The following is a 72,089-nucleotide window of genomic DNA, read 5'->3' as shown; positions in this document are numbered from 1 at the left end:
GGTGGCCGTCCATCAAGAAGGACGTGCAGGTCTATGTTGAGGCCTGCCCTGTGTGCAACCAGGGAAAGTCGACACGCCAGCGACCCCAGGGACTGCTCCATCCCTTACCTGTTCCTCGAAGGCCATGGTCACACCTTTCTCTGGACTTTGTTACGGGACTTCCTCCATCCCAGGGCAACACCGTCATCCTAGTGGTGGTAGACCGGTTCTCTAAGGCTGCCCGGTTTATTCCCCTGCCCAAGCTGCCCTCGGCTAAGGAGACTGCTGAGCTCCTCATGAACCATGTCTTCCGGATATTTGGTATTCCCCTGGACGTGGTCTCCGACCGAGGTCCCCAATTCTCGTCCCCGGTTTTGGGGGCCTTCTGCAGGCTTATTGGGGCCACAGCCAGCCTATCGTCGGGGTTCCATCCAGAGTCTAATGGCCAAACGGAACGGATTAATCAGGATCTGGAGACCACCCTGCGGTGTATGGCGGCCAGTAATCCCACGTCTTGGGCCACCTATATCATTTGGGCTGAATATGCCCACAACACCCTCCAGTCCTCAGCCACCGGATTGTCCCCCTTCGAATGCCAGTTCGGTTACAACCCTCCATTATTTCCAGAGGAAGAGGCGCAAGTTGGTGTTCCTCGGCCCAGCGCTTTGTCCAACGCTGTAGGCGGACCTGGAAGAAGGCCAGGTGTACCCTCCTTCGGACCTCCCAGAGATACCAAAGTCAGGCTAATCGCCACCGCCGGACGGCCCCTAGTTTCCGAGCTGGTCAGAGAGTTTGGTTGGCCACTAAGAACCTGCCCCTCCGGGTCGAATCCAAGAAGCTTTCCCAGAGATACATTGGCCCTTTCCGCATAGCTAGAAAAAGTTAACCCTGTTTCTTATCGTTTGGTTCTCCCTCGCTCCCTTAGAATTAACCCCACTTTCCATGTTTCACTACTTAAACCTGTCTTGTCTTCTCCCTTTGCCCCCCCACGCAGACCCCCGCCACCTCCCAGGATCATTGACGGCCAGCCAGCCTACACAGTCCGCCGGATACTGGACTCCCGGAGGGTCCAGAACTCTCTGCAGTATCTGGTGGACTGGGAGGGCTACGGGCCAGAGGGAGCGCTCCTGGGTTCCAGCCAGGGACATCCTGGACCCAGGTTTGATCCGAGATTTTCGCACCCTGAGGCCAGGGTGTTCTGGAAGGAACGTCAGGAGTCGTTCCTAGAGGAGGGGGTCCTGTCAGCTTCCTGCCTCCTGTTTGTCTCCGGGCCTCTAGAGGTCATCTGTGTTCCCCTCTGCCTTAGTTCTTCCTCGTGTGTCCTTATTAGCTTGATCCAGGTCACCTGTGCCTTGTTTCCCCTAGAGTATTTTAGCTGTGTGTTTTCCCCTTGTTTCTCACTTGGTTTCTGAGTCCTGGCTATGTGTCTCCTGCTTTGTTCCACCGTGTCTTTCCAAGTAAGGTTTTCTAAGTTATCTTTAGTTTGTTTTTCTCCCCTCGTGGAGTTATTTTGTTTTGCCTCCTGTTTTGTTACTCTACCTCTGTTAATATACCTCTTTCTGAGAAGAACTTTTGTTGGACTATTTTTGAAGTGCGAAGAACCTTTGTTTTTACATTAAATCTACTTGCCTGGAGTATTGCCTTGGGTGTTTCATTTGGGTCCAACTATACCTCCTCTGTGGCTAAGGGGTAGAACCCCCAGCTCTCCACATCTGAGACCGGAGTCCAAGCCCAGCTTGTGACATACGGAGCTGTGAGGGGAACGGCACCTCCTTACCTTCAGGCTCTGATCAGACCCTACACCCAAACGAGGGCACTACGTTCATTCACCTCTGGCCTGCTAGCTCCCCTACCTCTACGGAAGCACAGTTCCCGCTCAGCCCAGTCAAAGCTATTCGTTGCTCTGGCACCCCGATGGTGGAACAAGCTCCCCCACGACGCCAGGACAGCGGAGTCACTGACCACCTTCTGGAGACACTTGAAACCTCTAAGGAATACCTGGAATAGTATAAAAGTAATCCTCCTTCCCCCACCCCCCATAAAAAGCTTAGTGGGTAAGAGCGTTGTGCCAGTAACCGAAAGGTCGCTGGTTCTAATCCCCGAGCCGACTAGGTGAAAAATCTGTCGATGTGCCCTTGAGCAAAGCACTTAACCCTAATTGCTCCTGTAAGTCGCTCTGGATAAGAGCGTCTGCTAAATGACTAAAATGTCATGTAAAATGTTGTCCCACTGGCTATCATAAGTTGAATGCACCAATTTGTATGTCGCTCTGGATAAGAGCGTCTGCTAAATGATGTAAATGTAAATGTAAAATGTATATGTATGGAAACTGCCTGGCATCCAGAGTATCTTAGTGTAGTTGAGTGGTTGGAAATCCCGCTCCACCTCCTTTCCAACCGCTACGCTAAAAACCGCTCCACGCTCACAAAAAAATAATGCTGTTCCAAATTCGCTCCATTCATTAAAATCTTAAATTTAACCATCACCCGTCTATTTTTGTGACCTACCATTTGATTTTGAAGTATTGAAACCAAACCAAATGATTTTAATGAAAAGTATTTGAATAAACATGAAAAGGTGAATGTAAGAAGCGCTCATCATTTCACATAGGCTACATGTAATATTAAACAGCATATACATACTGTAAATAGGTCAGGAGCCAGACAGGGAGCCTTAGGAGTAACAAAAATGAATTATTTAGGCTATATTATTTCAATTCTTTCAAGGCTATAGCCTACAAAGAAATACATTGTGAAGCATTTGCGAGTGTGACACAATAGGCTGGTAGGGACAAAAAGCGCTCAGCATTTAACAACATTTCGTTGTATTAAATCATTAAAGTCTATAAATTGCACATATAGGCCGTAAATTACATAGAATAAAATACAAATTAATTGAAAAATGGCTTATTAGGCTCAGTTGCCTACAATAACATTTACCACAGCCAGGATTGTTGACCACAGTTCAACACACTTCTCATAACTAAGGATTGGAATGTTCAATCACAAAACCAATGGAATGACATAAAAAAATTAAATAATCACAATACAGAATTGTTTTGAAAATTGTGTTTGGCCTTCGTGCCTTTCAATTCATTTTTAGAAACACGAGTTTGGCCAGTCTGTGGCTTCAGGCTCATGTGAGGGTGGTGCTTGGAGAGCAGGCCAGCAGCGGAGAATATCCTATCCATGCTTGCAGAGCCACTGGGGATGCTAAACACTCTTTTGGTCACACTTGCCAGGCTGGGCAGAGATGAATAATTGTTTTTTTTTTTGTTTTTTTATAGGTAGGCCTAAAGGTTTTTAGGCAAAATAACCCGATCAAAAAGGAAAGCTTCTTGAAAGTGGGAATATGCCAGGCCTATTGGGCCAAAATCTATTATGGCCTATTGTATAGATAATAGAACAAAAATGAATGAAACTTTTAAGAGATCTGAGTTTTAGTTTATAAATACTTTGCCACAATGACACACTTAGTTATCTACCACCTTGTTTAGCATGTGCACGTAGTAAGTACACACCATCATGCTTTCGGGAAACGTGTCTTTTCAGATTCCACAATGATTCTTTAGTTGTGGACTACATCACTGCACCCCCCCTCTTACTCTTGCTCTTCATCATTGTAAGTCACCTTGATTTTGCCCCTGTGGGTTTTGTCAGTTTCTTTATGAAAATATTTAGCGAACTCCATGACAGTAGCTAAAGCAAGGGGCTATAGCAGCACACAAGTAGACTACAAATGAATGCTGGGCCGGGCATGCCCTGAGCTTGTGAAGTGAGCGTTACTGGAGCAAAATTGGAGCGAGCGAGAAAGAAGACTCTCTAAGCCTTTGTGAATCTCGCTCCAAGCTCCAGTCAAATTGGGCACACTCTGCTCCTCACTCCGCTCCAGCTCCGCTCACATACTCTGCTGGCATCCGATCGTAAGGCGCTACTGTCACGGTTCAGACAGACGACAAGAGGACCACAATTGCGTCACACCAGAAAGTTTATTAAAACTTAAGGGGAAAGGGAAGTAGGGAGTGAGTGAAGGCTCCAGGGGTTATCCCGTCCAATGTGCTGGGTCTGTGCCCCCCCCCAGTGGCAGCGATGCGTCCGATGACGCCGGTGGTTGGTGGTCCAGAAGTCCTGGGGGAGGAAACACAGACACAACGGGGCGGATGAAACAAGGCAGAAGTACAGTTCAAGGGAAATCCAAATCCGTTGTAGCAAGGCAGAAGGCTGGTCAGAGTTACCGGGGGTCGAAGAGTAGTCAGGAGTCGTAATGGCAGAAAGCAGGTCTGGTTTTCCTGGGGCAGAAGAGTATCCAAGAATCAGGCAGGTCCGGGGTCACAAAACAAGGGTGAGCCAGAAGCGCGAGCACACAGGTTCGGGTGTGAGCTTTGCAGACGATCTGACAAAGGAGAGCTGAAAGACAGGACTTTAAATACTGGGAGAGGTTAGTGGGTAATGCAGCGCAGCTGGCAGAGTAATTAGAGCCGAGCAGAGCAGGGACAGGTGGCGCTAGTTAGGCTGAGTAGAGAGAGAGAGATGAGCAGAGTGGAAGATAGTGGAAACACATTAAGGTGGTAACCCGGTGGAGTGAGAGGGCTCATGACAGAACCCCCCCCAAGGGACGGCCCCAGAAGTCCCAAGAGCAACACCACGCCGGGCGGGAGGAGGGGAGCCGGAGGAGGGCTAGAACTCCTCCGAACGGTCCAGCGAACGCCCTCATCCTCGGAGGAAGCCGGAGGGCCGTGGTCGGGGAGATGGGACAGGTCCCGAGACAGGATCAGGCACCGGACAGGAAGCCGAGCGGGCAGGACGGTTAGGGATCCCTCTGGGGCGGCCCCTACGGATTGCAGGTTGATCAGGATGCCGTTGGTGGAAGTCGGTGATGAGAGTCCTATCCACAATCCGACTAGCTGGCACCCAGGTCCTTTCCTCAGGTCCATAGCCCTCCCAGTCAATGAGGTACTGGAGACCCCTACCCCTCCGTCTGGACCGAAGCAGGCGGCGGACGGTGTAAACCAGACCACCATCGACGAGCTGTGGAGGAGGAGGACAAGGCGCAGCAGGGACCAGCGGACTCTCATGAATGGGCTTAATCTTAGACACATGGAAAGTGGGGTGCACCCTCATGGAATTAGGCAGTTGGAGCCGGACAGCAGTTGGGCTAATCACTCTTATGATAGGGAATGGGCCAATGAACCGAGGTGCCAACTTCTGCGACTCCACCCTGAGTGGCAGGTTCCTTGACGACAACCACACCCTTTGACCAACATGGTAGGTGGGAGCAGGGATTCTCCGACGGTTGGCCCCGGTAGTGTAGCTGGCAACGGATCTGAGAAGTGTGGCTCGGGCCTGTGACCAGGTGCGGCGACATCGACGGGCAAACGCAAGTGCAGATGGGCAAGTAACCTCCCCTTCCTGACTGGCAAATAGAGGAGGCTGGTATCCATAAACACATTGGAAAGGGGACATACCGATGGCAGAGCAGGTCAGAGAATTGTGTGCGTACTCCACCCATGTCAATTGCTGCGACCAGGAGTGGGGGTTGCGTGAAGTCATGCATCGCAGTGCCTTCTCGAGCTCCTGATTTGCCCGCTCTGACTGCCCATTGGATTGGGGATGGAATCCGGAAGTCAGACTGACTGTGGCTCCCAGCAGGTGACAGAACTCCTTCCAAAAAGCGGAGGAGAATTGTGGACCACGGTCAGAAACTACATCCTTTGGCAGTCCGTGGATCCGGAAGACGTGTTCCAGGACCACCTGGGCGGTCTCCTTGGCGGTTGGGAGCTTGGGGAGGGGAATGAAGTGTGCCATCTTGCTGAATCGGTCAACTATGGTGAGAATGACGGTCTTGCCCCTTGAAGGGGGCAGCCCCGTGACAAAGTCAAGGGCGATGTGAGACCAGGGACGTCTGGGCACAGGCAGGGGCTGCAGCAATCCGGCTGGGGGCTGGCAGGACGACTTGTGTTGGTTGCAGATGGGGCAGGCTTGGACGAATTCCCGTACATCCTTTCTCAGAGCGGGCCACCAGAACCTCTGGGCGAGCAGGTTGTAAGTGCGGGTGGAGCCAGGGTGACAAGCTAGGCGGGAGTCATGTCCCCACTGAACGACCTGGGACCTTAGGTTTTCGGGGACAAAAAGGCGGTCAGCTGGGCAAGTGCTGGGACCGGGCTGGTTACGGAGAGCTTCCAGCACCTGTTCCTCAACAGCCCAGGTCAGAGCTGCTACGATGCAGGGACTTGGCAGAATCGACACAGGATCCTTGGAGGGGTTGTCATCCTTCTGGAATTGACGGGAGAGGGCGTCTGGCTTGGTGTTGCGTGATCCAGGCCGGTATGACAGAGTGAAATTAAACCTGGTAAAGAACAGGGCCCAGCGGGACTGCCTGGAGTTCAACCGTTTGGCCGTGCGGATGTACTCCAAGTTCTTATGATCGGTCCAAACGAGAAATGGAATGGTGGACCCCTCCAGCCAGTGACGCCACTCCTCCAAGGCAAGCTTCACAGCCAGCAGCTCTCGGTTCCCTATGTCGTAATTGCACTCAGAGGGGGACAACCGACGTGAGAAAAAGGCACAGGGATGGAGCTTCCTATCCTCCGCAGCCCACTGAGAAATCACAGCACCAACTCCCACATCCGAGGCGTCCACCTCCACAATGAATTGCCGGTCCACGTCAGGCATCTGGAGGATGGGAGCGGAGGTGAACCTTACCTTGAGGGTACTGAAGGCCTTGTCGGCTGCTGGGGTCCAGGTGAAGGGTTGCTTGGTGCTGGTTAGAGCAGTGAGAGGGGCAGCAACGGTACTGTAGTTCCGGATAAACTTTCTATAGAAGTTAGCAAACCCCAGAAACTGTTGCAGCTTCTTTCTGTTCTCCGGAACTGGCCATGAAGTGACTGCTGATACTTTGGCAGGATCCATTTGGATACTTCCCTCTGCCACTATGTACCCCAGGAAGGCCACTGTCTTGACGTGAAACTCACATTTCTCTGCCTTGGCGTAGAGGGAATTCTCCAGAAGACGATGAAGGACTTGCTGGACATGGCGGGTGTGTTCAGACAGGTTTCTGGAGTAGATTAAGATGTCATCCAGGTAAACGAAGACAAACTTGTTTAACATGTCCCGCAGTACATCATTCACTAGAGCCTGGAACACAGCAGGAGCATTGGTGAGGCCAAAAGGCATAACCAGATACTCGTAGTGGCCTGTTGGTGTATTGAATGCGGTCTTCCATTCATCTCCCTCCCGGATCCGCACTAGGTGGTAAGCGTTTCTGAGATCCAACTTGGTAAAAACAGTGGCTCCCTGGAGCAACTCAAAAGCAGAGGTGAGCAGAGGGAGAGGGTAACGGTTTTTCACGGTGATGTCGTTGAGTCCCCTGTAGTCGATGCAGGGGCGAAGAGATCCCAGCACCAGCCGGAGATGAAGATGAACGGATCAATCCTGTGGACAGAGAGTCATTGATGTAGTCCTCCATGGACCTTCTTTCAGGAGCAGACAACGAATAAAGACGGCCCCTTGGAGGGGCTGTTCCAGGGAGGAGGTCGATGGCACAGTCGTACGGTCGGTGAGGGGGCAGAGATGTGGCTCTTGCTTTGTTAAACACTTCTCTGAGACCATGGTAGCATTCTGGGACATGGGAGAGGTCAGGAGCGGAGTTAGTAGGTACTGGCCGAGGGGGTAGTGCGGCAGCAAGCAGGCAGGTTCGGTGGCAGTCCTCTCCCCACTCCCTGATCACCCCGGTCACCCAGTCGAGCTGAGGGTTGTGCCGGGCGGAGCCATGGGTAACCCAGGATGAGGGGTTGGCCTGGAGAGGGGAGCAGGTGAAACTGGATAGTTTCTTGATGGTTTCCGGACAGACCCATCAAGACCGGGGCCGTGACATGCGTGACCGATCCGAGTAAGTGTCCGTCCAGTGCCCGGGCAGGAATAGGAGGTGTCAAACGGAGGTTCTCCAGTCCCAGTTGGCGTGCCAGCTTGATGTCCATTATGTTGGCTTCGGCGCCAGAATCCACCAGAGCAGCCAGGGTGTGAGTTGAGTCAGAGAGGCGGAGGTGAACTTGCAGCAAGGGTTTGCGGTCGGAGGACTGGATGGTCATTGAGCTCAACCGGACTCCCCCTATGCCCGGTGAGCTTCGGCTTTTAAAGGGCAGGTTACCACACGATGTCCATCACCTCCACAATAGAGGCAGAGGTTTGAGGTGAAGCGGCGCTGGCGCTCTGCAGGAGTGAGAGAGGCTCGCCCAATCTCCATAGGCTCAGACTGATCAAGCTGACTTGGGTGAGTGGCAGTAGCTGACAGGAGCCCAGTCGGATCTCTCCGAATGCCGGTAGTTGGTGGACCTTGGCGCCCCCTCTCACGACGACGGGTCTGTATCCTTCTGTCGATCCGGACAGTCAGTGCGATGGCTTCATCAAGAGTGGAAGGCAGTTCATGGGAGACCAACTCGTCCTTGATATAGTCAGCCAAGCTATGGAAGAACGCGTCCCACCAACGATGGTGTGTTCCAAGAACTTCGTCTTGCCAGGGTTCGGAAGTCGATGGAATGGTCTGCGACTGTACGTCTGCCTTGTCGAATACTGAACAGTTCACGAGACGCCTCTGCGGTTGGTGAATCCAGGTCAAACACCTTCAGCATCTCCTCAGCAAACAGGTCGAAGGTTGCACATGCGGGGGTTTGACGTTCGAACTCTGCTGTTCCCCAGAGTCGAGCTCGGCCCGTCAGGTGAGTGATGGCATACCCGACCCTAGCCCCCTCCGTGGCGAAGGTCCTTGGCTGCAAGGAGAACTGAAGTCGGCAGCTAGTCAGGAATGGCCGGACCTGGGTAGAATCGCCGTTGAACCGCTCGGGGTTTCCAATCTTGGGTTCCGGGGCAGCGGCTGCAATGACCGGGGCAGGTAACTCGGAGGCAGGGCTGGTGGGCAGACTGGCTGGGGTAAGGTTGGTGAGGAGTTGGATGATCCTGGCGAGTTGTTGTTGCTGCTGCTGGGACTGCTGCTGGTGCTGCTGGAACTGCTGATGCTGTTGGTGGCCGACCTGAAGCAGAGAGGTGATGTCGCCGCTCATGCGGCCTAGCTCTCTCTCAGTGTGTTCCAGGCGTAGCATGGCGGTGGGTTGCTCAGGTTCTTCGGTTTCCATGTCGGGGGAAGTGTGCGCTGAGTCCATAATGGTCAGATCGTACTGTCACGGTTCAGACAGACGACAAGAGGACCACAATTGCGTCACACCAGAAAGTTTATTAAAACTTAAGGGGAAAGGGAAGTAGGGAGTGAGTGAAGGCTCCAGGGGTTATCCCGTCCAATGTGCTGGGTCTGTGCCCCCCCCCAGTGGCAGCGAGTTACCGGGGTCGAGGTCAGAGTTACCGGGGTCGAAGAGTAGTCAGGAGTCGTAATGGCAGAAAGCAGGTCTGGTTTTCCTGGGGCAGAAGAGTATCCAAGAATCAGGCAGGTCCGGGGTCACAAAACAAGGGTGAGCCAGAAGCGCGAGCACACAGGTTCCGGGTGTGAGCTTTGCAGACGATCTGACAAAGGAGAGCTGAAAGACAGGACTTTAAATACTGGGAGAGGTTAGTGGGTAATGCAGCGCAGCTGGCAGAGTAATTAGAGCCGAGCAGAGCAGGGACAGGTGGCGCTAGTTAGGCTGAGTAGAGAGAGAGAGATGAGCAGAGTGGAAGATAGTGGAAACACATTAAGGTGGTAACCCGGTGGAGTGAGAGGGCTCATGACAGCTACAGAGGGTAGTGCGTACTTCCCAGTACACCACTTGGACCGAGTTCCCTTCCATCCAGGACCTCTAACCAGGCGGTGTCAGAGGAAGGCCCTAAAAATTGTAAAAGACTCCAGCCACCCATAGACTATTTCTCTGCTATTGCACGTCAAGCGGTACCGGTCTGGGACCAAAAGACTCCTGAACAGCTTCTACCCCCAAGCCATAAGACTGCTGAACAGTTAACCAAATTACTACCCTGGCTATTTGTATTGACCCACTTCTTATCTGCACTGATTCTCTTGCATTGGCTATATGCACACTCACACATACTACACTGACACTTCAACACACACATACACTCACATGGTTTCACATCACTGCAGAGATCACTGCCCAGCAACACAGACCCAGAACTTTCAAAAGAGAGAGAAAGACCTCTGAGATCTATCTCACAGGAAGTTGAATTGACATGTTAAGAAGATCTGGATTAAAAAATATAATAAATAAAAAAAGCCTAGTTCTGGTTGATCTGAAGGCTGATGTCAAACAATGAACCCAGCCCTGACAAGACCAGGTTCTGAAAAGCTTTTCCAATTCCCCACGGACCCATCCATGCTTTTAATGCATACACATGGATGTGCCCGGTGCCCTGGTCTGTTCATATTTATGACTGGACATGTACTGTTCTCTTATAGGAAGAGGCCTGTATCACCGATCATATAGATGAGTGTGCCTATACAGACAAATTGGAAAGGGCTCACTCGTGTACTTGTGGTCTTTTATCTCCCCCCCTCATATGATTTGCTGCCTGATTTGATATTTTAACCCTTTGTGGAGGGGTATGGATGGACACGTGTTATCCTTTGTTGAATGTTCTAGCTGATTCTCTGTGATGATGTTACCGTCTCAGTGAAGCTGGCTGAGTGTTCTCCTCATCACTCTGTATTCTCTATGGAGAGCTTTGTCAGCCAGTCATCCAGCCCTGATGGGCCCCAGGTGTATGTGGCTAGGGAAACAAACTCATTCATTCATACAGCTATCTTTGGATCAATCTCTCGCTCTCCCCCTTTTCTCTCTCTCCCCCCTCTTTCTCTCGCTCAAGCACTTGCTCTCCATTACTGTCATTCTAGTCCTCTCTCCCTCCCTTCTTCCCCCTCTCCATTCATCCCTCCCTCCATCTCTCTCTCATGTCACGGCCACGGGTCCAGCAGGTGTGCCTGCCATTACATAACAAGGCTATTCTCAAACGTTTTTTATCTTACATTTTTTTCCCAATCCCTTTCTCTCTCTTTTCTTCGACTCCATCATTTGCGCTTGGCTTTATCCGTTTGACCCATCATGCATTGGCTGAGCTGAACGGAGACACCCTATTGGTGGGAAAGGCTGAAAAAAAGAGAAAAGCAATATCAGTGTTTTGATTGGCTGATCATTGGACAGTGTGGTGCAGTGATCTATATAGTCTGACTTCTTTCTTTCAGGCAGTGCCGAAAAGGTCATGTCTTTCTTTGCAAAACATATGTGTGTGTGCACTCATCTCACATGCACTTGTTAGTAGGAACCAGCCATCAGCATTTTTTTAAACCTATTCCATCGTCTGCTCCCTCACCTGTTTTTTTGGAATGTGTATTTCGGTAGGTTAGTGCTGCACTTCCATGTTTAAAAAAAATATTACTTTTTTTTTTGTCTAGTCTATCCCACACCCCCTCCCTTGACTCGCGAGTGTATGTGTGTGTTTGTGTAAGAACATGTTCCACTCGATAATATGTTTTAGGACACTCCTAAAGTGTCAGTGTCTGCTCTCTCACACCCCGTTAGGGTGGGTTGCACCAACATGGATTATTATCTCAAACTGGGTTAAATCATATTGCAATGGTGAATCCATTATGACACGTGTCACTAATCATAGTTTAGTGATTTAACCTTAGATGAACTAATCCAGTCTTTAAAATTAAGTGGTGCAACACATAAACCTAGAGTTACAAAGATTAATTTAAACCATGTTGGGGCAACCCACCCTTGCTCTTGAAAACACACGCACAAATGCTCTCACTTGTTACCACACCTCAACTGTTTCTCTCTCAGGGCTCCCAGACACCACACAGAAACCTACACACTCAAATCACTGCCTGAGACTAAGGGGACAGGGGAACTGGTATAAAGAGTGAGGAGAGAAATGTTCTTGCAAGTAATTTGATTTACTGTAGAGGAAGTGTGTCATCAAACATGCTTGGACAACGGAGAGGAAGACAGTGTTGCAACAGGAAATGGTGGTAGGAAAGGTGTTAAGGTGGCACATGTGACACAATTACATGAGTTCTTCTCCACTTTCAGGTTTTGTTTATCCGAGCTAGCTTCTGACTAATCTGATGTTCTTTTTCACCCATTCTGATTTAGTGCCTGGTCTTGTCCGCTCTGTTCTGAGTGTTGCGCAACACGTGGGATTGGATAGGGAAGCAAAAGACACATATGTATTCCATAATATTTAGTAGCTTAAACGGTTCAGAAGTATTCATGCCTCTTGACTTTTGTGTTACAGCCTGAATAAAAAATGGATTACAGTGGGGGAAAAAAGTATTTAGTCAGCCACCAAGGGTTTAGTGAATGATTTGTCCCAAATACAATGATTTTAGTTTTAGAAATATTTAGGACTAACTTATTCCTTGCCACCCATTCTGAAACTAACTGCAGCTCTTTGTTAAGTGTTGCAGTCATTTCAGTCGCTGTAGTAGCTGACATGTATAGTGTTGAGTCATCCACATACAGTGGAGAAAAAAGTATTTAGTCAGCCACCAATTGTGCAAGTTCTCCCACTTAAAAAGATGAGAGAGGCCTGTAATTTTCATCATAGGTATACGTCAACTATGACAGACAAATTGAGAAAAATAAATCCAGAAAATCACATTGTAGGATTTTTAATGAATTTATTTGCAAATTATGGTGGAAAATAAGTATTTGGTCACCTACAAACAAGCACGATTTCTGGCTCTCACAGACCTGTAACTTCTTCTTTAAGAGGCTCCTCTGTCCTCCACTCGTTACCTGTATTAATGGCACCTGTTTGAACTTGTTATCAGTATAAAAGATCCCTGTCCACAACCTCAAACAGTCACACTCCAAACTCCACTATGGCCAAGACCAAAGAGCTGTCAAAGGACACCAGAAACAAAATTGTAGACCTGCACCAGGCTGGGAAGACTGAATCTGCAATAGGTAAGCAGCTTGGTTTGAAGAAATCAACTGTGGGAGCAATTATTAGGAAATGGAAGACATACAAGACCACTGATAATCTCCCTCGATCTGGGGCTCCACGCAAGATCTCACCCCGTGGGGTCAAAATGATCACAAGAACGGTGAGCAAAAATCCCAGAACCACACGGGGGGGACCTAGTGAATGACCTGCAGAGAGCTGGGACCAAAGTAACAAAGCCTACCATCAGTAACACACTACACCGCCAGGGACTCCAAATCCTACAGTGCCAGACGTGTCCCCCTGCTTAAGCCAGTACATGTCCAGGCCCGTCTGAAGTTTGCTAGAGTGCATTTGGATGATCCAGAAGAGGATGGGGAGAATGTCATATGGTCAGATGAAACCAAAATATAACTTTTTAGTAAAAACTCAACTCGTCGTGTTTGGAGGACAAAGAATGCTGAGTTGCATCCAAAGAACACCATACCTACTGTGAAGCATGGGGGTGGAAACATCATGCTTTGGGGCTGTTTTTCTGCAAAGGGACCAGGACGACTGATCCGTGTAAAGGAAAGAATGAATGGGGCCATGTATCGTGAGATTTTGAGTGAAAACCTCCATGACAATGATCCCAAACACACCGCCCGGGCAACGAAGGAGTGGCTTCGTAAGAAGCATTTCAAGGTCCTGGAGTGGCCTAGCCAGTCTCCAGATCTCAACCCCATAGAAAATCTTTGGAGGGAGTTGAAAGTCCGTGTTACCCAGCGACAGCCCCAAAACATCACTGCTCTAGAGGAGATCTGCATGGAGGAATGGGCCAAAATACCAGCAACAGTGTGTGAAAACCTTGTGAAGACTTACAGAAAACGTTTGACCTGTGTCATTGCCAACAAAGGGTATATAACAAAGTATTGAGAAACTTTTGTTATTGACCAAATACTTATTTTCCACCATAATTTGCAAATAAATTCATAAAAAATCCTACAATGTGATTTTCTGGATTTGTTTTCTCATTTTGTCTGTCATAGTTGACGTGTACCTATGATGAAAATTACAGGCCTCTCTCATATTTTTAAGTGGGAGAACTTGCACAATTGGTGGCTGACTAAATACTTTTTTTCCCCACTGTATATCCATTTTTTTTAATCTCACCCATGTACACACAATACCCCATAATGACAAAGTGAAAACATGTTTTTAGAAATGTTTGCAAATGTATTGAAAATGAAATACAGAAATATCTCATTCAGTACCAGTCAAATGTTTGAAAAACTCATTCCAGGGTTTTTCTTTATTTTTACTATTTTCTACTTTGTAGAATAATAGTGAAGACATCAAAACTATGAAATGACACATATGGAATCATGTAGTAACCAAAAAAGTGTTAAACAAATGAAAAAATATTTTATATTTGAGATTCTTCGAAGTAGCCACCCTTTGCCTTGATGACAGCTTTGCACACGCTTGGCATTCTCTCAACCAGCTTCATGAGGTAGTCACCTGGAATGCAGTTTGATGCGTTGGTCCTCCAGACCTTCCTCGCATTTGGGCGGAAGTGTCTGGGAACGAGATTAGGTGTAATTTGACTAACATGAAATCACTTTAGAGCGTATGCCATCCTTCAGCACAACATGTCACCCTTTATAAAGCACATGTTTATGTCATATTCGACATACTGTAGTGGGCTATGTCACACTTGACATTGGTGATTATGTCACACAGTTATGCCACATTTATAAATAATAATAATAATATGCCATTTAGCAGATGCATTTATCCAAAGCGACTTACAGTCATGTGTGCATAAATTTTTACGTATGGGTGGTCCCGGGGATCGAACCCACTACCCTGGCGTTACAAGCGCCATGCTCTACCAATTGAGCTACAGAGGACCACGAAGGTCTGTATACTTAACATTATTAGCCAATTAGCTATCTAGCTAGGCTAGCTCAGTACTTGCCAGAAGCAACAGCATTAGCCAGCTCACTAAACTACTGAACAAAACAAAAAAGTTAAAGTTACTACTTGGCGATCTAAGCAGAGTTGTGTCAATGAGGAGATCTGTTCTCAGTTGGCTAACACATATAACGGGCTTTGTGCAGGCTGAAATATGGTGTTTTGGGATGCTATGGGCAGTGGTGTAAACTAAAGTACCGGTACTTCAAGATGCACTCCAGGATCTTATGCACAATACATTTCTAAATTATACAGTGCATTCGGAAAGAATTCAGACCCCTTTACCTTTTCCACATGTTGCTACGTTACAGCCCCATTCCAATACCCCATACTGACAAAGCGAAAACAGGTTTCCAGAAATGTTTGCAAATCATGTCCAATCAATTGAATTTACCACAGTTGGACTCCAATAAAGCTGTAGAAACATCTCAAGGATGATCAATGGAAACAGGATGCACCTGAGCTCAATTTTGAGTCTCAAAGCAAAGGGTCTGAATACTTATGTAAATAAATTTTTCAAAAGAAAAATCTAAAACCCTGTTTTCACTTTGTCACCATGGGGCATTGTGTGTAGATTGATGAGGGGAAAAAACATTTAATCATTTTTAGAATGAGACTGTAACACAACAAAATGTGGGAAAAGTCAAGGGGTCTGAACACTTTCCAAATGCACCGTAGTACGAATTGCATTCGTAACATATCATACGTAATGGATGACGTAGTACACAATTTGATAACGTAGTACACACAAAAAATGGGGACCACCTTTGGCTCATGCGCACCACTTTCAAAACTACTGGCTGTAATTATACAAACCTTTGAGAGTGCATCTTTAAGTAACTATACTTTAAATTACTAGTTTTGGTTACTACTTTTACTTTTCCTCCACTACTATTTATGAACCCTTTATAAAGCATGACATACGGTTATAGATGCTTTGTAACACATTTATGCAGTGCTTATGAAGGCATTATGAAGGCTTTATGATGCCTTTCTAAGCTGAACGTTATTTAAAGCGGGACCCAACTGGGTCATGTTACTTGTTCAGCAACTTTTTACTCCTGAACTTATTTAGACTTGCCATAACAAAGGGGTTGGATACTTATTGACTCAAGACATTTCAGATTTTCATTTTTAATTAATTTGTAAAAATGTCTAGAAACATTATTCCACTTTGACATTATGGGGTATTGTGTGTAGGCCAGTGACACAAAATACATCCATTGTAGGCATTTTAGTCTGTAACACAACAAAATGTGGAAAAAGTTGAGGGGTGTGAATACTTTTTAACTCCATTTTGGCTCCAGACAGTCATAAATGGGCGGCAGGTGCATGAGGCTGGCGTGTGGTGTAGCGTGGCCACCCTTCAACAGGATGACATAAGAACCCTGAGGTAGCTAATCACCTTTGTAGATGACTGAACATGCACACGGTTCAGCTTCCACACTTACTAGTTATTATTGGTCATTATCAGGGCTGTAAAAATACCCACATTTCTTTCTCCCTCCCTGTCTCCTCAATCATCTCCAAATCTGTCTTGTGCCCCATGTTCTCTTCTTTTATGAACACATTTCTCTCAGTTTCAAATGTTTCTGTTGTCTTCTGCAGAATGCATTTTGCTCTCTTCCCACTGGGCACAAACTGGTGGAATCAACGTTGTTTCAACGTAATTTGTCAACGTATTGTGGCGTGGAATCTACGTGGAAAATACATTGGATTTGAAAAAAGATCTAAACTGTTGTTTTGCGGGTGAAATTTCAACTACAGGATTATGTCATCTAGTCCAACATAGACAAATCTTGTATAAAATCTGTTGAATTTGTGTCTTTAAAACAACGTCAGATCTTCAACGTAATGTTCACTATAAGACAACAAAAAAAACAATAGGCTGGGCAGCACCTCCTACTGGAGAATTGATCTATCTACAGCTACCCTTTGGTCTCCAATCCAGGGTTTTAACTAAACCCAGTCCTGCTTAGCTTTGATATTTGTCACTGACTATTACCAATGTGCTATCATGCGAGAAATTGTTGTGCGCTCTCCACTTAAAAGCTAGGTAGATTCACTGTTGCTATCGAAGTCATTCCAAATGGTAGGATTAACAGAGCAAATTAAATGTGACCATACTTTATCACTTATATCATCAATGATGGTATTTAGGCTTACAGTATATAGCATTTGCAAGTCATCAACAGCTATTGATTCAACCCAGAATTCAACAAAAAATAGACAATACAATAATAGGCCTAGGGTTTCAAGCTCTGGTTGATTTCAAATGTAATGATATTTAGTGATATTGAATTGTGTTTGGTTGTCAACACAACCAAATACCAACATTTGAAGGAGATTTACTGTATCTTCTGCTTGGATTGTTCCATCTGTGCCACTGACATAGTCTGGCTTTAATTCCATTTTGTCTACAAATGAATAATTGATATGTTAGATTCGCTTCTCCATCTCAACCAAAAATCTAAGTGAAAGAATAGGACTAAATCAAATCAAACTTGATTTAAAGTACATTTTCTTTAACTTCGATTTTGGTTGAGATGGAGACGTGAATCCAACATATTAATTATTAATTTGTAGACAAACTGGAATTAAAGTCAGTGGCACAGATGGAACTATCCAAGCAGAAGATACATCTCTGAAATACAACAGCCTATTAACTTGTCGACAAGTTAACAAATTATATGTTGGATTCACGTCTCCAACTCAACCAAACATAAAAGTTAAAGAACTGGAATTAAAGTCAGTGGCACAGATAGAACAGTAGATACATGTCCTTCAAATGTTGTTATTTGGTTGCGTTGTCAACCAAACACAATTCAATATGACTTTTGTAATACCGTAAATAGCCTAAAGTTAAGGCTTTCTTCTAAACTAATGTAAAACGAGTAACACATCCGTGGCCATATTGAGGTTATTGTAACTGTCCATTTATTCTTATGTAATCATATAAAGTGTGCATGTTCAAGATAGCATGCATAAAGTAGCGTGAGAAAGTATTCACCCCGTTGGCATTTTTCCTATTTTGTTGCCTTACAACCTGGAATTAAAATGGATTTTTTGGGGGTTTGTATCATTTGATTTACACAACATGCCTACCACTTTGAAGATGCAAAATATATTTTATTGTGAAATAAACAAGAAATAAGACACAAAAAACAGAAAACTTGAGCTTGCATAACTAGCGTTTTCCTTGATGGCCAAAAAGCTCAATTTTAGTCTCATCTGACCAGATTACCTTCTTCCATATGTTTGGGGAGTCTCCCACATGCCTTTTGGCGAACACCAAACGTGTTTGCTTATTTATTTCTTGAAGCAATGGCTTTTTTCTGGCCACTCTTCCATAAAGCCAAGCTCTGTGGAGTGTACGGCTTAAAGTGGTCCTATGGACAGATACCCCAATTGCCTCTCTGATTAATGCCCTCCTTGCCTGGTCCGTGAGATTTGGTGGGCAGCCCTCTCTTGGCAGGTTTGTTGTGGTGCCATATTCTTTCCATTTTTTTATAATGGATTGAATGGTGTTCCATGGGATGTTCAAAGTTTCGGATATTGTTTTATAACCCAACCCTGATCTGTACTTCTCCACAACTTTGTCCCTGACCTGTTTGGAGAGCTCCTTGGTCTTCATGGTGCCGCTTGCTTGGTGGTGCCCCTTGCTTAGTGGTGTTGCAGACTCTGGGGCCTTTCAGAACAGGTGTATATATACTGAGATCATGTGACAGATCATGTGACACTTAGATTGCATACAGGTGGACTTTATTTAACTAATGATGTGACTTCTGATTTTTTTGAATTTTCTGAAACTAGTTTTTTTTTTTCATTTCACTTCACCAATTTGGACTATTTTGTGTATGTCCATTACATGAAATCCAAATAAAAATCAATTTAAATTACAGGTTGTAATGCAACAAAATAGGAAAAACGCCAAGGGGGATGAATACTTTTACAAGGCACTGTAGGTTGTCGCAGGTCTGTGGAGATCTTCACAATTGCTGTACTAATCTGCAGAATCTCGAACGGACGGCATTGATCACTTGCACTATGCATTTTTTATGTAATCTCAATTGCAATACAAGTCATTTGGTTCTGCTATTAGATGAAACACAGTGAAATATCTGACATTGTATTCCTATTTCAACTTTGCTGTGGTTTAAATCGTTGAAAGCGCAGTGATAGACATTTCGGTGACAACTAAACCAAAAATCTGACTGTTTTTTGGTTGTGCTTTTAGATGGTTGAAAGCATAATGATAACATATTGGAAAGTCGACAAACTTTTGACTGTCTTCTTGAATGGGTGAATAAATGTTGTAATCTCATTGATCAACGTCTCAACCAAATATTACCCAATTATCCAAATTACGGTTGGTTCAGTAATCTTTTCATTTTTCTCCTTCTTGCTCCCATCTCTCACCTCTCTTCCCTTCTCTTCTCCCTCTCTCCCCTCTGGGTTCTTGTGTCATGCTTTGCGACCGTTTCAGAGGACATACTCATGTACAGACAGAGAGTACATCAACAACAGATACATGTGATGTGAGAGAGGAGCCATAACCACACCTCAACCATGGAGCAACCATGGATCAACCACATCTTAACCACACCTCAACGTTGGATCAGACATTAATCAACCAGGCCCTATGAGGGGAAAGATCCTAGCCAAGCCTTATGGGAGGGACCACAACTCAGAGAAACCCTTGGAGGAGACACAAAGCACCAAATCTTCACAAGTCACTCCCAGAACATACAACTTGACCACAGCCCAAACATAACCAGCTAGGAGAGGAGACTGTTGTATCGTAGTATCAGGGTGTACAGTCGACTCCCAAACAAAGGGTTCTCCAACGGAGAATATGACAGTTAGGAAGTGTTTCTGGAAGAGGCAGGAATATAAGTCCTTTTCAATTTCATTTTATTTTACTTGATTTTACATTTTTCAGTTCAGTGTTATTTTATTAATGCTTACGTAAGCGTTCCAAGGTTAAACAAGCAAGTGTTACTTTTGGTAACACTATTTTAAGGGTCTGTAATAAACCATTTATAAGGCATTTAAAAACAATTTGTTCACCATTTATTAATCAATGGCATGACCATCTTTTTGTGAGAAATTACACTGGTCACAAAACATTAAATACGTATTTATAGCATAAATAGCGCTCACTTTGGATTAAGGGCTGCAAAAATACTTTACTAATTATTAGTACATTGTAAGGTTCTGTATTTATTTTCTTAGTTCACCTTGTGTTCTTGAACGTAGCCCTGTTTCTTTGTGTTCTTGAACGTAGCCCTGTCTTTCATTTTTGTTAATTGATTTCACCTGTGTTAGTTACTCACCTGGTTTCATCAGCTCCTTATTTAGTTCAGTTCATTCTGTTTGTGCCTTGTGAGGTATTGTTCGTTTTGACTCTACTAACCCTTTTCCTAGCTCGTTTGTGAGAACCAGTTATAGCCTTCAGTCCTAGTTTTGATTCTCCTGCCTGTTTGCCTACCTGTGTATGACCATTGCCTGCCTGTGACCACGATTCCTGCCTTCTGTGAAGGCTAAATAAACACCTGCCGCGCTCTGTGCGTGAATCTACACCTTTTTCTCCCTGAGTATTCATTACATACATGGTTTATAAGTGTGGGAGTAATGATTAATAAATGGCGAACACACACCTTTTAAATGGTTTATTATGGACCCTTAAAATAAAGTGTTAACTTTTTTAGTTTTTTGTTTAGTACATTTTCTCTCATTCCATTTTAAACACATCCCTGCATTTTCAAATACAGCTTTTGAGTTTTATACACATTTCGCACAGCTGTAGTTATTTTCTGTTTCAGAAGGATGTTGGACAAAATAAATGTATATCATGTTTAAAAAATGAATTAATTGATTTGAGTCCATGTCATATAAATAATGAAGATTATATGATTATTTTCATTATGATACACACCCCTACGTATTTATTTGGACAGTGAAGCTAAAACATTTAATTTGTCTCTATACTCCAGCATTTTGGATTTGAGATAAAATGTTTCAGTACGGAATGTCACCTTTTATTTGAGGCTATTTTCATACATATCTGTTTTACCGTTTAAAATTGAAAGCACTTTATGTATCTAGTCCCCCCATTTGAAGGTGTCATAAGTATTTGGACAAATTCACTTATGTGTATTAAAGTAGTGAAAAGTTGAGTATTTGGTCCCGTATTCCTAGCACGCAATGACTACATCAAGCTTGTGACTCTACAAACTTGTTGGATGCATTTGTTTTGGTTGTGTTTCAGATTATGTTGTGCCCAATAAAAATGAATGGTTGTCATTTTGGGGTCACTTTTATTGTAAATAAGAATATAATATGTTTCTGAACACTTCTACATTAATGTGGATGCTACCATGATTGTGGATAATCATGAATTAATTGTGTATAATGATGAGTGAGAAAGTTACAGAGGCATAAATAGCATACCTCCCCAAAAATGCTAACCTCCCTTGTTATTGGTAATGTTGAGAGGTTAGCATGTCTTGGTGGTATTATCTTTGTGCCTAAAACGTTCTCACTCATCATTATTCATGATTCATTCATGATCATCTTCAATCATGGTAGCACCCACATTAATATACAAGTGTTCAGGAACAATTAAAATCGTTCACGTCGTTGCATGTGATAAAACGTTACGTTAGCTGTTCCCATTACATAACCTGGTACATTTAGCCCTATGCTAATCTGACCAGGTGGCAGTGATTATGTCCGCTAACAAATTCTGCATTGGCAAATTACAGATGTTGACTTAGTTGGTCGTGATCAAACACTTTTCCATGAGAGCGACCTTAACAGAAGTCAAACGGCACCATCTGCTAATCAAAGTTACTAAAGCGTGCAAAATTTTGACTGGACGAATAGCTCACAGTGTATCGAGCCTGGCTCCAGGTAATTTTCTCTGTTTGTGGCAAGTCTGAATTACAGGTGAGATTTTGTTTTTTCCTTTGAAACGTTGAATTACATGTATTGTGTTAGTGTGTTGCGTAGGGAAGTGAAAATGAAGATTAAGAATAGTCAAAATGTCTTCAGCCTTGTAGACAAGCACACTGATAATAATCAAGTTTATTAGGCTTACGTACACTGAGTGTACAAAACATTAGGAACAACTGCTATATCCATGACATAGACTGACCAGGTGAATCCAGGAGAAAGATATGATCCCTTATTGATGTCACTTGTTAAATACACTCAGTGTAGATGAAGAGGAGGAGACGGGTTAAAGAAGGATTTTTAAGCCTTGAGACAATTGAGACATGGATTGTGTATGCGTGCCATTCAGAGGGTGAATGGGCAAGATAAAATATATAAGTGCCTTTGAGCGGGGTATGGAAGTAGGTGCCAGGAACACCGGTTTGAGTGTGTCAAGAACTGCAATGCTGCTGAGTTTTTCATGCTCAACAGTTTCCCTTGTGTAACAAGAATGGTCCACCACCCAAAAGATATCCAGCCAACTTGACACAACTGTGGCAAGCATTGGAGTCAACATGGGCCAGCATCCCTGTATAACGCTTTCAACACCTATTAGAGTCCATGCCCCGACGAATTGAGGCTGTTCTGAGGGCAAAAATATTAGAAAGGTGTTCCTAATGTTTTGTACACTCAGTGTATATTACATAGACGTTTAGGCGTTATTACATAGACGTTACTTAGACGTTTTTTATGCATTATTAGAATCATCCACTTCGTCATATATGTGTTATTTGAATCGAGCATCGAGGACCAGCGGTGAACAGTTTTATCCTTAACAAAAAAGCTTGACATGAGGGTTCCTCGAAACCCACTGTTACTGTGCCCCATAGATTCACAGTTAACCGATTTAGTAGTGTATGCCACTTGGCAGTGATTGTAATGGAGATATATGACAGCGATTTTACAAGATCATGAGGCTCATCAACTTTTTTAAATTATGTATGATAAACATAAATGTTGTATAGACCTCCTTTATCTTTTCCCGTAAAAGCATATGGATTTGTGTGAAACGGATAAGCAGAAACGTGCTATTTATTTTCTTCATATATGCGAAAACATACCTTTTGAATGTTGTCTAACGTTAGTAGCTAGTAGCCTGGTCAAGAATGCATCATGCAATATTGGGACAATAAACTTTACAGAGACCAAGTGGAACAAAAGTTTACCTTGAATTTGGAGGTTTAAAATATCCCTCTGGTGGCCAAGTTGACCTATTTTAAGAAATGCCATTGGTTTGTGGAGAAAAAGTCTAAGATCTTTGATAGGCTGATGCAGAATTTGTTACAGGAAATAATCACTGCCACCTGGTTAGCTTAGCATAGGGCTAAATGTGCCAGGTTATGTAATGAGAAAAGCCAACCTATCGTTTTATTACATGCAAAAAAGTTTACACTTAAAAGTTTAATGTTTGCAAGTATGGACCCATTCTATTCTTATTTACAATAAGAGACTCCAAAATGACACAATACATTATTTACCTTTCATTTCTAATTGGGCACAACATAATCTGAAACACAACCAAAACAAACTGCAAATGCATCAAACATTTTGTATTCACAAGCTTGATGGTAGTCATTGTGTGCTAGGAATATGGGACCAAATACTAAACTTTTGACTACTTTAATACACATATAAGAGAATTGGTCCAAATTCTTAGGACACCTTCAAATGGGCGGACTAGATATAGAAAGTGCTTTCATTTCTAAACGGTAAAACCGATATGTATGAAAATACCCTCAAATAAAAGGTGACATTCTGTACTGTCGCCTGGAATCTAGAGCCAAATTAAACGTTTTAGCTTCACTATCCAAATAAATACGTTGGGGAGTGTATGTTGCACCTTTTGGTTTGCTTTTGCTTTTGGTTTACTTGAATATGTTTAGGACAACTGCCTTACTGTAAATACTGCGGGCCAATGAGTGTGTAGCTCCATATTAAACTTGTATATTTATTACATTTAATGTAAATTGAAATATAAGAGGGTTGTATTGGTGAGTGGGCTAGGTTGGTGACTGGTGATAACAATACGGTAGCATCATACAGAAAGCTATGTCATTGAAAATAAGACCAGGCCATAGTTGATACTTCTTCATAGTCTCTTCTTTCTTTCCTCTCCTACTTTGCCAGTTTCCATCCTCTACTGCTGTCACTCTAAAATAACTGCACATGACAGTACACAGTGCTGTCATAGTGTGTTTCTAGCTCATTTATTGAGAATTAGTTATCTGGTTGTGACAATATATTGTCGTATTCATTCTCTTAATTTCTCCATCTCGCTCTTTCTCTCCCCCTTTCTCGTGACTCAGAAAGGTTTGCAGCCACAGGTGTCAGACAGACAATGTGAGGAGAAACTGGCCTTATCACATCCTCTCACACTCACAGATATGACACACACATTCAGTTAACACACACACTCCCACAAACACACACACTGGCAGCTGGTCCTTTCACCCTGGCTGCCTCTGTGTCTGTGTGCCTTGTGAGGCTCTGCACGAGAATACAAGAATGAGACTGAAGGAGGGGGAGAGAGAGAAGGAAGGATAGGTGAAAAAGGTGTGAGGAGTGGGGGGGAAACGGCCTGCTGAACATGCCCGCTTGTAGAAGAGAGAGAATGAAACAGGGAGCGAACATCTATTAGCTGTTATTAAACCCAGATTAAAGCAGATAGGAATAACAATGGAGGGAGAGAAAACGTGTGCCGGCGTCTCCCTCTCACAGCCTAGAGAGATAAGAAAGGCCAATCAAACGTCAGAGAGAAACAACAACCATTATGACATGTCTATTTATACTTCATCTTTCTGGTTTCCTCTTCTAGTGACATCACAAACAGACAGTTGGTGAACATAAGCAAACAGATCCCACGATGTCATGTACAGTGGGGAAAAAAAGTATTTAGTCAGCCACCAATTGTGCAAGTTCTCCCACTTAAAAAGATGAGAGAGGCCTGTAATTTTCATCATAGGTACACGTCAACTATGACAGACAAATTGAGGAAAAAAAATCCTGAAAATCACATTGTAGGATTTTTAATGAATTTATTTGCAAATTATGGTGGAAAATAATTATTTGGTCACCTACAAACAAGCAAGATTTCTGGCTCTCACAGACCTGTAACTTCTTCTTTAAGAGGCTCCTCTGTCCTCCACTCGTTACCTGTATTAATGGCACCTGTTTGAACTTGTTATCAGTATAAAAGATCCCTGTCCACAACCTCAAACAGTCACACTCCAAACTCCACTATGGCCAAGACCAAAGAGCTGTCAAAGGACACCAGAAACAAAATTGTAGACCTGCACCAGGCTGGGAAGACTGAATCTGCAATAGGTAAGCAGCTTGGTTTGAAGAAACCAACTGTGGGAGCAATTATTAGGAAATGGAAGACATACAAGACCACTGATAATCTCCCTCGATCTGGGGCTCCACGCAAGATCTCACCCCGTGGGGTCAAAATGATCCCAAGAACGGTGAGCAAAAATCCCAGAACCACACGGGGGGACCTAGTGAAAGACCTGCAGAGAGCTGGGACCAAAGTAACAAAGCCTACCATCAGTAACACACTACGCCGCCAGGGACTCAAATCCTGCAGTGACAGACGTGTCCCCCTACTTAAGCCAGTACATGTCCAGGCCCGTCTGAAGTTTGTTAGAGTGCATTTGGATGATCCAGAAGAGGATTGGGAGAATGTCATATGGTCAGATGAAACCAAAATAGAACTTTTTAGTAAAAACTCAACTCGTCGTGTTTGGAGGACAAAGAATGCTGAGTTGCATCCAAAGAATACCATAACTACTGTGAAGCATGGGGTTGGAAACATCATGATTTGGGGCTGTTTTTCTGCAAAGGGACCAGGACGACTGATCTGTGTAAAGGAAAGAATGAATGGGGCCATGTATCGTGAGATTTTGAGTGAAAACCTCCTTCCATCAGCACGGGCATTGAAGATGAAACGTGGCTGGGTCTTTCAGCATGACAATGATCCCAAACACACCGCCCGGGCAACAAAGGATTTCAAGGTCCTGGAATGGCCTAGCCAGTCTCCAGATCTCAACCCCATAGAAAATCTTTGGAGGGAGTTGAAAGTCCGTGTTGCCCAGCGACAGCCCCAAAACATCACTGCTCTAGAGGAGATCTGCATGGAGGAATGGGCCAAAATACCAGCAACAGTGTGTGAAAACCTTGTGAAGACTTACAGAAAACGTTTGACCTGTGTCATTGCCAACAAAGGGTATATAACAAAGTATTGAGAAACTTTTGTTATTGACCAAATACTTATTTTCCACCATAATTTGCAAATAAATTCATAAAAAATCCTACAATGTGATTTTCTGGATTTTTTTTTCTCTTTTTGTCTGTCATAGTTGACGTGTACCTATGATGAAAATTACAGGCCTCTCTCATCTTTTTAAGTGGGAGAACTTGCACAATTGGTGGCTGACTAAATACTTTTTTCCCCCACTGTACATGGGAAAACGTGCCTCCTGAAACCACATCCTCCTTCGCCTATCGCTGAATTTTTAATTCTTGCATGTGTGTGTGATTTTCTATTCTTATGGACGAGAGGTCTGTGTGTATGAATCATCATGTTTTTGTGAGAGATTTGTTGTTTTCCATATCTAATGGGGTATACTACATAGCAGAATCAATGAGTTAGCCAGCTAACTTTGTTAAACAACCAGAAATAACAGTTGATTTTATGTTACATTAACAAAGCTCAACATAGTTGTTGAGTCAATTAGACCATGCCCATTTCAAGTTTATCTTTATACAGATAAACTTGAATTTTATACAGGATATTCAGGCAAGTTAGCTGGTTAACTCCTTGATCTTCCTTTGTAGTATATCCCTCTGTTTTGGGTCAAGAGCTGGGAGTTTGAGTTGTTCCACTTCTACCAGTTCTTACTGTAAGACCAGGCCTCAGTGTACCTCAGCTATAACCCCATTTCCACTCTATCTATCCACCCACATCTCTTTCTTTTGCTCCATTCATCTCTCTCTCCATCTCCCACCACACAAATTCCTCTCTTTCCATTGCCCTTTCATTCTTCGCTCCACTCTAAACCACTCTATCTCCACCCTCTCCTGACCCTGTCTTCTCATTGTTCATCCTCTCTTTCTCTCCTTTCCCTCTTTTTTTTTTTTTTTTCCTTCATTGCAAATGGCTGTTGGCCTTAGTAGGCATGCACAGCTGTATCGAGGTAAACAAGATAGATTTCACGGTGAGTGTGTGTGTGTGTGTGTGTGTGCATACGTGCGTGTGTGTGAGAATCAATGAGTTAGGAGAAGCAGGGTCTTTTTATAAGCCTGTTTTTCTAATTCGTTTTTTGACCCAAACAGCAAGTGTAAAATATCAGTGACTTGTTTTGGTCACACACCTCTCACTCACCTGAGGGGTATACTACAAAGCTAAATCAATTAGTTAGCCGGACAACTTTGATGAACGACCAGAAAGAAGAAAGATCAAGGAGTTAGCTAGCTAACTTGCGACTGCATTTGAAGAAACTTTCAAAGTTCTTGAAATGTTCCGTATTGACTGACCTTCATGTCTTAAAGTAATGATGGACTGCCATTTCTCTTTGCTTATTTGAGCTATTCTTGCCATATATGGACTTGGTCTTTTACCAAATAGGGCTATCTTCTGTATACCCCCCTACCTTGTCACAACACAACTGATTGGCTCAATTGCATTAAGAAGGAAAGAAATTCCACAAATTAACTTTTAACAAGGCACACCTGTTAATTGAAATGCATTCCAGGTGACTACCTCATGAAGCTGGTTGTGAGAATGCCAAGAGTATGCAAAACTGTCAACAAGGCAAAGGGTGGCTATTTGAAGAATCTCAAATATAAAATATATTTTGATTTGTTTAACACTTTTTTGGTTACTACATTATTCAATATGTGTTATTTCATAGTTTTGATGTCTTCACTATTATTCTACAATGTAAAAAATAGTAAAAATAAAGAAGAACCCTTGAATGAGTAGGTGTGTCCAAACGTTTGACTGGTAGTGTATGTCCACAAAAACACATTGCATGGCCAGTTGGCCAGTGGAGGTGTACCTCCCTCTGTGCAGTTGCATGGTTTATACTAGTACACCTGCTGTGATCAGCACATAGAAGGGAGAACGAGTCAATGGCAGGCTATATAAAACAGACAATTATCTCCCTCTCTTTCCCTCTCTCCCTTTTACCCATGTCTCTCCCTCCCTCTGTTCCACCTATTACACCCCCCTCTCTCTCTCCTCCTCTCTCACACTCTCCCCAAATCTTGGTAGAGGGCTGTTGTTGCTTGGTAACCAGGAGACCGACAGTGGTTAAAGGATATAGCAGTGACTGCAACACTTGGAAATAAGCAAAAGGGGGGAATTCTGACCTAATTTAAGTGCACGTAAATGGAACGCAAGTCCATATTTATGCACTTTTCTCTCTAGGCATTTTCTGACCTTGAACTTAAGCATGAGCATAGCATGCTATTCACCCGCTGTTCATTTGGGGTAAAGATCAAATAAAGAGCTATTGATAAGGGCTAGGTAAATGAGTAAGCCATTTGGATAAGGGGATTGTAAATATAAATGACATTTGTTTTAGATCTATTTTACCTTATGATCGCTGGAGTAGAATGTGAAACCAGTCATATGGCAGCAAACTGAAGCGTATCAACATATCACCTTTTCCACAGTAAAGTTTATGAAATGCTGACCTTATAACTTGCCAGGATGAAATTTTAAGACCCAAGCTATAGGCTTTTGTAGCAAAGTCCAAATGACAGTATAACGGCAAACTTACAGAGTTTATTTGATTTCTAGAATGTTTTAATTATATGGCGAAATTTTCCAATGTATTTTTTTTAAACAATTTGTATAGTGCTAAATATGAAATATGGTAGCCACCTTTAGTTATACCCACATACATTTATAATTGTCAATTTAGATTTAGTTTCCTTACATTTTGCATCATTACGTTACATTGTTAGTTTACCTTTCTTTCCTCTGACACGTTCGTGTGGTTGTTCATGAGGATCGCTAACAATAGTGGATCATATTAGGCTAACCAATTACAACTTGTGCAATAATTTGGGACATGTAGCCTATTTGAATCATAATGGAACACAGACCATACAGCAGTTTAAACCTGGAACCTGGCGCACGGTTCACGGCGACTGGACAGTTCCATGATTAATGGGAATTATAGGGTAGATGTATAGGGCTACTACTCAAACCCTATTGTACACTTTTCTCACCTTCCAATATTTCATAGTTTGAACAATTGAATATGGCAACTTTCAGGATGAATCGAACCACTGTATTTTTTATTCACAAATATATTTTGTGAGTAAAGGCTCTCCAAACCTGTTTTTTAAAAGTATTATTCATAAATACTTTCCTAACCCTAAATAATATAAGATCAGAGTATTTTAAAATCTACCAATTGGTGCTGAACGTGAGAGAAATATGTGTGTATTTACATGGCTTTCTTTCATTGATCCCTAATATTCTGAACCGTTCTCTCCATATATTCTAATGAGTCTGTCAAGAAAATTCTAATGAAAAGATACACTAAATGTAAAGGGATGGCTTTAGATTGAATGAAAACTTCACGAGACAATCTGTTACTCAGTAAGTGGGAGGGTTTTCAGCGGTTTAATTAAATTATATTCAGCGCGCAAGGGAACCACATCTGCAAAGCCCATTACGCACCTGCATAAGGTAAGTCTGAATACCAACTACTGAAGGCGTGCATAGGAAAGGTGTACATTTCCTAAGTCTGAATCGGGTCCTATGCGTCCCCAAATCAACCCTTGGTTCTCTCTTGCTCTTTCACTCTCACTCTCTTTCTCTCACTCACTGTCTTTCTCTCTCTCTCACTCCTACTCTCTCTCTCTCTCACACACACACACACACACACACACACACACACACACACACACACACACACACACACACACACACACACACACACACACACACACACACACACACACACACACACACACACACACACACACACACACACACACACACACACACACACACACACACACACACACACACACACACACACACACACACACACACACACACACACACACACACACACACACACCACTGATGAAACACCACTCAGGTTGTTGTCAACCTGTGATCCTACTGCTTGTCACACTTGCTTCAGAGCAGTGACCTCCGTTTCGAGTGCATTTCTGCTGACGTTAATGGACCTCGTCATTTTCTTAATTTTACCATTGTTAACAGCAATTAACAGTAATATGAATTGGTCCAATTAAATGTTGTTTGTTTGCCAATATGTCTCTGGTCTCATCTGTGCTTATTTGGCTCTCTATCTAAAACAAAAAATGCAAAAAGAAAAGCTTTTGAAAGAAAGAAGTGTGTGATGTTAATGATGACCACAATAAGAGCCAGTGACATATACAGAATGAGTGGTGACTGAGTCAGGAAGTCAACTCTCTCCTTTAATGGGAACTGTCTATCTGTAGGCCACATCTCCCCATCCACGTGTGTCACTACAGATAGATGAGTGAGAAGAGAGAGAGAGATGGACAGAAAGGTAAAGGGAATCATGATAGGAGTGGCTCAGGAGATAATAGTGTTAACGAGAGAGAAGAAAATGAAAAAAAGAGGGGGTGAAAGACAAGGAGAGACGTAATGGAACAAATTATGTAAAATGTAATGAAGATGAAAAGAAAAAGAGAGAGGAAGAGAGAGAACCTGAACCATGCCTGTGATATAGCCGACCAATCAGCCTGTTACCAACCCTTAGTAAACTTTTGTAAAAAAATGTGTTTGACCAGATACAATGCTATTTTACAGTAATCAAATTGACAACAAACTTTCAGCATGCTTATAGGGAAGGACATTCAACAACCACAGCACTTACACAAATTACTGATGACTGACTGAGAGAATTGATGATCAAAAGATTGTGGGGGCTGTTTTGTTAGACCTCAGTGCAGCTTTTGACATTATCGACCATTGTCTGCTGCTGAAAAAACATATGTATTATGTGTTATGGCTTTACACCCCTGCTATATTGTGGATAAAGAGTTACCTGTCTAACAGAACACAGAGGGTGTTCTTTAATGGAAGCCTCTCCAAATCAGGAATTCCCCAGGGCAGCTGTCTAGGCCCCTTACTTTTTTCTATCTTTACTAATGACATGCCACTGGCTTTGAGTAAAGCCAGTGTGTCTATGTACAGTGGAGGAAAAAAGTATTTAGTCAGCCACCAATTGTGCAAGTTCTCCCACTTAAAAAGATGAGAGAGGCCTGTAATTTTCATCATAGGTACACGTCAACTATGACAGACAAAAAAAGAGAAAAAAATCCAGAAAATCACATTGTAGGATTTTTAATTAATTTATTTGCAGTTTCTCAATACTTTGTTATATACCCTTTGTTGGCAATGACATAGGTCAAACGTTTTATGTAAGTCTTCACAAGGTTTTCACACACTGTTGCTGGTATTTTGGCCCATTCCTCCATGCAGATCTCCTCTAGAGCAGTGATGTTTTGGGGCTGTCACTGGGCAACACGGACTTTCAACTCCCTCCAAAGATTTTCTATGGGGTTGAGATCTGGAGACTGGCTAGGCCACTCCAGGACCTTGAAATGCTTCTTACGAAGCCACTCCTTCGTTGCCCGGGCGGTGTGTTTGGGATCATTGTCATGCTGAAAGACCCAGCCACGTTTCATCTTCAATGCCCTTGCTGATGGAAGGAGGTTTTCACTCAAAATCTCACGATACATGGCCCCATTCATTCTTTCCTTTACACGGATCAGTCGTCCTGGTCCCTTTGCAGAAAAACAGCCCCAAAGCATGATGTTTCCACCCCCATGCTTCACAGTAGGTATGGTGTTCTTTGGATGCAATTCAGCATTCTTTGTCCTCCAAACACGACGAGTTGAGTTTTTACCAAAAAGTTCTATTTTGGTTTCATCTGACCATATGACATTCTCCCAATCCTCTTCTGGATCATCCAAATGCACTCTAGCAAACTTCAGACGGGCCTGGACATGTACTGGCTTAAGCAGGGGGACACGTCTGGCACTGCAGGATTTGAGTCCCTGGCGGCGTAGTGTGTTACTGATGGTAGGCTTTGTTACTTTGGTCCCAGCTCTCTGCAGGTCATTCACTAGGTCCCCCCGTGTGGTTCTGGGATTTTTGCTCACCGTTCTTGTGATCATTTTGACCCCACGGGGGTGAGATCTTGCGTGGAGCCCCAGATCGAGGGAGATTATCAGTGGTCTTGTATGTCTTCCATTTCCTAATAATTGCTCCCACAGTTGATTTCTTCAAACCAAGCTGCTTACCTATTGCAGATTCAGTCTTCCCAGCCTGGTGCAGGTCTACAATTTTGTTTCTGGTGTCCTTTGACAGCTCTTTGGTCTTGGCCATAGTGGAGTTTGGAGTGTGACTGTTTGAAGTTGTGGACAGGTGTCTTTTATACTGATAACAAGTTCAAACAGGTGCCATTAATACAGGTAACGAGTGGAGGACAGAGGAGCCTCTTAAAGAAGAAGTTACAGGTCTGTGAGAGCCAGAAATCTTGCTTGTTTGTAGGTGACCAAATACTTATTTTCCACCATAATTTGCAAATAAATTCATTAAAAATCCTACAATGTGATTTTCTGGATCTTTTTTTCTCAATTTGTCTGTCATAGTTGACGTGTACCTATGATGAAAATTACAGGCCTCTCTCATCTTTTTAAGTGGGAGAACTTGCACAATTGGTGGCTGACTAAATACTTTTTTCCCCACTGTATGTGGATGACTCAACATTATACATGTCAGCTACTACAGCGACTGAAATGACTGCAACACTTAACAAAGAGCTGCAGTTCGTTTCAGAGTGGGTGGCAAGGAATTAGTTAGTCCTAAATATTTCTAAAACTAAAATCATTGTATTTGGGACAAATCATTCACTAAACCCTAAACCTCTACTAAATCTTGTAATACATGATGTGGAAATTGAGCAAGTTGAGGTGACTAAACCGCTTGGAGTAACCCTGGATTGTAAACTGTCATGGTCAAAACATATTGATACAACAGTAACAAAGATTGGAAGAAGTCTGTCCATAATAATGCGCTGCTCTTCCTTCTTAACAGCACTATCAACAAGGCAGGTCCTACAGGCCCTAGTTTTTACTGTTCGGTCGTGTGGTCAGGTGCCACAAAAAGGGACTTAGGAAAATTGCAATTGGCTTAGAACAGGGCAGCACAGCTGGCCCTTGGATGTACATAGAGAGCTAATATTCATAATATGCATGTCAATCTCTCCTGGCTCAAAGTGGAGGAGAAATTGACTTCATCACTACTTGACATGTTGAATGCACCGAGCTGTCTGTTTGAACTACTGGCACACTGCTCAGACACTCATGCATACCCCACAAGACATGCCACAAGAGCACTCTTCATAGTCCCCAAGTCCAGAACAGACTATGGGAGGTGCACAGCACTACATAGAGCCTACATGACTACATGGAACTCTATTCCACATCAAGTAACTGATGCAAGCAGTAAAATTAGATTTAAAAAACAGATACAAATTCACCTTATGGAACAGCGGGGACTGTGAAGCAACACAAACATAGGCACAGACACAGGCATACACACACACGATAACATACACACTATACACACAAGTGCACATGGATTTTGTAATGTAGATATGTGGTAGTGGTGGAGTAGGGGCCTGAGGGCACACAGTGGGTTGTCAAATCTGTGAATGGATTGTAATTGTAAAATCGTATAAACTGCCTTAATTTTGCTGGACCCCAGGAAGAGTAGCTGCTGCCTTGACAGCAGCTAATGGGGATCCATAAAACATACAAATATAAATATGTGGCTAGCTATCTTAAGATGAATGCACTAACGGTAAGTCGCTCTGGATAAGAGTGTCTGATAAATGACTAAAATGTACAGTTGAAGTCGAAAGTTTACATACACCTAGGTTGGAGTCATTAAAACTCGTTTTTCAACCACTCCACAAATTCCTTGTTAACAAACTATAGTTTTGGCAAGTAGGTTAATGCATCTACTTTGTGCATGACACAAGTAATTTTTCCAACAATTGTTTACAGACAGATTATTTCACTTAGAATTCACTGTATCACAATTCCAGTGGGTCAGAAGTTTACATAAACTAAGTTGACTGTGCCTTTAAAAAGCTTGGAAAATTCCAGAAAATGATGTCATGGCTTTAGAAGCTTCTGATAGGCTAATTGACATCATTTGAGTCAATTGGAGGTGTACCTGTGGATGTATTTCAAGGCCTACCTTCAAACTCAGTGCCTCTTTGCTTGACATCATGGGAAAATCAAAAGAAATCAGCCAAGACCTCAGAAAAAGAATTGTAGACCTCCACAAGTCTGGTTCATCCTTGGGAGCAATTTCCAAATGCCTGAAGGTACCACGTTCATCTGTACAAAAATTATAAACACCATGGGACCAAGAAGCCGTCATACCGGTCAGGAAAGAGACGCGTTCTGTCTCCTAGAGATGAACGTACTTTGGTGTGAAAAGTGCAAATCAATCCCAGAACAACAGCAAAGGACCTTGTGAAGATGCTGGAGGAAACAGGTACAAAAGTATCAATATCCACAGTAAACGAGTCCTATATCGACATATCCTGAAAGGCCGCTCAGCAAGGAAGAAGCCACTGCTCCAAAACCGCCATAAAAATGCCAGACTACGGTTTGCAACTGCACATGGGGACAAAGATCTTACTTTTTGGAGAAATGTCCTCTGCTCTGATGAAACAAACATAGAACTGTTTGGCCATAATGACCATCGTTATGTTTGGAGGAAAAAGGGTGATGCTTGCAAGCCCAAGAACACCATCCCAACTGCGAAGCACGGGGGTGGCAGCATCATGCTGTGGGGGTGCTTTGCTGCAGGAGGGACTGGTGCACTTCACAAAATTGATGGCATCATGAGGAAGGAAATTATGTAGATATATTGAAGCAACATCTCAAGACATCAGTCAGGAAGTTAAAGCTTGGTCACAAATGGTCTTCCAAATGGACAATGACCCCAAGCATACTTCCAAAGTTGTGGCAAAATGGCTTAGGGACAACAAAGTCAAGGTATTGGAGTGGCCATCACAAAGCCCTGACCTCAGTCCTATAGAAAAGTTGTGGGCAGACCTGAAAAAGCGTGTGTGAGCAAGGAGGCCTACAAACCTGACTCCGTTACACCAGCTCTGTCAGGAGGATTGGGCCAAAATTCACCCAACTTATTGTGGGAAGCTTGTGGAAGGCTTCCCGAAACGTTTGACCCAAGTTAAACAATTTAAAGGCAATGCTACCAAATACTAATTGAGTGTATGTAAACTTCTGACCCACTGGGAATGTGATGAAAGAAATAAAAGCTGAAATAAATAATTCTCTCTACTATTATTCTGACATTTCACATTCTTAAAATAAAGTGCTGATCCTAACTGACCTAAGACAGGGAATTTTTACTAGGATTAAAAGTCAGGAATTGTGAAAAACTGAGTTTAAATGTATTTGGCTAAGGTGTATGTAAACTTCCAACTTCAGCTGTAAATGTAGAAAGGTAGGAGAGTAAATTATGGATAGAGGAGTGTCTAGGTACAGCCGGTATGTTCCCTGGCCTGGACACACAGCAGCAGGCTGTTACCCTGTACAGTACAGTATGTATGTACTGTGATAGCTATAACAGGTCTTAATAGTAGTACACCCGCTGTGATCATCACATAGAATTGATTAAGGAAGAAACAAATTAAGGGAATGAAGGGAGAATGAGTTGGTGTTAAGTCAGGGATGGGCAACTTTGATGGGGGTGGGGGCCACAAAAAAACGGAACTCATCATGAGGAGCCGCAGTGGCTCGTGGGTCTGAGTACAAGCGCCATGCTCTACCAATTGAGCTACAGAGGACCACTTCATAGTTCTGATGTCTTCACTATTATTCTAGAATGTAGAAAATAGTAAAAATAACGAAAAACCCTGGAATGAGTAGGTGTGTCCAAACTTTTGACTGGTACTGTATATATATATATATATATATATATATATATATTTATTTATTTTATTATTATTATTATTATTATTACAAAAATGGGGAGGGGGGGATTCGTCTGTGAGCCTACAAAAGAGGGGCGGCCACCACTTGACCATCCCTGCATTAGGTAATGAGTAGTACAGTAAGCTTGGACACCCAGTGTAAATTTTGGTTACCACGGTTGCCATTTAAACTGTTGTGTGGAGTGGACTGGAGAGGGTAGTGCAGGACAAACAGAACAGGATCTATGTCCAGAAAAGATGGACTGCTGACTGAGCCCTCTTCCGCCTGCCTGTTAAGGCCTGGTAACACGTGGAGCAGCACTAAGGGGGATAGAGTAGTGGTGGTGCTGTGTTGAATCCTCAATTACTACTGTATGAGCGCACAAAAAGGGAGAAACAATTATCTCAGCACCCCCACACCTAAACATCTTCCCCCGGCCATGGGAGTCAATACATAGCTGTATTCACAAAATCAATCTCACTCATCTATCGCCTCACATCAACACACCATGCAGGGGTAGAGGTTCCCTTTGAGCATGTGATGGCGAGGCGGGCTTCTCATCTCTCTCTCTCTCTCTCTCTCTCTCTCTCTCTCTCTCTCTCTCTCTCTCTCTCTGTCTCTCTCTCTCTCTCTCTCTCTTGATCTCTCTCGCGCGCGCAACAGTGAGTCTGACGTCACTTGGGTGTAATAGCGCTCCACCGCTCACAGACTTCAGCCTTTACAGTTCTGGCTCTCGAGCTCTAGTCACTCTCCTCCGCGCCGGTCAATGCTTCAGGTCGCACCTGCCCTCGGTGTCTCGCCCATGCGAGGGAAACAGAACAAAACGAGGGCTTTACCTGAGCGGTTTAGAAGAAAGGGACGGTTTTGATTTTCTATAAAGACGGTTTTCTCCTAAAGCTCTGTGTGAAACGAAGGTATGTAGCCTACATCGTCCATTTACATGGAAACAAAAACTTGGTGGATAGACCGTATGTTACTTTATTGACTTATGATAATATTGTTTATCAGTTTGTTTCGTTTTTAGGAGTTAAGTGGGACAGGGTTGAAGTTTTATCCACGATCATAGCCTATTATTCAGTTTCAAGTTTCAGCACCATGGATAGCTCCTCGAGTGCTGCTCTTCCTGTGGTCTCTAAACTTGGACACAACGCTTTTGGATAACATTACCTTGTTGTCATAACAGTTTTAGATATCTGTCTTTTGTGAGGTTTTCATGAATCAGGGTTGACGTTTTTAGCCTACAGTTGTTGAGTTGCCCAAGTTTCAGCACCATGGATGGCTCCTACTTTGTTGTCTACTCATACCGAAGCCTAATTTAGTGACATACACTGAGTGTACAAAACATTAGGAACACCTTCCTCATATTGAGTTGGACCCCCTTTTGCCCACAGAACAGCCTCAATTCGTTGGTGTTGAAAGCATTCCACAGGGATGCTGTCCAATGTTGACTCCAATGCTTCCCACAGTTGGCTGGATGTCCTTTGGGTGGTGGACCATTCTTGATATACATGGGAAACTGTTGAGCGTGAAAACAAGGCAGCGTTGCTGTTCTTGACACACTCGAACCGGTGCGCCTGAAACCTACTACCATACCCCGTTCAAAGGCATTTAAATCTTTGTCGTGCCCATTCCCCTTCTGAATGGCACACATACACAATCCATGTATCAATTGTCTCAAGGCTTAAAAATCCTTCTTTAACCTGTCTCCTCCCCTTCATCTACACTGGTTGAAGTGGATTTAAGAGGTGACATCAATAAGGGATCATAGCTTTCACCTGGATTCACCTGGTCAGTCTGTGTCATGGAAAGAGCAGGTGTTCCTAATGTTTTGTACACTCAGTGTATATTTCAAATAAATAGCTACACAGACTATCTGAGTTAACCCTGGATAATGCAGAGACAGAGCGTCAAAATAAATTCCACGCAAGATGAAGAATTCGGGGTTAATGTTCATGAACATCAAATGTATACTTACAATGCAGGTTCCTTAACCTCCAGTGCCAATTTTCAGACTCACAAGTTGACAGTTACCCTGTGGATAATGCAGAGACAGAGAGTCAGTGAAACAATTCCACACAAGATGAAGAATAAGGGGTTGATGTTCAGGAACTAGCTAGCTAAATTATACAAAAGACTAACTTACATTGGCTATTGGTCTGTCCATAGGCAGTTAAGGCTCCAGACCAGAAGGATCCACTGCTGGGAAAACTATGATTATTTTTAGCTAGAAATAATCTAGCTAGTTAGCCAGTTCTAGCTATATTGCGGTCAGAGAAACCCAACCCTCACAACAAAGCTAGCTAGCAAGCAACACATTGCTTGGCAATAAACATTTAACATTAACTAGCTAGCTTTGGCAATTCAATTATATCCAACACATACAGTACATGATGTGGTGGCAAGCTAAAAGAGCTAGCTAAATAACTAGCTGTGTTAGCTAGCTCGGTGAAAACTCTTGCTTGCAGGGAGTTGAAGAAAATATCTTGTTCACCCGCCTTGTGAAAAACTGATTTAAAATCTGTGCTATGATTATATCATCAAATAAAATGCCATTATCCATGAGAAAGATTTTTGGTGCTGACAGATGCTCTTCTCCTTCATCTGAAGAAAAATTATAAATTGCAACAGTTGGAGGCGGGGCTTGGGAACATATTTCAAATTGGGATTGACATCTCAGAAGAAAAATGTTCATGTGTCTCTTTTCGAAATAAACATAGCTAATTTTGCAATGTTTCATTGCAGGTAGCCTCAATAGCTGTATAATTTATTTTCAACTTTTGCATGCAAACCCCCCTTTGAGAGGTCAATAGACTCATTACAATTCAGCATGATACATGTGGGGCAAAAATATATTTAATTAACATATATTTTAAAATATATTTACATACATATTCTATGATGTGCTCTAGTTATATACCTGTCCGACCGGCTCGATTCGGTCTTATGTAGCAAAATTGAAAATTACGTTTTTTTACTTTGGATAAAAGTAGAGACTCAGAGCTAGAAAATTGTATATCATACACTACAGTTGAGGAACAATGGGAAAGTAATTCTGCTTTGAAAGTTGATAAACTTTTGAGAAAATGATCCTTGAATGTTTTGGTACACCTACTGGAGAGCTCTTCTTTGTCTACACCCATTCAGCATCATTCACACCCTCTTAAGCCCCACCCATCTCTTTAAGGATTCACTTGGCCTTGTGCTATACAGAGTATTGTACTAAACAACCAAAGATTTCAAGACTAAAGGCTGGTTTATACTACGTCTATCGACATGTCTGTAGACAGTTGTCGCAGTGACATCATGTACATTCTATTGTCGTACTACATCAAACTTGTTGTTTTCGTTATGAAAAAGTATAAACACAAAACCGACAGGATGCATTACATCAGCAGCCTCGTGGTCCAAAATAGCATAACTGGTGTATTTTAACACCAATAAATCCATCTGTTTAAAAATTAATTTATTATATGTCAATCTAGCAAACCAGGCAACTTTCTAAACAATGTTTTGGTTCGTTTCTAGCTTATGAATTACTAGCTAATGTTAAGTTGTTATGACTATATCATATAGCTGACAACGTCTTAACTTTAGCAATTTTTTATTTGTTATTACAAGAAAAGAAAATCACAACAAGATCATTATTTAAAAGTGAATGGCAAGCTAATTACAGAAAATAGCTTACGGTTGTGAGTGTGACGAAATAAAAGCAGGGCATTCTACAGGAGAATTTTAGAACTTGGACTCTATCTCATTGTCCTAACGTTATATCCTAATTTGACTTTGGAGCAGGTCATGTTGTTCTTCACATTACCGTCTCTGGTAAACACACACTATATCAAATACAACGTACATTTATTTGTCACATAAACAGGATACAGAAGGTGTAAACGGTACAGTGAAATGGTTAGTTGCAGAGTGGAGTCTTTTGTTTAGACATAAAGACTCCACTCAACAATGAACCATAATCCCAACTCATAATGTTACTACCTGAATCTACTGGTAGCTAAAGCTAACCAACTAGCTAGGTTCAATGTTAGCTAGCTATAAATAGGCTATAAATAGCAATGCAAATGGCTCTGAGATACGAATAATATTATTACACAGATCATACATGTAACGTTAGCTAGTGAGCCAGCCAGCTAATGTTAGCTAGCTAGCTAACAGTACGCTTTAACTTGCAATGAAACCGACTTTGACAAAATGTGAAACTTATAATATCTGAAAATGTAGCTAGCTAGACTATCTTACCCATTTACATGGGAACGCTTCTCCCTCTCTGTCATGGATGCCATGGTTTCCTTTAGTTTGAAGATGTAATCCGGAGACAGGTGTTTTATACAACAGCCTTCTTCTGTGTGTTCTCTTTTCGACTCCCTCCGCAATTATTTGCTGCAGGAGGGACTGGTGCACTTCACAAAATAGATGGCATCATGAGGAAGGAAAATTATGTGGATATATTGAAGCAACATCAGTCTGGAAGTTAAAGCTTGGTCGCAAATGGGTCTTCCAAATGGTAATGACCCCAAGCAGACTTCCAAAGTTGTGGCAAAATGGCTTAAGGACAACAAAGTCATGGTATTGGAGTGGCCATCACAAAGCCCTGACCTCAATCCTATAGAAAATTAGTGGGCAGAACTGAAAAAGCGTTTGCGAGCAAGGAGGCCTACAAACCTGACTCAGTTACACCAGCTCTGTCAGGAGGAATGGGCCAAAATTCACCCAACTTATTGTGGGAAGCTTGTGGAAGGCTAACCGAAACGTTTGACCCAAGTTAAACAATTTAAAGGCAATGTTACCAAATACTAATTGAGTGTATGTAAACTTCTGACCCACTGGGAATGTGATGAAATAAATAAAAGCTGAAATAAATCATTCTCTCTACTATTATTCTGACATTTCACATTCTTAAAATAAAGTGTTGATCCTAACTGACCTAAGACAGGACATTTTTACCAGGATAAAATGTCAGGAATTGTGAAAAACTGAGTTTAAATGTATTTGGCTAAGGTGTATGTAAACTTCCGACTTCAACTGTATATTTTAATGCGTGAGGTTTCTGTATGGGTAGGCATTGCATCTTTTTACATATTGCAAATTTGAAACTAAACAACAATCTCTCTGTATCTCATTCTCTCTTCAGGAGGGGAAAGCAGACATGTGCGTAGACTTGAACAAGACTTTCCTGTGTAACGACACCGCAATGACGGTCGCAGTGGCTGGAGAGGCTCTCCCGTGGATGGAGGTTGACTTTCCAGAGCGCAATGGCAGCCTGGAGCTTTCCACCGCCCCTCTGGACTTCCCCATCAACCCGTGGGACATCATGCTTTGCATGTCGGGCACTGTCATCGCCTGCGAGAACGCCATCGTAGTGGCTATCATCTTCTATACGCCCACCCTGCGCACCCCCATGTTCGTGCTCATAGGGAGCCTAGCCACAGCGGATTTACTAGCAGGCATGGGATTAATCCTCAACTTCGTGTTCCAGTATGTCATCTCCTCAGAGACTGTCAGCCTTGTTACTGTTGGGTTCCTAGTGGCCTCCTTCACGGCGTCCATAAGTAGCCTGCTGGCTATAACAGTTGACCGGTACTTCTCTTTATACAACGCACTGACTTACTTCTCGGAGAAGACACTCCACTACGTGCACCTGATGCTGGTCAGCACATGGGGCGTGTCTCTGTGCCTGGGCCTGCTGCCTGTGCTGGGCTGGAACTGCCTGGATGACCCGAGCTTGTGTAGCATTGTGCGCCCGCTCACTCGCAGCAATGTGACCTTGTTGGCGGTCTCTTTCGTCATCATCTTCATACTCATGCTGACCCTCTACTTCAAGATCTGCAAGATCGTGTGCCGCCACGCGCACCAGATCGCTCTCCAACAGCACTTCTTCACCACGTCGCACTACGTGGCCACCAAGAAGGGTGTGGCCACGCTTGCCATCATCCTGGGCACCTTCGGCACGAGCTGGCTACCCTTCGCCATCTACTGCCTGGTGGGAGAGCGCGAGTACCCGTCTGTATACACGTATGCCACGCTGCTTCCGGCCACCTACAACTCCATGATCAACCCAATCATCTACGCCTACCGTAATGCCGAGATCCAGCGCTCGCTCTACGCGCTCTTCTGCGGCTGCTTTCAGACCAACGTAGCCACCCGCTCCAGGTCACCCAGTGAAGTTTAGAGGGGTGCTGAGTGAGAACTTTGAGGACAATGTGTGTGTGTGTGTGTGTGTGTGTGTGTGTGTGTGTGTGTGTGTGTGTGTGTGTGTGCGTGCGCATGTTGACCTTCGACGATTCGCTTTCAGTTGACCGTTAAATCCTTTAAACAAGAGGACTCTGCCCTTAAATGTATGTCTAACATAAGCATATGCACTTTAATGCGACTGAAGACAAGGACACAGTCTGTCTGAAATGCTGTGAACAACAGCTTTTGTGATAAAAAAAAACCGGCATTATGTATTTATATGAGAAAAGAATGAAAAAGCGAGCACTTTATTGAATGTATTTGAAATCCAAAGCAGTATTGCATAGGCCGATATATGTTGGAGTTATTGGTTACTTTGTATTTGTCAGTACTGTGGGTCATTTTCGATTTTGTTAAGTTGTCTATTTGATTGTACATTTTATACGAGATGAGTATATGAATAAAATGAGAAAATAAGTGTGCACCTCATGTGTTTGACTGCCGCATGTTTCTCTGTAAGTGTTCTCTTGCCGCACCTGGGTTGTTTACTTTTCGATCAGCATCTTCCTGTCTTCTCAAATCAAATCAAATCAAATCAAATCAAATCAAATTTTATCGGTCACATGCGCCGAATACAACAGGTGCAGACATTACAGTGAAATGCTTACTTACAGCCCTTAACCAACAGTGCATTTATTTTTAATAAAAAAGTAAAAATAAAACAACAACAAAAAAAGTGTTGAGAAAAAAAGAGCAGAAGTAAAATAAAGTGACAGTAGGGAGGCTATATATACAGGGGGGTACCGTTGCAGAGTCAATGTGCGGGGGCACCGGCTAGTTGAGGTAGTTGAGGTAATATGTACATGTGGGTAGAGTTAAAGTGACTATGCATAAATACTTAACAGAGTAGCAGCAGCGTAAAAAGGATGGGGTGGGGGGGCAGTGCAAATAGTCCGGGTAGCCATGATTAGCTGTTCAGGAGTCTTATGGCTTGGGGGTAGAAGCTGTTGAGAAGTCTTTTGGACCTAGACTTGGCACTCCGGTACCGCTTGCCGTGCGGTAGCAGAGAGAACAGTCTATGACTAGGGGCGTCAATTGGGTATGGCAGAGTATGGAAGTCTCCATACCCTGGCTCAACACCAACAATTTAAAGTAGGCTACTAAAATCTTTCCAATCCCAATTAAAAGGCACATGCAGTTGGCTTTAGGACCATGCGCACCAACGCGGGAAGGATGTTTGTCTGGCTGGACGCCTTTGAAAGAGCACATTGACGCAGCTGCAGTGAACAGAGCGACTTTTCTCTCAAAACAGTACAGAGGTGGAAGATGGCTGTAGATGGCTTGGTAACTGCTTTTTGACTTGACATGATACTAAACCAGAGTTTTCAATCCCGGTGCTGAGCTAGTGCATATGGTAGCAGCTAATTACTGTAGGATGTGTTTGTAGACTGTTGTCCTTTATCGACTGAGGTGAATGAAGCTACAGCAGCAAGGTGGTAATGGCAGGATTATAGTGCATAGTGAAAGTCTACACACCCCCTTGCAAAGTCTTCACATTTTGGTGCCTTAAAATTCAATCTAAAAAGGAATTACATTCGATTATTTTCCATACCGAGCTACACAACCTACTCCACATTTTCAAAGTGAAAGTAAATAATGAATAATTAAAAATTAAAAATGGATTGTGTATATCTTCAAACCCCAGAGTTAATACTTGGTGGAAGCACCTTTGGCAGCCCTAATAGATGTGAATAATTTTGAACAAGATCCTACCAACTTTGCACAACTCTTTTTGTCAAAATTGCTCAAGCTCAGTAAATTTGGTTGAGAATCATTGATGGAGAGCAATATTCAAACCTTGTCTCTGATTTTTAAGCACATTTGAGTCAGGACTGAGACTGGACCAAGACCACTTAGGAACACTCAACACCTCTTGGCAAGCTATTCTGGTGTGTCGTTGGCATTACATGTTTTGTAATTGTCCCACTGTGAAATAAAACTCTATCCCAGGGTTTTCAGAAGACTGAGGCAGGGTTTTCAGAAGACTGAGGCAGTTTTTCCTCTATCTTTTTACCTGGGCTTTGCTCCTTTCATATTTATTTTGATCCTGACAAACTCCCAGTCCCTGCCGGTGACAAGCATACCCACAACATGATGCTGCCACCACAATTCTTGAAATATACAGTGGGTTTCAGTATGTGTTGTGTTGAATAACAATATGTTCTTAAGCAAGACAAAATAATTTATAACATACTTTTCCTGCATAACATAGGTACAGCAGAGCCTCTCATTGCATGGAAGACTTTCAAATGTGCCTTCAGATATCATGCAATTCAATAATCATCTTTAAAACAAATACATTTTAGGTCAAAAGAGATAGAGGGAAAAAAAATAAGAACTAGGATGGCAATAACACTGTACCATAGAGGCAGTGGCGATTTTAGCATGTAAATCTTGGTGGGGCAAACAAAAAAAAACAATGTGGGATGTGGCCACTACACTACACAACACAACACTAAACAATACATTAATTGCACTATGATGGTGACAAATGGTGCCCACAAACTGTTAGGGCCTACATATAGCTGTCCCAACAGCAGAGCTTTCTTTTCAGCACCATGGAGTGAATCCTTACCACTGCTACACCTGGCTATCAGCAGAGCCTTGTCTGGCAGCGAAACAGTTCATTCAGCACGTTTTACATATTACATTTACAAAGCGACTTACAAATTATTATAATTTGGGGGTAATGGGGGGTTAGAAGGATTACTTTATCCTATCCCAGGTATTCCTTAAAGAGGTGGGGTTTCAAATGTCTCCGGAGGGTGGTGAGTGACTCCGCTGTCCTGGCGTCGTGAGGGAGCTTGTTCCACCATTGGGGTGCAAGAGCAGCGAACAGTTTTGACTGGGCTGAGCGGGAACTGTGCTTCAGCAGAGGTAGGGGAGCCAGCAGGCCAGAGGTGGATGAACGCAATGCCCTCGTTTGGGTGTAGGGACTGATCAGAGCCTGAAGGTACGGAGGTGCCGCTCCCCTCACAGCTCCGTAGGCAAGCACCATGGTCTTGTAGCAGATGCGAGCTTCAACTGGAAGCCAGTGGAGTGCGCGGAGGAGCGGGGTGACGTGAGAGAACTTGGGAAGGTTGAACACCAGACGGGCTGCGGCATTCTGGATGAGTTGTAGGGGTTTAATGGCACAGGCAGGGAGCCCAGCCAACAGCGAGTTGCAGTAATCCAGACGGGAGATGACAAGTGCCTGGATTAGGACCTGTGCCGCTTCCTGTGTAAGGCAGGGTCGTACTCTCCGAATGTTGTAGAGCATGAACCTACAGGATCGGGTCACCGCCTTGATGTTAGCGGAGAACGACAGGGTGTTGTCCAGGGTCACGCCAAGGCTCTTCGCACTCTGGGAGGAGGACACAACGGAGTTGTCAACCGTGATGGCGAGATCATGGAACGGGCAGTCCTTCTCCGGGAGGAAAAGCAGCTCCGTCTTGCCAAGGTTCAGCTTGAGGTGGTGATCCGTCATCCACACTGATATGTCTGCCAGACATGCAGAGATGCGATTCGCCACCTGGTTATCAGAAGGGGGAAAGGAGAAGATTAGTTGTGTGTCGTCTGCGTAGCAATGATAGGAGAGGCCATGTGAGGATATGACAGAGCCAAGTGACTTGGTGTATAGCGAGAATAGGAGAGGGCCTAGAACTGAGCCCTGGGGGACACCAGAGGTGAGAGCACGTGGTGCGGAGACAGCTTCTCGCCACGCCACTTGGTAGGAGCGACCGGTCAGGTAGGACGCAATCCAAGAGTGAGCCGCTCCGGAGATGCCCAGCTCGGAGAGGGTGGAGAGGAGGATCTGATGGTTCACAGTATCAAAGGCAGCAGACAGGTCTAGAAGGACAAGAGCAGAGGAGAGAGAGTTAGCTTTAGCAGTGCGGAGAGCCTCCGTGACACAGAGAAAAGCAGTCTCAGTTGAATGACCAGTCTTGAAACCTGACTGGTTTGGATCAAGAAGGTCATTCTGAGAGAGATAGCAAGAGAGTTGGCTAAAGACGGCAAGCTCTAGAGTTTTGGAGAGAAAAGAAAGAAGGGATACTGGTCTGTAGTTGTCGACATCAGAGGGATCGAGTGTTGGTTTTTTGAGAAGGGGTGCTACTCTCGCTCTCTTGAAGACGGAAGGGACATAGCCAGCGGTCAAGGATGAGTTGATCAGCGAGGTGAGGTAAGGGAGAAGGTCACCAGAGATGGTCTGGAGAAGAGAGGAGTGGATAGGGTCAAGCGGGCAGGTTGTTGGGCGGCCGGCTGTCACAAGTCGCAAGATTTTATCTGGAGAGAGAGGGGAGAAAGAAGTCAAAGCATAGGGTAGGGCAGTGTGAGCAGGACCAGCAGTGTCATTTGACTTAACAAACGAGGATCGGATGTCGTCAACCTTCTTTTCAAAATGGTTGACGAATTCATCCACAGAGAGGGAGTAGGGGAGGAGGATTCAGCAGGGAGGAGAAGGTAGCAAAGAGCTTCCTAGGGTTAGAGGCAGATGCTTGGAATTTAGAGTGGTAGAAAGTGGCCTTAGCAGCAGAAACAGATTAAGAAAATGTAGAGAGGAGGGAGTGAAAAGATGCCAGGTCTGCAGGGAGTCTAGTTTTTCTCAATTTCCACTCGGCTGCCCGGAGCCCTGTTCTGTGAGCTCGCAATGAGTCATCAAGCCACGGAGCTGGAGGGGAGGACCGAGCCGGCCGGGAGGAATTGGGACATAGAGAGTCAAAGGATGCAGAAAGGGAGGAGAGGAGGGTTGAGGAGGCAGAATCAGGAGAGGGAAGAGATGATAGGATGGAAGAGGAGAGAGTAGCGGGAGAGAGAGAGCGAAGGTTGCGACGGCGCATTACCATCTGAGTAGGGGCAGAGTGAGTAGTGTTGAAGGAGAGCGAGAGAGAAAAGGATACAAAGTAGTGGTCGGAGACATGTAGGGGAGTTGCAGTGAGATTAGTAGAAGAACAGCATCTAGTAAAGATGAGGTCAAGCGTATTGCCTGCCTTGTGAGTAGGAGGGGACGGTGAGAGGGTGAGGTCAAAAGAGGAGAGGAGTGGAAAGAAGGAGGCAGAGAGAAATGAGTCAAAGGTAGACGTAGGGAGGTTGAAGTCCCCCAGAACTGTGAGGGGTGAGCCATCCTCAGGAAAGGAACTTATCAAGGCGTCAAGCTCATTGATGAACTCTCCAAGGGAACCTGGAGGGCGATAAATGACAAGGATGTTAAGCTTAAATGTGCTAGTTACTGTGACATCATGGAATTCAAATGAGGAGATAGACAGATGGGTCAGGGGAAAAATAGAGAATGTCCACTTGGGAGAGATGAGGATTCCTGTGCCACCACCCCGCTGACCAGATGCTCTCAGGGAATGCGAGAACACATGGTCAGACGAGTAGAGAGCAGTAGGAGTAGCAGTGTTTTCAGTGGTAATCCATGTTTCCGTCAGCACCAAGAAGTCGAGGGACTGGAGGGTAGCATAGGCTGAGATGAACTCTGCCTTGTTGGCATCAGAACGGCAGTTCCAGAGGCTGCCTGAGACCTGGAACTCCACGTGGGTGGTGCGTGCAGGGACCACCAGGATAGAGAGGCAGCAGCCACGTGGTGTGAGGCGTTTGTATAGCCTGTGCGGAGAGGAGAGAACAGGGATAGACAGAGGCATAGTTGACAGGCTACAGAAAATGGCTACAATAATGCAAAGGAGATCGGAATGAAATGAACTAAACATCTGGGAAAGGAGAGAGCGGGGCCTCCCTCACCACAACACCCAAATATAACTCTCCCAACTTCCACCTCAGAAACTATAATTGTTGTAAACTACAGCGGTTCAAAAGTGAAAAGTTTGGGCACACCTACTCATTCAAGGGTTTTTCTTTATTTTTACTATTTTTTACAATGTAGAATAGTAGTGAAGACATCAAGACTATTAAATAACACATATGGAATCATGTAGTAACCAAAAAAGTGTTAAATCAATTAAAATATATTTTATATTTGAGATTCTTCATAAAGCCACCCTTTGCCTTGATGACAGCTTTGCACACTCTTGGCATTCTCTCAACCAGCTTCATGAGGTAGTTACCTGGAATGCATTTCAATTAACAGGTGTGCCTTCTTAAAAGTTAATTTGTGGAATTTATTTCCTACCTAATGCGTTTGGGCTAATCAGTTGTGTTGTGACAAGGTAGGGCTGTTATACAGAAGATAGCCCTATTTGGTAAAAGACAAAGTCCATATTATGGCAAGAACAGCTCAAATAAGCAAAGAGAAACAACAGTCGCAAAAACCATCATGCAGTCGCAAAAACCATCATGCGCTATGATGAAACTGGCTCTCATGAGGACCACCACAGGAATGGAAGACCCAGAGTTACCTCTGCTGCAGAGGATAAGTTCATTAGAGTTACCAGCCTCAGAAATTGCAGCCCAAATAAATGCTTCACAGAGTTCAAGTCACAGACACATCTCAACATCCACTGTTCAGAGGGGACTGTGTGAATCAGGCCTTCATGGATGAATTGCTGCAAATAAACCACTACTAAAGGACACCAATAATAAGAAGAGACCTGCTTGGGCCAAGAAACATGAGCAATGGACATTAGACCGGTGGAAATCTGTCCTTTGGTCTGGAGTCCAAATTTGAGATTTTTGGTTCCAACCGCAGTGTCTATGTGAGACGTGCTGTGGGTGAACGGATGATCTCTGCATGTGTAGTTCCCACCGTAAAGCATGGAGGAGGAGGTGTGATGGTGTGGGGGTGCTTTGCTGGTGACACTGTCTGTGATTTATTTAGAATTCAAGGCACACTTAACCAGCATGGCTACCACAGCATTCTGCAGCGACATGCCATCCCATCTGGTTTGGGCTTAGTGGGACTATCATTTGATTTTCAACAGGACAATGACCCAACACACCTCCAGGCTGTGTAAGGGCTATTTTACCAAGAAGGAGAGTGGTGGAGTGCTGCATCAGATGACCTAGCCTCCACAATCCCCTGACCTCAACCAAATTGAGATTGTTTGGGATGAGTCAGACAGCAGAGTGAAGGAAAAGCAGCCTTACAAAAACTCGTTACAAAGGAAAGAGTCATCCATGATTCTCTTTTCATTCTCCTTCATGTCCACCTACTACCATACCCCGTTCAAAGGCACTTCAATATTTTGTCTTGCCCATTCACCCCCTGAATGGCACACATACACAATCCATGTCTAAATTCTCTCATGGCTTAAACATCCTTCTTTAACCTGTCTCCTCCGCTTCATCTACACTGATTGAAGTGAATTTAACAGGTGGCATCAATAAGGGATCATATCTTTCATAATGTTTTGTACACTCAGTGTATATTGCCCTAAGAGTTGTGCAAAGTTATTAGATTCTTATTCAAAATTATTCTTAGCTGTAATGGCTGCCGAAGGTACTTCCGCCAAGAAGGCCTATTAACTCTGGAGTGTAAAGACATATGAAATCAAGACATCTTTGTTTTTTATTAATTTGAAGATTTAAGATTTCATTTTAAGGCAGCAAAATGTGAAAACTGTGCAAGGGGTGTGTAGACTTTCACTACTCGATGAGCTGGTTTGATATGTAGGATTACCATCAACAACAGACTGTCAAACTGGGGACAGTAACTGAACTAAAACAAAGATTGGGAAATATTACATGAGCCAAGCACGGCTGTTACTTACTGTAAAGTGGTAATGGTACACTTAATCCAGTCTAGAGCACATTAGCCAAAAGGACCTAATGCTCCAACATCGCAGTCACGGCTGCGCTGAATGAACCGTCTGTAGGCCTATTAAGTACATGGTGCGTATTGAACCTGTGCACACAGATCCACTTTGGTTTGATAAGATAATGTTACTACAATGATATTAGCCTATATGACCACATCTCACTGAGCTAGACTGATAATAAAAAAAGTTCAACCAATGTTGATTATCTGGCATGACAAACTTTTTAATATTCACAGTGAATAATGATAATAATGTCAATCTGAGGTAATCAGATCTCTCACTCTCTCTCTCTGTCTCTCTCTATCTCTCGGTGTTGGGCCTCATTCATACTCTGGTTATGGGGCAGCCTGTTGGCTTATCACTCCTTCGGATGCTACTTGGTAACCACTGATTAAACCGAACAGGAGTTTGTCGCAGCCTCCGAAAGCTCCCACACAGTGGTTTATCTGCGAGCCTGTTTAAACAGACATCCATCCCGTGCAGTGATGACGTCCAGCAGCTGCGAACGATGGAGGATGGGGGTCCCAGGACTCTGTTTGAACAAGCATCTCTCCTGCTCGTGAATGACTTTATCACGCGCTGCCCAACTGACTGTTCCTCTCATAGTTTTCCTATTGAATTTGAAGCTATTCGCCCCGTCTGATTCTGTTTCTCGGCAGTAGGCCTACAACATCACATCGCTCCTGGGGGCCACAGAGTTATCAAAAGTCGATATCAGGTTGTTTCTTAGATGGTTGTGCTCTGTGCCGTACAAGGGAAACTAGAGGAAAGGTTGCCACATGCCAGTAATGGACCATCGAGTTTGAGTTGTTTGTTCATTGTAGTGAAATCTATACCTGGACAGATGTTCCATCTTTTTTTAACCGAGTCGATCCACTTAAGGGTGTCGTCATCATAAGTGGTCTGCCTCGCCGCCTGTTTGTTTGCGCTTTATAACATGACAGAGTCATCACTTTATAACTCGCTCATGCATAGGCGGGCCTAATGTGCAACGAAATAGTAAATAACAACCATACCACAACCTTCACAGGGGACACGTTTGTGAGGGTTACAGCACAGAGGAAGACAGGATGGAGGAACTCTAAGATCCACTCTCACTCTTCTCTTGTCCCCTCTCCACCACTGTTTGACGTTTTATTCAGTTCTCTCAATCTTCACGGGCTTTCATAATTATGGCCACGCATACACATACATACTGTGTTAATTGCTCGTCATCACTGAAAGAGTGTTCAGTGTAGGTAGGTTAGGCGGCTAGGTGCTGTCCATGCTGCTGAAGATGCATTGTACTCTGGTAGTGCTGAATGGACAGCACACACTCTGCTTGTTCTCTCATGTCAAACCACTGAATAAAACCTAGCTTTCCTTACGCCTCTTGGACAGAATTAATGTGGGCCCATTCAGCCACACAATCTCTCTCTCTCTCTCTCTCTCTCTCTCTCTCTCTCTCTCTCTCTCTCTCTCTCTCTCTCTCTCTCTCTCTCTCTCTCTCTCTCTCTCTCTCTCTCTCTCTCTCTCTCTCTCTCTCTCTCTCTCTCTCTCTCTCTCTCTCTCTCTCTCTCTCTCTCTCTCTCTCTCTCTCTCTCTCTCTCTCTCTCTCTCTCTCTCTCTCTCTCAGTTTGTGTGACTACATCTCCAAAAGCAAAAATATAAACGCAACATGTAAAGTGTTGGTCCCTTTTCTCATGAGCTGAAATAAAATATCCCAGAAATGTCTCTCAAATATTGTGCACAAATTTGTTTACATCCCTGTTAGTGAGCATTTCTCCTTTGCCAAGATAATCCATCCATCTGACAGGTATGGCATATCAAGAAGCTGATTACAGTTTTTCTCAATTGCTAAAACACTAAACCCTATTGTCTGAACCAAATGCTCAGTTGCCTGAACCCACTGATTGAATCAATCACTCTTTTGGCAAAACCATAAGCACTTTTCACCTGTTTAGACATAACTTGCCAACACATTTTCATTGTGATGCACCCGTGCTGCATAATGGTGAGCACAGGTGACAAAAGTCAAACACAATTAGAGCACAGGTGTCACCACTTGAACACAACAACTCAAAATTGATCACACTTGTGGCTAATGATGTGAGGGAACATATACAGTAAGCCAGTTCAGAGAGCACTGGTTTGTGAGGCCCTACAATGGATAGAAATCTGAGAGGAAGAGTTCGGTGTGAGAGGAGGTCGAGGTGGTCGAGGTGGTCAGCGAAGACAAAGAACAGTAATATCTGATGAAATCAGAGCTACTGTGATTGACCATGTTCTTGTCCATGGTATGAGCATGAGGGAGGCTGGACAAAGGGCACAACCAAACATCAGTAGATTCACTGTGTCCACCATAATCCGAAGATTTCGAGAAGAGAACAGGTAATTACCTTTTTTTGACATTATAGTACAGTATGTAAATGTTGACAGCAATTACTGTATGACATACTATATACTGTACCACAGTATACTGTAAGTAAATATATGTTTCAGTACATCACTGTACCAATGTACTGTAGTATTGTAATGGAGGGTTGGTCTAACTGTTTGTAGGCCTAGTATTCCATGTATATTTTTTGTAACTCCATGTTCTCTTTTTGTAGAATTGAAAGACTGCCACATGGGGGTGGGAGGACAGGTATGTTCTCCCCACACCAAGAGACCCTAATTTTTTATATGGTCCGTGAGAACAATGCCATTAAACTGAGCGAAATTCAGCAGAAGATCATTGAGGACCATTTACATTTTGAGGGTATCAACAGTGTCAGCCTCTCTACTGTTGATCGTGTCCTCAAGCGCAACAGACTGCGCATGAAACAGCTATACAGAGTGCCCTTTGATCGCAACTCAGACAGAGTCAAAGAGCAAAGATTCCAGTATGTACAGGTTGGCATATATCCAGACACATTCAATGTTGATTACTCTAAGTAGTGATTTACTGTAGTGGCCTAAATCACTTTTTCCGTATCACTTACAAAACTATATCTATTTCTACAGAGGGTTTTTCAACTGGATGCAATGGAAAGACCCCATCAATACATCTACATGGATGAAGCTGGGTTTAATCTCACCAAAAGGAGAAGGAGAAGCCGTAATGTGATTGGCCATCGGGCCATTGTTGGTGGTGTTCCTGGGCAGCGTGGTGGCAATGTCACATTATGTGCTGCCATCAGCAATCATGGGGTTGTCCACCATCATGCCAACCTGGGGCCCTACAACACTCACCAGCTCCTCATTTTCCTCAATCACATGCGAGATGCTTTGTTAGGGCAGCAGGATGAGAATCCCATCTATGTTGTTGTTTGGGACAATGTGAGTTTTCACAGAGCCCTCCAGGTTAGACAGTGGTACAATATGAACCAAGGTTTTATCAATCTTTGCCTTCCACCGTACTCCTCTTTCCTAAACCCCATTGAGGAATTCTTCTCCTCATGGCGGTGGAAGGTATATGAACGCCAACCTTACACCAGGGTAAATCTCCTGCAAGCCATGGGACTTGCCTGTGGTGACATAGGTGTGGAGGCATGCCAAGCCTGGATACGGCATGCCAGGGTTTTTTCCCCGTTGCCTGGCCAGACAAAATGTGGCCTGTGATGTGGATGAAGTCCTGTGGCCTGACCCAGTACGGAGACATGATGCTGTGGCTGAGTAATGCACTTATTTGTATATTTTTGTACTTTATTTTTACATGGGCTTACTGTACACAAGTGGCAAACGCATAAGATTTCTGTTTGTTTTTACAAGTGCTACATGTAAATGCACAAGATTTCTGTTTTGTCTTTTTGTACAAGTGCTAAATGCACAGTTTTTTTGTGTTTTGCAACATGCATTTAGGCTACAGTGAACAATAAACATTTATTTCTCCAGCTTCATGTCCTGAGCATTGTTTTTTCTATTTTTCTACGTAGTGTTTAGTGACTGTTCAGTAGTGTTTTTTATTTTGATTGACTCGGGGCACGATTTGACAACATAGTTCAGTTTTGAGCACAGATTGAACTGTTTTGAGGTGAAAGTTTGGTTTTGCAAGAAGAGTCTGAGGTTTTGTGAATGTAGCTTGAAAATTGGGTTTTGTGTTCACAGTTAAGAGAAAAGGAGAGCAGCTTTCAAGAAATGTGTCTTAGCAATCGAGAAAAACTGTAAACAGCATGATCATTACACAGGTGCACCTTGTGCTGGGGACATTAAAAGGCCACTCTAAAATGTGCAGTTTTGTCACAAAACACAATGCCACAAGTTATTGATTTTTTTTACTTTTTACCCCTTTTCCTCCCCAATCGGTAGTTACAGTCTTGTGCAATCGCTGCAACTCCCGTACGGACTCGGGAGAGGCATAGGTCAAGAGCCATGCATCCTCCGAAACACGACCCTGCCAAGGCGCACTGCTTCTTGACACACTGCTCGCTTAACCTGGAAGCCAGCCGCACCAATGTGTCGCAGGAAACATCGTACAACTGGTGACACAAGTCAGCGTGCATGTGCACAGCCCGCCACAAGGAGTCGCTAGAGCGCGATGGGACAAGGACATCCCGGCCGGCCAAACCCTCCCCTAACCCGGACGATGCTGGGCCAATTGTGCACCGTCTCATGGTCTCCCGGTCGCAGCCGGCTGCGACACAGCCTGGGATCGAACCCGGGTCTGTAGTGACGCCTTTAGCACTGCAATGCAGTGCCTTAGAACGCTGCGCCACTCAGGAGCAAATGTCTCAAGTTTTGAGGGAGCGTGCAATTGGTATGCCAGCCCAGGAACTCCATATCCGGCTTCTTCACCTGCGGGATCGTCTGAGGGGGGGGAAACTAATTCTGATTGGCTGGGCCTAGCTCCCCAGTGGGTGGACCTGGTTCCCAAGTGGGTGGGCCTATGCCCTCCCAGGCACACCCATGGCTGCGCCCCTGCCCAGTCATGTGAAACCAATTAAATGTGTATAGAACATTAATATATTATATTCTGAGAACATGGCAACCACGTTATGGGTAAGTTTTGTTTGACATTAAGGGAATGGTCTCTTGGAAACAGTCCTTGCACGTCACTGGAACATTCCTATGAAAATGTTAGGTAATGACCTAATGCGACTCTTAAGGCAACGTTCTCTAAAGTTGTGGGAATATTTGTTATTAGCTGTGTACCTAATGAAGGGGGAAGGGATGGAGGGACGAAGGAGGCTCTGTGAGACTGACACCAGCTCTGTGAGACAGACACAGACACAGACACAGACACAGACACAGACACACACACACACACACACACACTAATCAATAGTAATATCCCTTACTGCATCTCCATTACTTATTCGATCTCCCCTCAGGGATTCACATCGTCTTTCCTCAGCCATTGCAGGTGGGGATGGGGCAGGGAAGACCAAAGGAAAACCTGAGGCTCTAGTATGGTGATTCTCTACAATCATACAGTATTGATTGAACTATCATGCTGTGTCCTACAAGTGGAGAACATAAAACAAACATCCCAACACATACAGTGAGGGAAAAAAGTATTTGATCCCCTGCTGATTTTGTTCGTTTGCCCACTGACAAAGAAATGATCAGTCTATAATTTTAATGGTAGGTTTATTTGAACAGTGAGAGACAGAATAACAACAAAAAAAATCCAGAAAAACGCATGTCAAAAATGTTACAAATTGATTTGCATTTTAATGAGGGAAATAAGTATTTGACCCCCTCTCAATCAGAAAGATTTCTGGCTCCCAGGTGTCTTTTATACAGGTAACAAGCTGAGATTAGGAGCACACTCTTAAAGGGAGTGCTCATAATCTCAGTTTGTTACCTGTATAAATGACACCTGTCCACAGAAGCAATCAATCAATCAGATTCCAAACTCTCCACCATGGCCAAGACCAAAGAGCTCTCCAAGGATGTCAGGGACAAGATTGTAGACCTACACAAGGCTGGAATGGGCTAGAAGACCATCGCCAAGCAGCTTGGTGAGAAGGTGACAACAGTTGGTGCGATTATTCGCAAATGGAAGAAACACAAAATAACTGTCAATCTCCCTCGGCCTGGGGCTCCATGCAAGATCTCACCTCGTGGAGTTGCAATGACATTGAGAACGGTGAGGAATCAGCCCAGAACTACACAGGAGGATCTTGGCAATGATCTCAAGGCAGTTGGGACCATAGTCACCAAGAAAACAATTGGTAACACACTACGCCGTGAAGGACTGAAATCCTGCAGCGCCCGCAAGGTCCCCCTGCTCAAGAAAGCACATATACAGGCCCGTCTGAAGTTTGCCAATAAACATCTGAATGATTCAGAGGAGAACTGGGTGAAAGTGTTGTGGTCAGATGAGACCAAAATCGAGCTCTTTGGTATCAACTCAACTCGCCGTGTTTGGAGGAGGAGGAATGCTGCCTATGACCCCAAGAACACCATCCCCACCGTCAAACATGGAGGTGGAAACATTATGCTTTGGGGGTGTTTTCCTGCTAAGGGGACAGGACAACTTCACCGTATCAAAGGGATGATGGACGGGGCCATGTATCGTCAAATCTTGGGTGAAAACCTCCTTCCCTCAGCCAGGGCATTGAAAATGGGTCGTGGATGGTTATTCCAGCATGATAATGACCCAAAACACACGGCCAAGGCAACAAAGGAGTGGCTCAATAAGAAGCACATTAAGGTCCTGGAGTGGACTAGCCAGTCTCCAGACCTTAATCCCATAGAAACTCTTTGGAGTGAGCTGAAGGTTCGAGTTGCCAAACGTCAGCCTCAAAACCTTAATGACTTGGAGAAGATCTGCAAAGAGGAGTGGAACAAAATCCCTCCTGAGATGTGTGGAAACCTGGTGGCCAACTACAAAAAACATCTGACCTCTGTGATTGCCAACAAGGGTTTTGCCACCAAGTACTAAGTAATGTTTTGCAGAGGGGTCAAATACTTATTTCCCTCATTAAAATGCAAATCAATTTGTAATTTTTTTTACATGCGTTTTTCTGGATTATTTTGTTGCTATTCTGTCTCTCACTGTTGAAATAAACATACCATAAAAATTATAGACTGATCATGTATTTGTCAGTGGGCAAACTTACAAAATCAGCAGGGGATCAAATACTTTTTTCCCTCACTGTTTAACACACAGTAACCTAAAAACATATACAGTGGGGAAAAAAAGTATTTAGTCAGCCACCAATTGTGCAAGTTCTCCCACTTAAAAAGATGAGAGAGGCCTGTAATTTTCATCATAGGTACACATCAACTCTGACAGACAAATTGAGAAAAAAAAATCCAGAAAATCACATTGTAGGATTTTTTATTAATTTATTTGCAAATTATGGTGGAAAAGAAGTATTTGGTCACCTACAAACAAGCAAGATTTCTGGCTCTCACAGACCTGTAACTTCTTCTTTAAGAGGCTCCTCTGTCCTCCACTCGTTACCTGTATTAATGGCACCTGTTTGAACTTGTTATCAGTATAAAAGACACCTGTCCACAACCTCAAACAGTCACACTCCAAACTCCACTATGGCCAAGACCAAAGAGCTGTCAAAGGACACCAGAAACTAAATTGTAGACCTGCACCAGGCTGGGAAGACTGAATCTGCAATAGGTAAGCAGCTTGGTTTGAAGAAATCAACTGTGGGAGCAATTATTAGGAAATGGAAGACATACAAGACCACTGATAATCTCCCTCGATCTGGGGCTCCACGCAAGATCTCATCCCGTGGGGTCAAAATGATCACAAGAACGGTGAGCAAAAATCCCAGAACCACACGGGGGGACCTAGTGAATGACCTGCAGAGAGCTGGGACCAAAGTAACAAAGCCTACCATCAGTAACACAATCAATCAATCAATCAATTTTATTTTATATAGCCCTTCATACATCAGCTAATATCTCGAAGTGCTGTACAGAAACCCAGCCTAAAACCCCAAACAGCTAGTAATGCAGGTGTAGAAGCACGGTGGCTAGGAAAAACTCCCTAGAAAGGCCAAAACCTAGGAAGAAACCTAGAGAGGAACCAGGCTATGAGGGGTGGCCAGTCCTCTTCTGGCTGTGCCGGGTGGAGATTATAACAGAACCATGCCAAGATGTTCAAAAATGTTCATAAGTGACAAGCATGGTCAAATAATAATCAGGAATAAATCTCAGTTGGCTTTTCATAGCCGATCATTAAGAGTTGAAAACAGCAGGTCTGGGACAGGTAGGGGTTCCATAACCGCAGGCAGAACAGTTGAAACTGGAATAGCAGCAAGGCCAGGCGGACTGGGGACAGCAAGGAGTCACCACGGCCGGTAGTCCCGACGTATGGTCCTAGGGCTCAGGTCTCTCAGTTGGCTTTTCATAGCCGATCATTAAGAGTTGAAAACAGCAGGTCTGGGACAGGTAGGGGTTTCGTAACCGCAGGCAGAACAGTTGAAACTGGAATAGCAGCAAGGCCAGGCGGACTGGGGACAGCAAGGTGTCAGCATGCCCGGTAGTCCTGACGTATGGTCCTAGGGCTCAGGTTCTCAGAGAGAAAGAGAGAACGAGAGAATTAGAGAGAGCATACTTAAATTCACACAGGACACTGGATAAGACAGGAGAAGTACTCCAGGTATAACCAACTAACCCCAGCCCCCCGACACATAAACTACTGCAGCATAAATACTGGAGGCTGAGACAGGAGCGGTCCGGAGACACTGTGGCCCCATCCGAAGAAACCCCCGGACAGGGCCAAACAGGAAGGATATAACCCCACCCACTCTGCCAAAGCACAGCCCCGCACCACTAGAGGGATATCCTCAACCACCAACTTACAATCCTGAGACAAGGCCGAGTATAGCCCACAGAGGTCTCCACCACAGCACAAACCAAGGGGGGCGCCAACCCAGACAGGAAGATCACGTCAGTAACTCAACCCACTCAAGTGACGCACCCCTCCTAGGGACGGCATGAAAGAGCACCAGCAAGCCAGTGACTCAGCCCCTGTAACAGGGTTAGAGGCAGAGAACCCCAGTGGAGAGAGGGGAACCGGCCTGGCAGAGACAGCAAGGGCTGTTCGTTGCTCCAGAGCCTTTCCGTTCACCTTCACACTCCTGGGCCAGACTACACTCAATCATATGACCTACTGAAGAGATAAGTCTTCAGTAAAGACTTAAAGGTTGAGACCGAGTCTGCGTCTCTCACATGGGTAGGCAGACTGTTCCATAAAAATGGAGATCTATAGGAGAAAGCCCTGCCTCCCGCTGTTTGCTTAGAAATTCTAGGGACAATTAGGAGGCCTGCGTCTTGTGACCGTAGCGTACGTATTGGTATGTACGGCAGGACCAACTCGGAAAGATAGGTAGGAGCAAGCCCATGTAACGCTTTATAGGTTAACAGATCTGGAGACTGGCTAGGCCACTCCAGGACCTTGAAATGCTTCTTATGAAGCCACTTCTTCGTTGCCCGGGCGGTGTGTTTGGGATCATTGTCATGCTGAAAGACCCAGCCACATTTCATCTTCAATGCCCTTGCTGATGGAAGGAGGTTTTCACTCAAAATCTCACGATACATGGCCCCATTCATTCTTTCCTTTACACGGATCAGTCGTGCCGCCAGGGACTCAAATCCTGCAGTGCGAGACGTGTCCCCCTGCTTAAGCCAGTACATGTCCAGGCCCGTCTGAAGTTTGCTAGAGTGCATTTGGATGATCCAGAAGAGGATTGGGAGAATGTCGTATGGTCAGATGAAACCAATATATAACTTTTTGGTAAAAACTCAACTCGTCGTGTTTGGAGGACAAAGAATGCTGAGTTGCATCCAAAGAAAACCATACCTACTGTGAAGCATGGGGGTGGAAACATCATGCTTTGGGGCTGTTTTTCTGCAAAGGGACCAGGACGACTGATCCGTGTAAAGGAAAGAATGAATGGGGCCATGTATCGTGAGATTTTGAGTGAAAACCTCCTTCCATCAGCAAGGGCATTGAAGATGAAATGTGGCTGGGTCTTTCAGCATGACAATGATCCCAAACACACCGCCCGGGCAACGAAGGAGTGGCTTCGTAAGAAGCATTTCAAGGTCCTGGAGTGGCCTAGCCAGTCTCCAGATCTCAACCCCATAGAAAATCTTTGGAGGGAGTTGAAAGTCTGTGTTGCCCTATTAGGCTTGGTGGGGGACTCAGGTGCAGAGACGGACACACGGACAACAGAGGGTGAATTAGGATGTCGTTTATACAGCGTGAATTGGCAGAGAGAAACAGTTCAGGGTGGAATAGCTTCAGACCGGGGTAGGAGCTGAGTGGGGGGGAGAGCCAGTAGTCCGGAGAGCTGGATGACGAGGATATCAGACAACAGATGAGCAGGTTGCGGCGTGGGAATGGCAGGTAGGCAGGCAGCAGGAACAGACGGGATCACAGGTAGTGTAGGAACGAACTGGCGCTGGAGAGGTGTCCAGCCCGGGTAGATAACTGCTGGTTGATTGATGACAATGAGCCGCAGCTGGAAGTAACGGAGCATGAGAGAGAATGGCCACGCCCCTGACCTAGATCCTCTGACTGGGCTGCACAGCAGGGGAGACAGACACAGACAACACACACACACAGGGGAAAAAGGAAAAGGGAAACAAGCGGGAACCGGACCAACAGTGCCGAACCGTAACAGTACCCCCCCCTCAACGGGCGCCACCCGGCGACCCACCCGGCTTGTCAGGGTGGTCCCTATGGAAGTCAGCCACCAGCTGCGGATCCAGTATAAATCGTCGGGGAATCCAGGACCTCTCCCTCGGGACCGTATCCCTCCCAGTCCACCAGGTACTGAAGCCCTCTACCACGCCTCCGGACGTCCAGCAGTCTCCGCACCGTGTAGGCTGGATGGTCGTCAATAATACGCGGTGGCGGAGGGGGATCCACAGGCGGACACAAAGGGCTGGAGGAGACCAGCTTCAGCTGGGACACGTGAAATGTAGGATGGACTCTCATGGCCTGGGGAAGCTTCAACCGAACAGCCGAAGGGTTGATGATGGAGTCGATCTCGAAAGGACCCAAATACCGGGCGACAGCTTACGGGAGTCAGTGCGCAGGGGGATGTTGCTGGAGGAGAGCCAGACTCGCTGACCAGGCTGGAACTGGGGAGCGACTACCCTGTGCCTGTCCGCCACCCTCTTGTTACGCTCTGCTGTCCGTAGAAGGGCCTCACGGGTGTCCACCCACACCTTGCGGCAGCGACGAAGGTTATCCTGAACTGACGGGGACGGCTAACTCCTTTTCTTGAGACGGGAACAATGGCGGTTGGTACCCCAAAGCCGCCTCAAAAGGTGAGAGGCCGGTGGCAGATGAGGTGAGGGAATTGTGGGCATATTCGACCCACGGGAGATGTTTGGCCCAGGTGGACGGGTTCTGGGATGTCACACAGCGTAGAGCAGCCTCCAGGTCCTGATTGGTCCTCTCAGTCTGGCCATTGGACTGGGGATGGAAACCTGATGAGAGACTGACAGAGGCACCCAGAGCCGAACAAAACTCCTTCCATACCCGAGAAATGAACTGTGGACCTCTATCGGACACTATGTCCACAGGTATTCCATGGGGACGGAATACATGTAGGACAAAGAGGTCGGCTGTCTCACTGGCAGACGGTAATTTTGGTAATGCAACAAAATGGGCAGATTTAGAGAATCTGTCCACGATGGTGAGTATGGTGTCATTACCCTCAGACATAGGAAGTCCAGTGACGAAGTCCAAGGCCACGTGAGACCAAGGACGACTCGGGACTGGGAGAGGCCGCAGCAGGCCCGAAGGAGCCCTGTGGGAAGCCTTATTTTGGGCACAGATGGAACAGGCCGCCACGTACTCCCGGACGTCAGCCTCGGCGGATGGCCACCAAAAGTGCCTCTTAAGTAGCGACAGTGTACGGTTCATACCAGGGTGGCAGGAGAATCGTGAGGTGTGGATCCAGTTGAGTACTTGCGGCCGCACGGCTGCGGGAACATAGAGAAGGTCGGGGGGCCATCGGCCGGTCCAGGTTCCAACTCTTGTGCCGATCGGACGAGGGACTCGATTTCCCAGTGAACAGCCGCCACCAAACAGGAAGCGGGCAGAACAGGTTCAGGATTGCTGAAGTCTTCATTGTCTGTAAACTGGCGAGAGAGAGCATCAGGCTTGACATTACGTGTGCCAGGACGATATGTTAAAATAAACTTGAACCTGCTGAAGAACAGAGCCCATCTGGCCTGACGGGAGTTCAGCCTCTTGGATGACTGGATGTAAGCCAGGTTCTTGTGGTCTGTCCAGACTATGAAGGGTTGCTCTGCTCCGTCTAGCCAGTGCCTCCACTCCTCCAACGCCAACTTGACAGCAAGCAACTCCCGGTTACCCACGTCGTAGTTCTTCTCAGCAGGGGTCAATCTCCTGGAGAAAAAGGCAACAGGATGGAGCTTCTGGTCCGTGGGGGAACGTTGTGACAGGACTGCCCCCACCCCCGAATCAGAGGCGTCCACTTCCACAATAAACTGCAAACTAGTGTCTGGATGAATAAGAACAGGTGAGGTGGTGAACAGTTCCTTCAATGTACTCACAGCTGACTCGGCCTCAGGCGTCCACAGGAATGGCACCTTAGGGGAGGTGAGCTTGGTCAGGGGGCAACCACTCGGCTGAAACCCCTGATGAAGCGGCGGTAGAAGTTGGCGAAGCCCAGGAAGCGTTGTAGCTGCTTCCGAGACGTGGGTGTGGGCCACTCCACAACCGCTCTGATCTTGTCAGGGTCTGGTGACACTTGTCCCCGCTCGATAATAAAGCCCAAAAAAGGGGACGGACTGCCGGTGGAACTCACATTTTTCTGCTTTCACATACAGTTTATTTTCCATGAGGCGTTGGAGAACCAGACGGACGTGGGAGACGTGTTCATCCTGTGACTTAGAGAATATTAGAATGTCATCCAAATAGACAAACACAAAACGGTGTAGAAAATCCCTCAACACATCGTTAACCATGGCCTGAAACACTGCTGGGGCGTTAGTGAGACCGAATGGCATGACTAGGTATTCAAAGTGTCCGAGAGGGTATTGAACCCAGTCTTCCATTCGTCTCCGGCCTGATCCTAACGAGGTGGTAAGCGTTACGTAGGTCGAGTTTGGTAAACACGGTGGCACCATGAAGGGGTTCAAATGCTGAGTTGATGAGAGGCAGGGGTACGTATTTCTGACTGTGATGTTATTAAGTCCTCTGTAGTCAATGCAGGGCGTAATGTTTTGTCCTTCTTCTCTACAAAAAGAACCCAGCACCAACAGCGGAAGATGAGGGACGAATGATGCCAGAGGCTAGGGAGTCGCCTATGTAGGTTTCCATAGCTTCTCTCTCAGGACGGGACAGATTGAAAAGCCGACTGGACGGCAAAGGGGCTCCAGGCAGTAACTCAATAGCGCAATCGTATGGCCTATGAGGTGGTAATGAAAGTGCCTTGGACTTACTGAATACCTCGGCCAGGTCCAGGTACTCCTCAGGGACTGAAGAGAGGTCTGGGGTTTTGACAGGGGAAGCAGGGGAACCTACCGAGGGCGGAATAGCCGACCCAAGGCAAACAGAATGGCAGTGAGTGCTCCAACTGTGTATTTTGTGGTTTTGCCAGTCAATATGGGGGTTGTGAATGCTAAGCCAAGGGAAACCGAGGATAAGGGGGAGGCCGAGGAGGAGACTACTTTAAACTGGATGGTTTCTTTGTGATTGCCGGACAGCATGAGAGAAACGGGGACAGTTTGATGGGTGATGTTGGCAAACTGATGGCCGTCAATAGCGGTTACTGTTATAGGCTTAGGCAGGGGCTTAACAGGGATCTCAGCCTGAGTGACCAGGTTAACGTCAAGGAAACTATCCTCAGCACCAGAGTCGATGAGAGCAGCTAGTGGGAGAGATAGATTCCTGAACTGGACTGTAGCTGGGATAACTAGACGGGGTGCTGTGGGCATTGAGTCAGGTGTAGCACTCGCAAGTATGCCCACTTTTACCTGCGAGCTTGGTCTTTTGGGCGAACCGGACAGTTAACCAGGAAATGAGTGCGGTCCCCACAGTACATGCACTCACCAGCCCGCATGCGCCGTTCCTTTTCGGCAGGGGACAGACGAGCACGGCCCAGCTGCATGGGCTCGTCTAGTTCCGTGGAGGGATCCGCTGCGGTGTGTGGGCGGTGTCCGAGTGGTGGTGTAGCTCGGGCTGCAGAAAGCGAGGGACCCCGCCTGCGGTGTGGACCCGACCGCCCCTCTCCTGTCTCCTCTCCCGTAGCCTGTTGTCTATTCGTGTAGCAAGGGAAACGAGAACATGAAGGTTAGCAGGCTCATCACGAACAGCTAGTTCATTCTTAATCGTGTCACTTAGACCGTTAACAAACGCTCCCTGAAGAGCTTCGTCATTCCACTTGGAATCGGCTGCCAAGGTCCAAAAATCAATGGCGTATTCAGCCACGCTACCCGTGCCCTGTCGTAGCTTCAATAGTCTCTTTGTGGCGGTCCCGGCATGGTCCGGGTGATCAAACACAACTTTCAATTGAGAGGAAAAATCGTCAAACGACAGGCTGGCAATCTGCTGAGTAGAACAAGCCGCTTCTGCCCAAATCAAAGCTTTGCCCCTCATTAACCCCAGTGCGTAATGTACCTTTGAGGATTCCGTGGAGAAAGACAGGGGCTTCTGTTGGAACACCAAGCGGCACTGAAGCAGGAAACCACGGCATTTGTTCAGGTCCCCGGTGAAAGGTTCGGGTGAGGTTGTAGGGGGGTTCCCGAAGGGCAGGAGCGGAAGCCGAGCCTGGAGCCACTGTAGGAGGAACAGGCGGAGGAGAAGCAGAGGGAGGAAGGGTAGTGAGTGTTACCAGGTTAGCTACCTGAGAGGTGAGATGAGATACTTGATCCAACAACTGCTGGTTGTTATCCACAAGAGTCCGGATGAGTTGGTCGTGTTGTCCCAATAACATTCCCTGTGAATGGAGGGCGCGTTGTACGCCATCACCCGTTGTTTCATGTGGCATCTCTGCTGAGTCCATGTTTGGCCAGTTCGTTCTATTAGGCTTGGTGGGGGACTCAGGTGCAGAGACGGACACACGGACAACAGAGGGTGAATTAGGATGTCGTTTATACAGCGTGAATTGGCAGAGAGAAACAGTTCAGGGTGGAATAGCTTCAGACCGGGGTAGGAGCTGAGTGGGGGGGAGAGCCAGTAGTCCGGAGAGCTGGATGACGAGGATATCAGACAACAGATGAGCAGGTTGCGGCGTGGGAATGGCAGGTAGGCAGGCAGCAGGAACAGACGGGATCACAGGTAGTGTAGGAACGAACTGGCGCTGGAGAGGTGTCCAGCCCGGGTAGATAACTGCTGGTTGATTGATGACAATGAGCCGCAGCTGGAAGTAACGGAGCATGAGAGAGAATGGCCACGCCCCCTGACCTAGATCCTCTGACTGGGCTGCACAGCAGGGGGAGACAGACACAGACAACACACACACACAGGGGAAAAAGGAAAAGGGAAACAAGCGGGAACCGGACCAACAGTGCCGAACCGTAACATGCCCAGCAACAGCCCCAAAACATCACTGCTCTAGAGGAGATCTGCATGGAGGAATGGGCCAAAATACCAGCAACAGTGTGTGAAAACCTTGTGAAGACTTACAGAAAACATTTGACCTGTGTCATTGCCAACAAAGTGTGTATAACAAAGTATTGAGAAACTTTTGTTATTGACCAAATACTTATTTTCCACCATAATTTGCAAATAAATTCATTAAAAATCCTACAACGTGATTTTCTGGAATATTTTTTCTCATTTTGTCTGTCATAGTTGACGTGTACCTATAATGAAAATTACAGGCCTCTCTCATCTTTTTAAGTGGGAGAAAATGCACAATTGGTGGCTGACTAAATACTTTTTTCCCCCACTGTATAGTTTGCATATTCATGCTGAGTTTGCAGCAAACAGAATGTTCGCCACAAGTTTCCCATAATTGTTTGCCAGAAGTTCACAAGTTGCTACAAATTTACCTCAACAGTTTGCCACAAAACTAATTTGGATCAGCAGGGGATCAAATACTTTTTTCCCTCACTGTATGAAGTCAGACAGTTGGAAAGAAATTTGTACACATGTAAGCACACACACACAAGCACCAATTACACCACTCAGGGGGTTGGAGAGGGGGGCGCAAACAGTACTCTGAAAGATTTTGGAAGGAGCCAGAACAGGCTAATAAGTAAACACACACACACCAGGGTCTCAGACAGGCAAGTTAGGTTATATCCATTGTCCACATTTCTTGTGTAGAACAACAGCCCCGCTATAAACGTCACACTCATCTAAACTTCTTCCCCGGCGTCTGTAACAAACAAGCTGTGTGTGTGTGTGTGTGTCTCTGTGTGTGTGTGCGTGTATTTGTTTACTCAGAGCTTGTTAGCATGTTCTGGCTCCTTCCAGAATCTGACAGGGAACTGTTTGTGCCCCCCTCCCCAGCCCCCTGTGTGGTGTCTCATGGTGTGGTATAATGTGGTGTATACAGGGGCAGACTGGTCTAAACCTACCTAGTTCCTAGGACATTTAATCCTGTCCCTCTGTGTTGTTAAAACGTGTGTGTGTGTGTGTGTGTGTGTGTGTGTGTGTGTGTGTGTGTGTGTGTGTGTGTGTGTGTGTGTGAGGACCGTAAATACTTTTCTCTCTGAGTAAAATATGCAGTGACATTTTTTAAAGGCCAATCAGGCTATGGAAAGTTGTTGAGCCCACCCTCATAAAAATATTGTGTATGTGCATATGTGTGTCAAATCAAATCAAATCGTATTTGTCACATGCACTGAATACAACGGGTGTAGACTTTACCGTAAAATGCTTGCTTATGAGCCCTTCCCAATGATGCAGTTAAAAAATATAGAAAAGTAGTAACACAAGAGTAAGAAAATACACAATAATTAAGCTATACTGAACAAAAATATAAATGCAACAATTTCAAAGGTTTTACTGAGTTACAGTTCATATGAGGAAATCAGTCAATTTAAATAAATAAATTAGATCCTAATCTATGGATTTCACATGACTGGGAATACAGATATGCATCTGTTGGTCACAGATACCTGTTGGCCTCACAATGGGCCTCAGGATCTCGTCATGGTATTTCTGTGCATTCAAATTGCCATTGATAAAATGCAATTGTGTTTGTTGTCCGTAGCTTATGCCTGCCCAAACCATAACTCCACCGCCACCATGGGGCACTCTGTTCACAACATTGACATCAGCTAACCGCACGCCCATACAACGCCATACACGTGGTCTGCGACTGTGAAGCCAGTTGGACGTACTGCCAAATTCTCTAAAACGATGTTGGAGGCGGCTTATGGTAGAGAAATTAATATTAAATTCTCTGGCAACAGCTTTGGTGGACATTCCTGCAGTCAGCATGCCAATTGCATGCTCCCTCAAAACTTGACATATGGGACAAACATGGGGCCAACACTTTACATGTTGTGTTTATATTTGTGTTTATTGTGTATACAGGGATTACCAGTACCAGATCAATGTGCAGGGGTACAAGGTATTTGTACATAAAGGCAGAGTAAAGTGACTAGGCATCAGGATACATAATAATAAGAAGAACAGAAGAACAGAGTAGCAGCAGCATATGATGAGTGTGAAAGTGTGTGTGTCTCAGTATGTCTGCGTGTGTTATGTGTGTGTGCGTATGTATGTAATGTATGTGAATGTGTGTGGGTTTTGTGTGAGAGTGTCAGTGTAGTGTGTGTAAGGGAGTGTGTATATAGTGTGCATATATAGTCTTGTGAGTGTGCACAGTCAGTGCAAGATAGTGTCAATGCAGATACTGTAGTCCGGGTAACCATTTAATTAACAATTTAGCAGTCTTATGGCTTGGGAGTAAAAGCAGCCTCGGAGCCTGTTGGTCCATGAGCCGACACTCCGGTGCTGTTTGCCGGACGGTAGCAGAGTGAACCGTCTATGGCTTGGGTGGCTGAAGTCTTTGGCAATTTGTAGAGGTTCTGGATGGCAGGGAGCTCGACCCCAGTGTTCTATTGGACCATCCGCACCAACCTCTGTAGCGCTTTGCAGTCGAGGGCGGAGCATTTGCCATACCAAGCGTTGATGCAGCCAGTCAAGATGCTCTCGATGGTGCAGTTGTATAACTTTTTGAAGATCCGAGGGCCCATGCCAAATCTTTCCTGCCTCCTAAGGGGGAAGAGGTGGTGCCCTCTTCATGACTGTGCGGGTGTTGACCATGTTAAGTCCTTAGTGATGTGGTCGCCAAGGAATTTGAAGCTCTCAACCTGCTCCACTACAGCCCTGTGTATGTGGATGAGGGCATCCTCTCCCCTCTTTCATCTGTAGTCCACGATCAGCTCTTTGGTCTTACAGACGTTGAGGGAGAGGCTGTTGTCCTGGCAACACACTGCCAAGTGTCTGTTCTCCTCCTTGTAGGCTGTCTCGTCGCTGTCGTTTCATTAGGCTTACCACCGTTGTGTCATCAGCAAACTTGATGATAGTGTTGGAGTCGTGTGTGGCCACGCAGTCATGAGGTAGAAAGGTTTTAAGTCTCCCACCAAAAACGCTGCCTCTGGGTGTGCGGTTTCTAGATGATATTTTCTCCTGAAAAATGCATTTTACGTACCTTTTCTTAGTATTGTACAGATAGAAAATATTTATGTATAAGTCCGGTCCTGGAGTGTCTTAGCAAAATTCAACAGAAATATTAAGGCTGACTTCATCCAGTGTCCAGAAAAATTTATTTGTGTGATATGCAAATATGCACATATTTTCTGAGATATCACCTTATTTGTAAATTTTAAGTAAAAATATGTCATACAGAAAAGTATTATATTTGTGTCCACATTCAACTGGTAAAAGTTGATTGTGATATGATTAAGGGATTTAGTTTGTTTTACCTATTAGGGTGTGGTGCCTGGCCTAACTGGGCATAGTAATGGAAGTCTTAGAATAGAACACTGACAACAATGATGTATGTCCACCTACGGAATTCTCAGAAGCTAAGACATTTTTGGAATCAAATATTTCAAATCATTGAGCACATCACTGGGTATCTTATGTGCCAGCTACACAGTTTCCACTGGTGTTAGTACCTCAGTGAAATGTGGAAAAACAACAACTAATCAATCGATAATTTTTTATTGTATGGAGACTAGTGGGTTATGACTACCACTGACCTTGATGACTCCTCCTCTCCTCCTTTTCACCCCTGCTCCATCTCTTTATCTGATCACAGAGGGGGATGACAAGGCCTTTTCAATCAAAAGTTAGGAGTATGAGTAGGAGGGGAGAGTAGGAGGAAGCATTTGTTTCTACAGAAGCCTACTGTACTAGGCTTCTTATCCTTTACATGACCACAACAACAAAAGATCATCGGCCTTAGTTGCTCACTTCAATCTTACCATTGTCAACAACAGACTAATGTGTATAATAGACCGCTGATGTGATTTATAAATGAACAAAAACTCGATTTAAATGTATAATATTTAGTTAGTGTCAAGATATGTCTTACTAAATTATTTTATTCCTTACTATATTATTATATTAGTTTTACAGATCTCTTGCTTGACTGAACCATACCACTACCTGTCTCCCATCCCTGGCTGCCTTACTTGACCGAGCAATAACAAAACAGCAGACAGTTCAGATACAGTACTTGTCATAATTGAATTATTTCTCAAGAATCCTTTTATTAGATAAAAAGATAAAACATCCTTCCTCCAAAGGACTGTGGAATAAATATTAGGAAATGCAGCTACTATAAATCTTCTATTCCCTCCTCTTTTTACCATGTCTTGCTTTATGTCCTCTGAACATGCCCATATGCTGACCGAATCATACCAAAGCCTGTCTTCTATCCCTGTCTTCTAACACTTTACTTGTGTTTAATAAAGCCGTTCAGGTAAGTACAAATCCCAATGAGCCTCTATGCTCCCTCTCCAAAGGAAAACTATGGGAGCATCTCAATAGTTTAAATAAAGTATCTCTCTCTCCTTGTCTCCTCTCCTTCATCTTTACTGGTCTGAAAACAGAAAGCAATATGGTGGATGACTACCAGGAATATGCATTCACCTGTCACCTGCCAGTGCAAATGGGGGAAAGGAGACGAAGGGAGGAAGCCACTTCAGACTATTGATATTCACCCAATTGCTTGCTCAGTGCAATTATGTTTTTACACAAATCATGAATATGGTATCCATATAAGAACAGCCTTAGTGTCAGCAGGAGTTGCCTTACTGCTGAGACTGTGGCTGTCCTAATATGGACACCCTACGTGTTAAATAAAGGGGTTTTGGTCTGGCACCAGAAGTCTGGCCGTGTCAATTACATAGAAAGGATGTTGCTGCCACCTACCGGTCATATTGATTTAGTTAGAGTGCTTGAGAGTAGCTCATCATGTAAGAGTCTACCTTAGCCAGCAGAGGACAGTGTTACACACATTTTACAACAGATCTTTGCCAAGTGTGTGGATGGGCCGGACAACGTGGCCATTTTTCTGTTAAATTTATGGGGCCAGTTTCCTTGCCTCTGATTACGCCTAGTCCTGGACTAAAAAAGCACTTTAAATGGACTTTCTCCTTTGAAACAGGACTAGGACTAATCTGTGTCCAGGAAACTGGCCCATGGGGTCTGTAGCAATATTGATGTTACACAGGAAACGGAAACCAATTGTTACTTACCGTCTTCATGTACTTGATGTGGTGGTTAACAACATGCATAGTCAAGTTTGCTTAACTATTCTGCCGTGACTACAACACAAAGCATGTTGAAACAAAGTCCTCACAGTTACATTAAATAGATGGTAATAAATCACATTGAGTCCTTTAGGCCAGGCAGGAGGAGGAGGAAAGGCAATGTCACTGAGTCAACTCAAATTCACTTGTGTGAATGTGTTAAAGACATAGCAGGCAGAGTAAATGTTGTCTACAAGGCTGGAGTTAGAAAAATAAACTATAAGAAGACTCCCTACAGTCATGGATAACAGGGTTTGGTTTTAGAAGTGACGGGGACGTAACCTGGCGGGGGGTTAGGGGGTCCTCACCCAGAATATTTGGGACATTTTAAGCTCATTTCCTGCATTTTAACACAATCCAATATGCCGACTCCATTTAGAACAAAAAGTAAGCAAAAATGCCAACAGTCATCAAGCTAGGTAAGAGATCATTATTAAATATTTTTAAGTGATTCATAAGACTGAACTAGATCAAAGGTAATTCAATAATAAATATTGTGTTGTACCTTTAACCAATAGCCTAACAAATGAACATCTCTTGCAAAAATACAAAGACTTTTGATTGTCTTTATTAAGACATCCTCTATATCAAATTTCAGCCAGACCGACCAGCCAGCCCAAACCACCTGTCTAGTCAATAACTCAACTCTCTCCCAACACAATTTCCTTCCCAGTTCGCACATTACATTTTTTTTTACCTTGGAAAGGTTTGGAAACAAAAAACTAAACAAAAAAACCCACATACACCTCAAATATACATTAACACACAAAAATAGCAAATCCTCCATATAATTAATCTCATAGGACCAATAGTAGACTCCCTGCGGACCTGTCATCTTTTCACTCCCTCCTCTCTACATTCTCTTCCTCTGTTTCTGCTGCTAAAGCCACTTTCTACCACTCTAAATATCAAGCCTCTGCCTCTAACCCTAGGAAGCGCTTTGCCACCTTCTCCTCCCTGCTGAATCCTCCTCCTCCTCCCCCTCCCTCCTCCCTCTCTGTGGATGACTTCGTCAACCATTTTGAAAAGAAGGTTGACGACATCCGATCCTCATTTATTAAGTCAAATGACACCGCTGGTCCTGCTCACACTGCCCTACCCTATGCTTTGACTTCTCTCTCCCCTCTCTCTCCGGATAAAATCTTGCGACTTGTGCCGGCCGGCCGCCCAACAACCTGCCCGCTTGACCCTATCCCCTCCTCTCTTCTCCAGACCATTTCCGGTGACCTTCTCCCTTACCTCACCTCGCTCATCAACTCATCCTTGACCGCTGGCCATGTCCCTTCCGTCTTCAAGAGAGCGAGAGTTGCACCCCTCCTCACAAAACCTACACTCGATCCCTCCGATGTCAACAACTACAGACCAGTATCCCTTCTTTATTTTCTCTCCAAAACTCTTGAGCGTGCCGTCTCTAGCCAACTCTCCTGCTATCTCTCTCAGAATTACCTTCTTGATCCAAACCACTCAGGTTTCAAGACTGGTCATTCAACTGAGACTGCTCTTATCTGTGTCACGGAGGCTCTCCGCACTGCTAAAGCTTACTCTCTCTCCTCTGCTCTTATCCTTCTAGACCTATCTGCTGCCTTTGATACTGTGAACCATCAGATCCCCCTCTCCACCCTTTCCGAGCTGGGCATCTCCGGCGCTGCTCACTCTT

General features: G+C 44.6%; 1 protein-coding gene across 1 annotated transcript; it reads left to right on the top strand.

The window, feature by feature from the left end:
- The first annotated feature begins 36,602 nt into the window (after positions 1–36,602).
- On the top strand, positions 36,603–42,435 carry LOC121552794 (G-protein coupled receptor 6-like). Its single transcript, XM_041865833.2, has 2 exons — positions 36,603–36,769; positions 40,999–42,435. Exon 2 carries the CDS (start codon positions 41,014–41,016, stop codon positions 42,034–42,036), a length of 1,023 nt encoding a protein of 340 aa, XP_041721767.1. The 5' UTR covers positions 36,603–36,769; positions 40,999–41,013; the 3' UTR covers positions 42,037–42,435.
- The last annotated feature ends 29,654 nt before the right edge of the window (positions 42,436–72,089 follow it).

The sequence above is a fragment of the Coregonus clupeaformis genome, chromosome 36, assembly GCF_020615455.1.
Source record: "Coregonus clupeaformis isolate EN_2021a chromosome 36, ASM2061545v1, whole genome shotgun sequence".
NCBI classification, from domain to species: domain Eukaryota; kingdom Metazoa; phylum Chordata; class Actinopteri; order Salmoniformes; family Salmonidae; genus Coregonus; species Coregonus clupeaformis.
Note: the sequence above shows the minus strand (reverse complement) of the source record. Positions and strands in the feature narration are given on the sequence as shown.

Bases quoted from the DNA above. Each gene is read 5' to 3' on its own strand.
- LOC121552794 (XM_041865833.2), top strand. From the start codon at position 41,014: ATGTGCGTAGACTTGAACAAGACTTTCCTGTGTAACGACACCGCAATG.